The 71,616-nt window shown below is 32.5% G+C and overlaps 7 protein-coding genes across 8 annotated transcripts; 5 read left to right on the top strand and 2 right to left on the bottom strand.

Annotated features, from left to right (window-relative positions):
• The first annotated feature begins 16,190 nt into the window (after positions 1 to 16,190).
• Positions 16,191 to 17,860, top strand: LOC133702726 (ethylene-responsive transcription factor ERF061-like). The gene has a single exon (XM_062127064.1). The coding sequence runs from the start codon at positions 16,546 to 16,548 to the stop codon at positions 17,482 to 17,484; it is 939 nt and encodes a 312-aa protein (XP_061983048.1). The 5' UTR covers positions 16,191 to 16,545; the 3' UTR covers positions 17,485 to 17,860.
• A 13,885-nt stretch (positions 17,861 to 31,745) lies between these two features.
• Positions 31,746 to 34,413, top strand: LOC133678852 (abscisic acid receptor PYL8-like). Its single transcript, XM_062101366.1, has 3 exons — positions 31,746 to 32,058; positions 32,674 to 32,889; positions 33,858 to 34,413. Exons 1-3 carry the CDS (start codon positions 31,921 to 31,923, stop codon positions 34,074 to 34,076), a joined length of 573 nt encoding a protein of 190 aa, XP_061957350.1. The 5' UTR covers positions 31,746 to 31,920; the 3' UTR covers positions 34,077 to 34,413.
• A 4,432-nt stretch (positions 34,414 to 38,845) lies between these two features.
• LOC133691275 (uncharacterized) lies at positions 38,846 to 39,844 on the bottom strand. The gene has a single exon (XM_062111708.1). It carries the CDS (start codon positions 39,683 to 39,685, stop codon positions 39,026 to 39,028), a length of 660 nt encoding a protein of 219 aa, XP_061967692.1. The 5' UTR covers positions 39,686 to 39,844; the 3' UTR covers positions 38,846 to 39,025.
• Positions 39,845 to 45,532: 5,688 nt separating this feature from the next.
• LOC133685717 (subtilisin-like protease SBT2.5) lies at positions 45,533 to 46,587 on the top strand. The gene is made up of 3 exons (XM_062106924.1): positions 45,533 to 45,788; positions 45,941 to 46,088; positions 46,188 to 46,587. The coding sequence occupies exons 1-3, from the start codon at positions 45,712 to 45,714 to the stop codon at positions 46,251 to 46,253; spliced, it is 291 nt and encodes a 96-aa protein (XP_061962908.1). The 5' UTR covers positions 45,533 to 45,711; the 3' UTR covers positions 46,254 to 46,587.
• A 1,730-nt stretch (positions 46,588 to 48,317) lies between these two features.
• LOC133691423 (uncharacterized) lies at positions 48,318 to 50,599 on the top strand. 2 transcript variants are annotated; one of them, XM_062111930.1, is made up of 6 exons: positions 48,318 to 48,610; positions 48,695 to 48,756; positions 48,862 to 49,036; positions 49,311 to 49,383; positions 49,675 to 49,740; positions 50,036 to 50,599. In XM_062111930.1, exons 1-6 carry the CDS (start codon positions 48,477 to 48,479, stop codon positions 50,249 to 50,251), a joined length of 726 nt encoding a protein of 241 aa, XP_061967914.1. In that variant the 5' UTR covers positions 48,318 to 48,476; the 3' UTR covers positions 50,252 to 50,599. The 2 variants fall into 2 exon arrangements, with proteins under 2 accessions (XP_061967914.1, XP_061967923.1); XM_062111939.1 differs by having other exon boundaries at positions 48,326 to 48,610; positions 48,862 to 48,997.
• An 8,636-nt stretch (positions 50,600 to 59,235) lies between these two features.
• Positions 59,236 to 61,184, top strand: LOC133682606 (probable WRKY transcription factor 41). The gene is made up of 3 exons (XM_062106022.1): positions 59,236 to 59,931; positions 60,038 to 60,166; positions 60,421 to 61,184. The coding sequence occupies exons 1-3, from the start codon at positions 59,609 to 59,611 to the stop codon at positions 60,983 to 60,985; spliced, it is 1,017 nt and encodes a 338-aa protein (XP_061962006.1). The 5' UTR covers positions 59,236 to 59,608; the 3' UTR covers positions 60,986 to 61,184.
• Positions 61,185 to 61,312: 128 nt separating this feature from the next.
• On the bottom strand, positions 61,313 to 62,097 carry LOC133682613 (uncharacterized). Its single transcript, XM_062106035.1, has 3 exons — positions 62,058 to 62,097; positions 61,754 to 61,949; positions 61,313 to 61,653 (listed from the first exon to the last, which is right to left on the bottom strand). Exons 1-3 carry the CDS (start codon positions 62,058 to 62,060, stop codon positions 61,544 to 61,546), a joined length of 309 nt encoding a protein of 102 aa, XP_061962019.1. The 5' UTR covers positions 62,061 to 62,097; the 3' UTR covers positions 61,313 to 61,543.
• Between the last annotated feature and the right edge of the window lie 9,519 nt (positions 62,098 to 71,616).

The following is a 71,616-nucleotide window of genomic DNA, read 5'->3' as shown; positions in this document are numbered from 1 at the left end:
GCGTACATATTATCAAATCTAATTGCATAGAGAGTATAATTAATATTATAGATATATAATCTTTGTAAAACACGTACTTTTTATATAAACTCAGTGAATGTTTTTGTACTCCTAAAGTAAAAAATGTCATATCAGAAAATGCAAATGGATAGACATAAAATATCTTGATGTGCGATAAGAAAAATTTACAAGGGTGTTTGAATAATCTTATCAATGGAAGGTTTAATTTTGATAGAGAAAGCTGTCAGTATAACACCCCAAAACTCTCTCTGCTTTTTTGGTCCGTTGAGAACTGCTATAAATCTAGTGGCTACATAATAAGCCTTGCCACCATGCCGCCCAAGAAGAAGAAGAAGAAGAAATACCATTGTTTCTTAATATTCACCTGGTGAACAAATTAATGCCAACAAACGGATGTGAATGCCCAGATGCTTATGTTTTTAGTAAGAGATGTGAGGAGCCCAATGCCTATTTTTGCAATTTGACATTTACCTCTGAGTCTGAATTCCTAGCTCTCCTAACAGACTTCCCAATCCAAACTAGAAGGAGCCCATTTTTGAGACGTGATGGCTTGCTGGGAAGAGCATATTTGCTGTACTCTATATCGCTTAGCAAGGAAAAACATATTCTGAACTAGGGTTTTGAAGCCGGCAGATTGCTTTCACTATTTCTTCTTGTTGGGGAGCCCATAACCTTCGAGCAAAAAGTAAGGCTCGTTTCAGATATGAAATCAGGATAGATAATGGCCCATTTCCAGCAGTGCTGGGCTTAGAGCGACGAGGTCTGAAGAGCTGGTCTCATTATAAGCCACCTCTGTTATAGTGGAGGTCAATTTAAACCCCTTTTCGGTTGGGGGTTAAGCAGATAGTCTACAAACCCGATGGGTGCAGGCTAGGCTAGGCTAACCTAACCCCAGCAAAGCATGCTATGACTGAACACAGTATGTTATCCTCTTCACGGTGACATGGTTTTTCATGCTCGCAAGCCACACGAGGGTTGACTAGAGGAGTGAAAATAGTGTCAATTCACCTACAAATTGGCAAAAACATTAAATGAGCTAATTAAAACCATAAGCACCTTGTCTCAATCAATGAGCTGCACGGCAATGTCCAAGTGGCGTCGGCGGTGCACGTCGGTCACGTTGCCCTCAAGTCAGCTTACCCTGTTTTGAGGGTTTTATACTAGCACAACAAGTAGCAAATAGAAGTCTTGGCTATTTATGAACAAAGAAGAAATTAATTTCAGGATCAAGCCTGCTTAAGGAAAGGTTGTTATCATGGATAAATAGAAGAGCATATATATTATTGGTTGGGTGCCAAAAGTCTGAAATTTTCAAAGGTATTACTTGGTCTAAATTTGTACGACTTGTTGAAATGGAAATCTTAACCGTGTTGATGTATGTTAAGAATTTAATTTTATAATCTAATCTATTTATTACTTGTTCTAGAGTGTAATAAAAATTAATTTTTAAAATATTTTTTATTTGAAAACATATTAAAATAATTTTATTTTTTATTTTTAAATTTATTTTTAATATTAACACATCAAAACAATTCAAAAACAAAAATTAATAATTTGAAGCTAAAATGTTTTTTAAAAAATTTTCAAAAATAAAATTATACTAAAATACAAAATAATACCTTGACAAATAGTTGTCATCATCACTAAATAAAAACAACCAGTTAGTTAGATGTCATGAGTCTATAATTGTTTTTATTTTTTTTGTTGGCTGCTAGGAAATGAATTTCTCTTTAGAATTAGGTTGAGCTAGACATGGGTCTCAAAGTACTGTATAATTTTCTTAACTATCACCTACAGAATATCCTGCTGCAGAATTCACTCAGCAACCAGTTGAAAAGTCTTTTATAGTTACTATACAGCTTAGTTAATTCCAATTATGTAAATATATACTGAAAAGTATATGTTCTCAAGTACTGTATAGTTCATGTTTCTCTTTATTTCATTTCTTTTTATTATTATTATTATTATTAATGTTGGTTTTCGGGTAACCTTGCATACAGCTCGATAAATCTTGTATGTCTTGAAGTTAATGATCATGTAAACCTTTAGTAATCCTGAAATTTATGAAATTTGAATAAATAATATCTCAAAAATAAATTTAAAACCTGAGCAATTAAATTATATTTTGGTATTCTTATGTTACTCTCATTTGCTACGTTGTATGCCTATTTATTTTGATGAATACAATTATCCATGTTATGATGGACAAAACTCTTACATTTTTTCATTGTCTTACCTGGTATCAAAGCCAAAAAAAACTCACGTTGTGCTTCCTAGATCACACTTTGACACCATATCAACTTCTTTCTCTTCCATTGATGTCAAAAGCACCAATCCACTCAACCTTTCTCATCCCTACTTGTCAGTATCTTTTAAGCTTGATGACCTAAATTATTTGGGCTGATAATCTCAGTTTCTTTCGTTCTTTAACAACAATGATCTTTTTAGGTTCATGGAAGGACCTGAATCAATTCTTGAGAAACTTAATATTGATAATTCTCCCAATCCTTCTTATACAACCTGGTACAAGAAAGATCAAGCTCTATTGGGGATTCTCTTTCCCTCCATCATTCCAAATCTTGTGGCTTCTGTATATGGTTTAAACACTTCGAAACAAGTGTGGACTATTCTTAAAACACGGTTTTCCTGTCAAGCTCGTTCTCGCATTGTTCACATGAAGTGCCTATTATAGACCATTACTTAGAGGTCTCATAATTGTTTTGCCTATTTAAAGAGTGCCAAATCTATATATTGGCTGCTGCAGGGAAGCCTGCTGATAATCAAGTTTTGATCTCGTCTTCTTGGTGGTCCGAGCTAGGATTTTAACCCCTTTATTACATCTTATAATTTTGCTTCCAAGAATAAAAACTTTACCATTGAAGATTTTAATGTTGAGCTGTTGAGGCATGAAGCTCTTTTTGAAAGTCGGCATAGCACTGTGGTCTTTAATACCACTTTTGCTTTTGCTATCAACAAGAAGCCTTCATTTGGACAAAAGAAAAGTCCATTTGTTCTTGTTATCGCTCGACCATCATGTCCATCTCAAATAAATGTTCCCATCGATGGTCGTAAGAGGTGAGAAAAAAATTAATAAATTGATTAAATTAAAAAAATAATAAAAAAATCAAACTATAAAAAAAACTCGATTAAACCGATTAAAATATTTTTTAAAAATATTTAGTTTAATTCGGTTTCGGTTTCATAAGTCTGAAACCGAAAAACCTCAACCGAACTATAAACCAAATCGAGCTAGAAATAACCGAACAGAACCGAAATCGGTTGGTTGGGTTTCGGTTTTTTTATAAAATAATCGAATTAAACCAAACTGAAACCGGTCAGTTGGAACTGATTTCGGTTTGATTTTCGTTTTATTTTTTATATTTTACAAAACTTTAGTTTAGTTATTTTTATAAGTAAAAATCAGACCAAACAAAAAATAATCATTCCTAAATGATCCTGGCACTGGTTCTTCATCTCTTCTATCAGCTTCAATTCAGACCTCCAAAGGCAATCAACCCATGTCAAATCCATGGGAGAGTAGGTCATATTGCTATAGAGTGCTACCATATATTTGACTTGTCATATGAGGATCATTATCCACTAACCTAGCTTGCAGGAATGCTAGCTGAGTTTAATACACAATTTGAGCACCAAGTGTGGTATACAGACAACGTTTTTGGATGATAAAAATCGCACTCATTTATTGCCCTTAAATGGAACAGACTTTCACTATAGAAAATGGTACAATTATGTTAATTAAAAGTACGTACTAGCTCCATTTCTTTACAAATTAGCCAATCTAATTTTCAACTATCCAATGTTTTTGCACTACCCGCATACCTCCACCAATTAACTATTTATCAAGAAATTTTGCTTGGACAATAACTGTTACTGGTACTAATTTCATAGTGAAGGAGAATCAGAGATATTGAATACTACTCTATATATAGACAGGTTGAGAAAAGTCTTTATACCTTGAAGGATAAAGAAGCTACAATCGAAATGTTTTTGAATATATTGAATAAAAAGATGGCTAATACGATTGAGTTGTAATATTATGTTGAGAGCTACCAAAATAAAAGAACAGGCGAAAAGAAAGCGAAATACTTGAGGCTGAATTTTAAAAGAGAGAAGATTGTTGATTACATCATAGCCAAATATTGTGGAAAATTAATTTTGATAGTTAGAGATTTATTTTTTTCTAATTCATATTTTTATTTTAATAAGTATAATTTTTTATATGACTATTAGATTTGACTAAAACTTTACCAAATATTTCTTGAAATGTTTTTTTATAGTGGGTTAAAGTTTCAAGGTAATTGGATATTGGAAAAGTTTTAATATAGAATCTAAGAGCTACTATGCAATAATTATATTAGTTTCTTAATTAATTTAGAATTATTTTTCATGTTCTATTTAGAAATATATATATATATATATATTAGCATTTTAATAATGTTTTTATTTATTATAAATAGAGTCACTTAGATTATATTTAGGTTTTTTTGGGACATAAATTGATTTCAGCAATTATTATTATATATGTGATGTTTTATTTATATTTTTTTTTCATTAAACTACTCTGATTTATTGAAAAATTAACCAATCTTCGTGATATCTTTTATATTTATTGTTTGCATCTCTTAATTTATAAGTGGTGGGTGGGGGTTTGGTTACTTCTGATCTTGATATTTTGATATAAATTATTAGTGTGAGAAGCTCAATTCAAAACCCAATTTTAATTTCTTGGAAAGGATTAATTTGGATGTAGGTTGATCTATCTTTATATCATTCAAATCACCATGTTTAGCTCTTTATTTTACTCCTAGTTTTTCTTTTATTTACTACGTTGTATGCCTATTTATTCTGATAAATACAACACTCCATGCTATATTGGCCAAAACTCTTCTTTTTATATTATCTTGCTAATTGTATTCATGCAGCAATTTTACCGGCTAAACTTGACCTTTTAGAATCATCTTTCACATTAGAACCACCTTATCATATATGGAGTACATTATGAGACGTTTATATTGATTGCAATAGCTTGATCTCTTCACAATAAATCCTCACAATCCTAAATGAAATCAAATGAAGTTGAAAACATACCTCAATAATACAACAAAAAAATTCAAAATATTCCCAGATGACAAATTAAGGCAACTTAATGAAATGAATAAGGTGGGGTCTGGGGGAGACACGAGTCACACCCGTTCTCTTGTTTCAATCTACTGCCATGTTTGACCTTTATGGATGCATTAAGTAGCCTATGGATAACAATATACTGTTGCGAGACACAGAAGCATAATGTTCACTTGAGTTTTCTACAATTCGATAATCGCACGAATTATTTCCCATTTCACACTAGAGATTCAAAGAGGAAGGAAATAAGGGCATGCATGATTCGTACAAGGCAGCAAATTGGTTTTCCATTTGAAGTACTCTCCACGGTAACATCACAGCGTTGAAATGTACTCAACCCGAGTGTTGAAATGATTGATTACAATATGGATATATTTAGGTAGATTTAACAATTTTAATGAGTTTAAATTCTCTTAAGTTACTGGAGAAATGGTGGGTTATGTTTGAGAATTTATTTTATTTATTAATGTGGGTGTCTTAGTTAGTTTGCGTACACTTCAATTAATTTCACGGGCCCTGAAGTTAACGATCATATAAGTTTCCGGTGGTTATAAGATGACTCAAAATCGTGATCATTAGGAAGCAAACCCAAAACCTGATCAGTTAAGTTACCCCTCAAAGTTATGTTTGAGAAATCTTAATCATATAAGTATATAAGTTATGATATTAATAGGTTTTTTTAATACCTTAAATTCAAATAATTCTCAACTTATTATCTAAATAAGTTAACTACCCCGATATGAAATCAATTTTCAACCATTGATTTTATAACTCAACAATTAAGTTCTTACAAGCACAACCCATCATTTTTTTATTAATATTTTAACTTCAGCTTTGTAGAATAATAATTTTGCTTCTCAAGACTTATGGGCTGCATTTAAGTGAATCAGTATCTGTTTTAGGGTTTGCGCAGAAGGCATGTTATGATCATTCCCTACAATATGAACTTGTGGTCTGAACGAAACACTATTATTATTGTCTCTGTTCTTTCTTCACAGCCTCAAAACAAGACAAAGCCATGTAGAGTAGGCCCCAAATGCGTGCCATGGCACATGAAACAGCACCAGCGAAGCTAAGATGAGAGGGGGACCATATGTATATATATATATATATATATATATATATATATATATATATATATATATATAGGTTGAAAATCACACCGTATCATCAAAAAACTTATCTACAGTTTTATTGATAATTTATACGTTTCTGCTTTGCAGAAAGACGTCTCATCAATGAATGCAAAGCCACCTGTGTGTGAAGAGGCGGGGCAATCATGCATGGATTGAAACCTACCATAAGTTCTCGAAGGCAATCCCATTTCATCAATTTCTGGTATCACGCCTAGTTTGAGGGATAGGCTGGCAATGATTATTATCGAGCCTTCAACTATTTGAGATATCTAACTAACCCCATTCACGTGGAAGAAATTTAAGAGTAAACTTGTTCTAATTGTGTATCCCACTAAAAGAAAAGATTTAATTAGCTTAATTATGCTACCTACCAAGAAAATAAACAAGACAATTAAATTTTTAACAATAATCATCTTTTTTTAACCAAATATTAATATTAATTTGTCTCAGTTAGATATTGTCAACTAGGTTTTCTTTTCCTATAAATGAACTTAGTCTGAATTAACACACCAAAACTACTGCACTAGCTACTACCATCTAACCGTAAAAAGAAGGGGGGGGAAGATCATAACTCAATCAGCATGCTAGAATTGCTAATGCAATTTATTTATTGTAAGAAAGAGCAAATAACCAGAATGAAAAGGAGTGTTCCAAGCAATATAATGCAATTTATTTATTGTAAGTAAGAGCAAATAACCAGAATGAAAGGGAGTCCTCCAAGCAATATATTGTAAGAAAGAGCAGAGCAAATAACCAGAATGAAAAGGAGTGATCCAAGCAATATACGGTTGGGGGTCTCTCTACTGTCGAAAGAAAAGGAAAAGGTGACTTGGTTTTTTAATGAGAATTTGTGGGGCCTTATTAACCATGAACTGATCACTCAAAGCATCCATCCTAATCAAATGTTAATAGTATAGTAGAGTTGAGCGTTTGGCTGGTTGTTTGGTTTTCGTTTTGATAAATTTGGTTCGGTTTTTAATTAACTAAACCAGAATTAAAATATTATTTGGTTTCTTTGATATATATATATATATATATATATATATATATAAATGAATTTATCAAAAAATTTATATATACACGCACACTATTTGGTTTTTGATTAGAAACAAATCAAAAAATTTAAAATAAAAAAACAACTAACTAAATTAAATTCGGAATGATTAAAAAAAACAAAGAACTAAACCATAATATTTAATTCACATTGACTTTTTGGTTTAAAAACTAAATAGTTATAATCTAAGCTACATTTGTTTATTTGTTTTATGAAAAGTGATTTCTTAAAAATTACTTTATAAACTTCTGTGTATTTGTTTGCTATTGAGAAAATTAATCAATGAAAAATATTTTTCAATCCAAGAAAAAATTGATTTAATTTTTAGGAAAGTTGGCGGAATATACTTTTTAAAAGTTGTAAGATAATCAAATAATTTTTATTATTTATTAGATATATCAAATTTGAACATCAATTTTTTTATTGTTATATATTTTGTTTTGAGTTTATTTATTTATTTTTATTTTTTTCTTATAATTTGATTTAATTTTATTTTTTTATTGTTATTTATTTTTCTCTTGTTATTTTCTTAAATAAATTTTATTTATTTATCTTATTAGTTTCTATTATTTTAATTACTATTTATTTAATTTAATTTTTTTCTATCAGTTTTAATCTTTATTATTTTAATAAATTTAAAAAATAATATTAATAAATTATTTTCTTGTTTATTTTGGATAATATAGTCAAATATTAAAAATTATTTTTTAAATTATTTTATATAACACGGTCAAACATAAAAAATTTAATTTTTTAAGAAAAATGTTTTCCAAAAAAATCTACTTTCGCAAACAAACGAGCCTGAGATAGTATTTTTACCTGCCTCCTTGTGGGGGCCATTGCTACCAAAATTGGGCCCACTTCAAAGCCACCCTGTCAGGGGCTTCAAGCGTATCAAATAATGTTCACGATCTCACTTACGTTGTCGTGACGTCACACTTCAATAGACTCAACGTGGAATGGCATCTGTAGCTAAAAAATGACTTCGGTGTAGGGCATGAAAAAATATCACGAGAAATTGGGAAAGAGAAAATTGGCCTTTTCGGGGACTAAGAAAAAAGATACACCGACACGTGGCCCGTAGTATAGTGACGAGGCTGGCTCAGGAGACAGGACCACTTGGATAGTCGGCGTCTGTTTGCAGCTGGCTGTGTGTTTGTGTGACCAAGTCCGGAACGTCTTTAGAAAATGACAAAACACAACTTTTTGCAAAGTCAAATGTAATAAAGTTATGGACGTAAATTGCCTTTGACCCATTCTCCTTCCTTTGCGACTTTCTTTCGCCATAAATAAAACTAAAATTACTATAATGCCCTTTAGATCTATTCGTGTCGGTCTTGAGGAAAAATTAAAATTAAAATTAAAATTGCACCGGACGAATATATATATATATATATATATATATATATATATATATATGTATGTATATGTATATGTATATGTATGTATATGTATATGTATATGTATATGTATATGTATGTATTATTAATTAAAATTATGTGGTTTTTTTATGTTTTAGAAAGATCAAAGATTTGGGCATTAAACATTCGGCATTTTTTCTCCATCGTCTCCACTAAGCTAAATTTATGTCTCACGTTGCTTCTTTTTTTTTTTCAATTGATGGGAGATAATGCATGGAGGATGATTTCCATCCCTCTCAATCTTTTTTGAAGGGCATTTATTTTGTATAAAATATTTCATATAAATATATTTTTATGATTTTTTTTGTATTGGTTTTGTATAAAATATTTATTGCTTAGAGTATTAATTTTCAACATATTGAATTTTGTAAGATATTTTGTAGACATTAATCAGTTTCATAATATTAATAAACTATTTCATCCATCATAATCTATTTGGTTGGTATCGCCATCGTCATGCTATAACAAACCAGTATCATTGTTCTTGCTAAAACCATCACTTTTACCATCACAATTACTTTGTTACCATCACCTCCTTTTTACTTTTATATTTACCTTCATTTTTCTATCATCACCTCGCCGTTATAACACTTTAAACTAATGTATATATTTTTTATCATTTTAATTTATTAATATAAAAAAATTAAAAATATTTTCATATATTTTCAAAAGTAAAACCTAACTGTTCCTAACAAATCTAAGTAGCTGTCCTGGTGGGTTAGATTTGCGCGTTGTTGCAAGTGAGGGCAAACGTCGACTTGTAGCAGAAGGAAGAAGTGAAGATCTAAAAAGACAGAAAGGTACCATACATAACATGAAGATTAGGAGAACACTATTGAAAATCTTTTTTTTTTTTATTTAAGTGGATATTTAGGTTTATTTACGTGTGTCTTGATTAATTATATGAATCTTGAAATTAATAATCATATAAATCTTCAATAATTCTGAGAATTGTGAGACTTAGATTAATAATTTTTTAAAAAAATTAACCAATTAAACATATTTTTCAGATTTACTATTAAGGATCTTCCAGGGTTGCTACTGAGGATTTGACTTGGGGGAAATGGTTAGGTTGGTTCACATGCACATAACTTTATCTGTGGCCTTTGAAGATGCGTGTCCTTTCACGAGCTTTGTCTTCATAGCTCTGTATCACTCGTCTTTCGATCCCACCTTTACGTCTTTAATGCACCATGGTCCCGTTTTGGATGTAGATTCGGTAGCTTTCTGAGCTGACGACCCTTCTGAAGAGAAGGTCTTTCTAGCCTCATTCGATCTGTGCACCTCCTCGGCTCGGTTTCTTGTGGTCTCTCACGCTTCCATATCTAGCCAGTATGACTAAAATGGCTGGTGCCTTAATATCGGCTTGTTTACAAGAAATTTGACCCCTTGTTTTATGTTCTTAGCTGTGTATTTATATCCCATTCAACTTGAGTCTCAATGCTACGTTCTATGCATACTAAATTCAATATTGTTAAATATTTTTTTATATATTTATGGAGGATTCATATCACTAAATAAAGTATCTTAAAAGATGTATTAAATAATATTTAATAAAAACTCTATGACAAAACCATTACTTTTCTTTTTACCAATTTGTCTTGGTTTTGTTTCAAGATTGATTTCCACAAATTTTCCTTAGAAAGGTTGAATCTTTTTATTATTGTTGTTGTTGTTTCATGTTTATTTAATTTAGTGTTTTTTATTAAATAACATGACGTGTAAGTTACAGTTGGCATAGTCTAATTATTTTTAATATATTATTTCAAAATAATTTATTTGATGATATAGGTGCTGTGTGAATATAAAAGTTATTTTATAAATAAAACATATTTAATGCTACATATACATGAATATCTAATATCAAAACTTGACGAAAGAACGTTATTGGGAGAACGAGATAAATTTAGAGAACAAGGACAAAATTGAACTAATTCAAACAACATAAAAGTTGATAAATCAAATTAAAAACGCAAGTAAAAATAAGTTATTGACACAAACATGAGAATAAGTTTAATCTTGAAATTTCAATGCTCAATTTCTCACTAAAAGCCTCAAAATATGGCATTCTATATATATCCTTAAATGTTTCTTTATCTTTTTCCGGGGGGTTATAGGTTTTTTCCTTTTTTATATCCAAATAGGAGGAAAACCTTTACAAATAATATTAAAATTGATTATTGATATATCTTTACATGGCATTAATTGTTGATGTGAGTAACATGTGCTTATGAAAAAAAGACTCTACGATCAATTTATACATGATTTAATATTGAGATCATTTTTAATTGTAGTTTATTTTATTAAAGATTATTTTTATTTTATTTTTAAATTTTTATTATCCTCAGGTTTTTTCTGTCAAATTTTATCCTTATTTTTTTTTTTGCAAGTTTCTTTTATTAGTATTTTTATATGATTTCATACTTCAAAATTAATTTTTTTAACAGTTAAGTTTCTTTATTGAACTCAGATTAAAGATTTCACAAGTTATAAATTTTAGATATTAGATTATATTTAAGAGGTTCATCTAGGTTTGTTTGATTTTTTTCCCCTTATTTTGAGCTTATTTTCCTGCTTATTTTTCTTATTTTTAATCTTTTTCTTATTTTTTGGATTTGATTATATTGGGTTAACCCTCTATAATTGTTTTCAATTTCACCCATATTATTTTTTAATCTATAATTAATCTATCAAATTACAAATGTTTTTCAATTTTCATGCTCTATGATTTTTTAAACTTTCAAATTTGATACTCATTATTTTAATTACTATTTATTTTTTTTGTATGTTTTTTTTTCAAATTTCATCCTCCTTAACTGTTTTTCTCTCAAATTTTATCATTTTTTCTAATGAGTTGCAACAAGTTGATTATTTTGTTTGGTCCATGATTAAATGAGTTGCGAGTTTTTAAAATTAGACCAGGTTTAAAAGGTTCACTTGGTTTTCTTAGTTTTTTTCTTTTTCTAAGCTGATTTTTTTTTTGAAATCTTACTTTATTTTTATTTTTTATGGTTTTTCTCCTATTAAATTAGCATTGGGTTGTTTGATAATCCATATAGATTCATATATAGTTCTTTTTATTTTTTCATTATTTTTTAGTTTATTTATTATTATTATTATTTTATATTATTTAAATTGTAACTTGAATCAATAACTCGAGAATTGGATTTTTTTTAGCCTAGCACTTTTTTTTATGTAAAAACCATATATTGAGCCGCGGTGAAGCACATACAACATATGTAGTTATTAACTAAAGTTGCACACGAGGAGAGACCAGGAGAAAAGAGGGTAGCATATGCTTGCTCCAAACAGGATATTATAGACTCATGATGAGTGTTTGTCTTTGTAGTTTAATTTACTTTTAAAAAAAAAATTAAGAAAAATATCAAATTGTTATTTTTTATATATATATTTTTTATAATTTTAATATATTGATATAAAAAATAAAAAAAAATTAAAAAAATTATTATAATATATTTATAACAAAAAAATACTTTTAAAAAGCATTTTACACCACATTATTAAATACACACTTAAACATTAAGTTTCTAAATTACTCGTAGATCGAGTAAAAGAGATTCGATCTTTGTTAGGTTTTTTATGATCTCATGCGCGTGTGATTTGCTCTCTTTAAATAAAAAAAAAGGACAAAAATAATTAATAAGTTATTACAACTAAAAAAACAAATATCACAATGTGTTTGCGCTAAGTAGCACAATCAATTAAAACTCAATAAATTGTGCTACTTTCAATAGTTCAATTCTACACTACCAGGAGGAGTGCAACTCTTAAAAATTAGGGAAAAAATAAAGATTGTGCTGCAGGGTGTACCACAACACTCACAATTATTTCATTTTATAATTATCTATTGGGTGACTCAGTAGTAAGAGTTTGGGATTAAAGAGTTTGTTTTTCCTGTGATCTCAGGTTCGAGCCCTGTAGTTTTTAATATGATGACCACTAGAGATTTACATAGTCATTAACTTTAGAACTCGTGGGATTAATCGAGATACGCATAAGTTGGCTCGGACACCCACGTTAATAATTGAAAAAAATACCTCATTTCATGCCTATTTTGACACAAATAGGTATTTTATTCATTTATCTCAAAATTTGCACCATTTAATGGTTGCACTACTTAAGAATTACCTAGTAGCATAATCTTTATATTTATTTATTTTCTATTTTTAAAAGCTATGCTACTCTTAGTAGCAGAACCAGCTCTTTATTTTTTAAAAAAATTGTGCTGCTAAACATTCAAGGGTGTGTGTGTGTAGACACACACACACACACAACCTAATAAAAAAAAAAACTAAAAAGGTTGCGCTGCTAGTAGTGAAATAACCAATACACAATTTCACTACTAGCAGTGCAACCTTTTTAGTTTTTTTTTAAGGTTGTGTATTGGTTCTACAACAATACTAATTATTTTTTATTTTTTTCTATATCGTTTATTAATTATTTTTGCTGCAGTGCTATTTAAGAGGAAAAAAGAAAATCTCCATTCAGAGCATGAATTATAAATGTTTTTAATACTTCTTTTATTCGATAATGAAGTTATTCTTATAACAGATTGTAAATTAATTGAGACTAATTTTTTTCGAGCATCCCTTATATCAATATGATTTTCTCATGATAATTTAATAAATTCCAATCACTTACAACACTAGAATCATACATTATTGCTCTCATTTTGTGATATGTGCTATTTTTATGCTAGTTTTTACATATAAAAATAAATAAATTTAATTCTCTAATCAAATCAAACATATACTGATCACTTTAAATAAAAACAATTCAAGGAATTTACGAGAATTCTACTCACATGCTTTAAATTTAAAGTTGATAACTAAGAAATAGAATCATGATAGGGAAAAAGAGAGCAAAAGATCGTTCTTTTTTAACTTCTCCGAACATTTAATTCATTTTTTTTCTTTACTTCCTAAAATGTTGAGACAGGGAGAGAGGGGGGGGGAGAGAGAGAGAGAGAACGAAAGAGGTTAGCCGGCTACAAAGCCGAGCAGAGCTTGAAGTGCAGCTGAGGATAGGAGTGAGAGTGTATACTGGAATATAAAGAAAGGGGGGAAAAATTAAGGACAATTTATCCGGCACGAGAAGAAACAGAAAAGCAAAATGTCCTCGCGCTGCAAAAAGCCAAGACGCGTGGCAGAGAAGGCTTTAAATGTGTAAGACTTTTTAAACACACACAAAGCTCTGACTTCTGTGTAATAAATAGAAAGGAAAGATTTTGATTTTTTCTTAGTTTTGAAATAATTTTTATTTTTATAATTTTAGATTGTTTTGATATTTAAAATATAAAAATATATTATTTTAATATATTTTGAAGTAAAAAATATTTTAAAAATTAATTTCTATCCACTAGCACATAATAGGGTTGTAGGCATGAGATCATATGTGATTTCGAACTTTACAATTTGAAATTGTGAAATTTTGTTTTTAAAATTTTTTTTATTTGAAAAAAATATTAAATTAATAATTTTTAAATGTTTTAAATAATTTTAATATATTAAAATTAAAAATAAAAATATTACTGTAATGTATTTTTAATTGAAAAATATTTTCAAGATACATGCTGGACTATTTTACCAAAAACACATTTAAATAGAATGCAATTATAAGCCGCACCGCAAAATCTGAAGTGGTGATCTAGAGCAACTTCATGTGCTTTTGACGCATAATTCCTTGTTTATTCACTTCCTTGTATTTGCTTGAGATAGTTAAAAGCCTAGATTTCAACAATTCCTTTCTCGGTTGATATTGTTAAGTTTATTCATTAATATTTTTTTTTTGTTTTGTTTTGTCTAATAATAACGATGTTCTGAGAGGGATTGACTAGAGATTAAATATGGTCGACCACTCCTCTTATACTATTTTTTTTTTATTTTCTTTTCTTTTCTCGTACGCCGAGAACAAGTCACCCCCGACATTAAATGTACCATAAATCAATAAGCTAACCAGTGGAGTTTGGGGAGAGCTTACATAACTCCTGTTGACCATATTTGTATATTCGTAGTATACAAAAATTTTAAAAACTTAATTAGTCTCACTTTTTTGGTTAAATCAGTGAAGATTATATATATATATATATATATATATATATATATATATATATATATATATATATATATATATATAAGGTTAATTTCTTTAGGTTCTTGCGTGTTTGGGGTTGTGGTGGCGGTAGCGATTTAAAGTATTTTTCACTTAGAAATATATTAAAATAAAATTTTTTTATTTTAAAAAAATTATTTTTAACATTAACATTATATATTTATTGTTTTAACTTCGAGGCGGAGACATGACAAATCACTCATGGTCAACCTCAATTTAATATAAAAATCACAATTCAGGTCATGGAAACGACCATAACAATGCGTGGCACCTTTTTTCTCACATTGGTGGTGCTGACAATAAGTTTTCCTTCTATTTCTTTTCTTCTCTTTTTATCTCTTCTCCCCTTGAATTCTGCAGCCTTTTGTTGTTTTCTTCCTTTAAGGGATTATTTTTTCCATTTGTCAATTATAGTCCCTTTAGTTTTGGTCTCTCAAAAAATAAAAAAACCTCGAACAATATTGTGCATAATCAAGTCCAAGTCAAATGATAGATTAGGTTTTTATTGGGCTTGGTTGGATGGAATTCGGGCTTAAATCAAAGATTATGTGGAGAATTATAAACTAAATTGAAAGAAAAAGGCTTGAACTCACGTGGTATAAAACTCGTGACTCAATTGATTGGTTCTTACAATTAGGGGCTAAAGATTAAAAAAAAAAGGCAAAAAAAATGGGTTTTTATGCATCAAAATGCAAGAAGACTTGTTGTGTTATAGCGATGCATGCAATGACCTCGCCTTCAAAGGTTGTCTTCTGCGGTGTCTTTGAATGCGTCATGATGACTTGTTCTATGAACATGTGGTGGCTGTTTCTCCTCGTGGTGGCGTTAGCGATCGGTTTTTCTTCTTTCTTTTTTTTTTCCTTTCTTTTTTCCTCTTGAATTCGGTAGCTTTTTGTTTTTTTCCTCCAAGGGATTGATTTTTTTCCATTTATCAATTATAGTCCCTTGAGTTTTGATCTCTCAAGAAACAAAAAATTATAGTCCATTTATCAATCATGAATAAAATAAATATAAAAGGATCAAATGAAAAAAAAAAGAAAAAAGAAGCATTCCTTGAACCCGCAGCGTCAATGAGTCTGTTTCACGGTAATTGAAATAGTGGATTGCCTAGCCCCATTAGTTTTTGTTAATACCATGAGTGCATTATTGTCATTACGGCATAGGCCAACCTTTACTTGGACTAAAATTTCAAAATATGAGGAATTTCACAGCTGTAAAATACGGTAAGGCCAAGGAAAGCCCTCAACTTTGCTCTGCAGCTATAAATACACCAACTTGGACCCAACCACAAACCACTCTAACCCAAAAACCTTCTTTGAAATACTTCCCCCAAAAAAATCCGACGCCCTCTTCTTCTCTCAAAGCCGAATTACTTTTGTTTCACCATCGCCAATCTGCTCTTCATCAAACACTTTACTATTCCGTTTGCCCATTAAAGCTCAAGCCTTAAGCTTTCTCTTCATCTCTCAAAACCCCTTCATTGTTTTCTAGCAAGACCGTTTCTTTTTTACTATGATCTCATTTTTCTTTTGAAAACCAATATTTTGAAGGAAAAGGGACGGTTTTTAGTGCCCATTTTACTTCTCTTTTATTTTCTCTCTGTTTCCTCTGTTTTCCGTTCTAAAAGTTTCAGATAATCATGGAAAGAATGCAAGAAAACAACTTTTCTTTTGCATTTAACAACACAACTGATATTGGTTCCTCACTGTCACAACTTATATTGGCAGGAGGGACCAACACTTTGGATTCAATTTTCTCGTATTGCCAAGCAGCAAGTACTCTTACTAGTCCAGCTTTTGAGCCTTTAGGCTCTTCAGTCTATCTCCGCCAGAGAGATCTATTGCAAAAATTCAGTGAAGAAAACAGAACAAACACTTCCTTTTCTCACAATTGGCTACCAAACCCTCTTCAAAACCCTGTGCACACCAGCAATTATTTGGCTCCGATCAAGAAGAAACTATACAGAGGAGTCAGGCAGAGGCATTGGGGCAAATGGGTTGCTGAAATTAGACTCCCTCAAAACAGAATGAGAGTCTGGTTAGGTACCTATGACACAGCAGAAGCTGCAGCTTATGCTTATGATCGTGCAGCTTATAAACTTAGAGGTGAATATGCAAGATTGAATTTTCCAAATCTAAAAGATCCTACTGAGCTAGGATTTAAAGACTGTACAAGATTGGATGTTTTGAAGAGTACCGTAGATGCCAAGATTCAAGCAATTTGTCAGAAGGTTAAAAAAGAGAGGGCTAAAAAGAATGCAGGAAAGAAGAGCAATGTTGATGGTAAAAGCACAGAAAGTCAAAAACCAGTGAAGGTAGATTCAAATTCATCAACACCATCACCGTCGTCGTCGTCGTCGTCGCCGCCGCCTTTGCTTTCGGGCAATAATTGGGGTTGTAGTGAATTGGTGTCGCCTGCTGTTTCTGAAGAGGGGCTTTGGAAGTGTGAGAGTTCTTCTCCTTCTGTGTCTACAGATTGTCCTGTAATGGTGCCACAAGATTCGGAATTCGAAGGCTGTTCCCTTGCAAGAATGCCATCTTATGATCCTGAGTTAATTTGGGACGTTCTTGCAAATTAAGTATCATTTCTGTTACCAATCTAAATTAGGGACGGATGATTATTAATTTGGAGAAACATTTGCTCTTTGTATCTCTGGATGTTTTCTTAGTGCAAAATGTAAATGGTAGTTGCTATCTAAGTATGCTATCTCTATTTACTGTCTTTTTTTCTTTTTTTTTTGTAGGATTGTTGGAGCTTGTTCTAGTTCAGGTAAAAAGAATTCTTAATATGGCCGTACTATTGTGGACTTTGTTTTTGTATGAAGGCAATTTTAGGGCTATCTCTTGGCAGAGTACCAAAGTGGGTATTGTAAGAGAGAGTTTGGCATCTACTGTTGTTTATATAATAGCAGTTTTGTCATATGATTATATTTTGAGTTTTGAATGGATTTTACAGCTTCCCCTTGTTGCTAATTTAGACAGTAACCCTCTTGCTAATAAAGAGAGGCTTCTTGTGGTTATAGTTCGGCCTCTTGTTTTCTTATGAAGGCATTTGTTGCATATTCCCGTGCTCCACAATTGGTTATTGCAAAGCCTGGGTAACATTAGTTGTTGCAAGCAACGAATTAGGGTGTGTTTTTAATTTTTAAAGTATTTTTTATTTAAAAATATATTTAAATAATTTATTTAAAATTTATTTTTAATATTAGCATATCAAAATATTCTAAAATTACTATATAAAAAAATTTAAAACAAAAAAAAAATTTAAATTTTAACTAAAAAACAACCTCAATACCTAGCAATTATATTCGTAGTTCTTTACTACTTTCCCTTGTCTTACTCTATACTAATTTAGGTGCTTTTCAAATAATAATCGATGAAGTGAACTTTTCATGGATGAATAGGATTGAGGGATACAAATCAAAAGGGGAATAGATTACCCATGTATTTTGTGTGATAAATTGTTCTTTTCTATATGACGAGGAGCTTGTCTTTTCAATGATTAAGTGGTATTGGATCGTTATTGGGAATAGCAGTCGAAGATAACTGTTATTGATTGTTTCAATAATCATCTCTGTATTTAATTAATTTGTTTAGAAGGTCAATTTAAAGTTTTTAAAAAGAATAGTTCATTGTAGACATGCTAGAATTTTATTTTTTATATATCTAGTATTGTTAAAAAATTTCAATAAAAAAATTTTAATTATATTTTAAAAAACAATTAAATATAGTCGTAATTTATTAGAGGTTTTATTCGAAGTTAATTTAGAGTTAATTACAATTTTATTTAGTATTCTTTGAAGGTCTATTATTGACTAATACTTATTTTTATCACTAATACTAATATTATATTGGTTTATTTATTGGTATTTAAATCACCGATTGAATTCTTAACGGTTCCAAAATTATCGATGAGACACTAATCGTGACATGTAATTTTCATTAGGGTGATATTTATGCCAATAAAAATATAGCTTTTACATTGAAAAAATATTCCATGGTTGTAAATCAATTTTCGGATTGTGTTTACAACATGATTAATTATCGACAAGAATGGCGAATAAATTTCAACTTCGTCCAAATAAAAGTGTCCCAACTTGTATAACAAGCCACGTAAATGGGTATGAATCCGTAAGTACATCCATTAATTTGTTGTGTTAGAACTTATAAAAACCTGAATATTCCGTTACAAATGGTATGTCGACGAAAAACATATATTTTATCTTAAAAAAGGGAAAAAATATTATTTATATATATTGTATCAAAACTGTCTCTTAACGATTACGAAATGTTGATTTATTTTACTTAATGCATCGTATACGTATCTTGTAAACTTGAATACACTACAGCATAGTATAATTTTTAAGTAGATATAGAAATTGCCTTGCACAGATCCATTTCTTGTGCTTTATTCTTGTTTCCCGTGATCCAGTTTGGGACAGTAAGATTCATAATGCTTCAATAATGGAGTGAACTGATTGTAAGACAACGTACAATCTACCCAAAAAAAAGAAAGTATCTGATAGGCACAGAGGATTTAAAAACTAAAATCTGCAACGACCAATAGGATGCATTAATGTCGGGAGACAACTCCGTACCAAACAAGGAAGAAAAAAGGAACGCAGGGAGCCAAGTTTGATCGGATGAGAACACTTGGTTGGATCACAGGTACAGGAGATTTTAAATTTGCTTTGACAAATCAACGGGTATAGGGGAACCACGTGTCCCCGATGAAGCTAGAAATAACACCAGTTACCTGACGTGTTTTATCATGAAAACGAGCTCGGCCACATTTTGTAGTTCATCTTCCATGCTTCTTAATGGCGAGAAGGTTGTTTGAGAAATGGCTATATAAGAAACGACAGAACACACACACACAGAGACACATGCTAGTCCAGTCGCTGTTCAGAAATGACAACAAAATGTAAACACGGTTCTGTGCAGCATCATCCTTTGTGGCATCACATGGTAGTTGGATACCGGTGGAAAACGACGGCAAAACTTCAGTCAATAAAAAAACAAAATTTACACGAGTCCTTAGTTTGGCGGTGTGTTTTTTTTTTTTGTTGGATCATGGAGATGAATTTAACTCAACATGTAAGAAGTTAGCCTGATAAAATCCTTAATTACCCATTAAAAAAAGAAGCTAAATCTTGAGATTGAAGAAAACGAACAAACTGTAATTAATTGAGGTTGGCCTGGGACAATTCAGCTGCTTTCTATTCGGATATAAAGGAAGGCCCAGAAAGTAATAATTACCAAGAAAGGTATGCACATGCATTGGATGAACAATCACCCTGGAACTTCCAAGATGATGGAAACTGGAGGGAGCTTCTTCAGATCATTGAAGCCGCATGCTGTGTGCGTCTGCAGGGGGTCACAAATATTCAATGAAATTGATCTCTGAATATTTCTGATGAGCAAGCAATCGATCCAACCCCAGCCGTTTTGATTTTTATTTTTTTGAGATAGCCTCACGCAAATAATTGAAATTCCAACTCAGAATCAATATGGTAAAATCTAGTGCGGTAGAGGGATTCAATTCACAACGGTTTGGTCTGTAGGAACAAGTAAACGGTTTGGTATCTGAATTTTTCTTATGAGCAACTCTTGTAATTAATTTTAGTTATTTTTTATTTTTTTATTTTAAAAAATCATTTGATTGGAAATAACTTTTAATTTTAATTAAGAATTTGTTAATTACAGAATTGAGTCAAGTTTTGCTTTAATTAAAAGTCAGTTTCTTTAAACTATTAACCTATTAAACTATAACTTTCCAAAATCGTTGTAACAGGTAACTATCAACTGATCAAAGTAAAATAATAATAAAAAAAAACTTGTACTCCACATAATATTTCAATTGTAGGTTGTTGCGTTTAAAACTATAGGATGCTATTTTCAGAAAGTATATTATTTTTCTAAATTAAGTATTCAAGTAAACTTTTTGAGAGATTATTATATATTTCTAGATCTATATATAATAACGCGATACTTAGATAACTAGATAGTTATCATAATATATTTCAAAGGAATAATAGTTTATAAATATCTAATAATTTTATATCTCTCTACTTGAAAATCTTTACACAAATGAGTGCTGTAAATTAACTCACTTTCATTCAATCGATGGGCATTGGATGTCAATCTTGCTGGTTAATAAAGTTAATTTTGCGTATAACAAAACTGAAGAAATGAGGATTTTATAAATCCTAAAGTTATAGTTAAACTAATTAGAAAATTAAGGAATAAAAAAAAAATCTAAAAGAATACCCTTTGTATCTAATTTGTGTCAAAGAACCATCTCAACCCAATAATTTAAGTTTTTGGGTTGAATTGGTTCTTTGACATGGTATCAAAACCTTGATGACTAAGCGATCACGAGTTCAAATATCACGATTCCCATTTATTTGATAAAAATTAAACACAAGATAATATGTACCCGTGCAATTTCAAGCACAAAGGGCTTTCACTTGAGGAGGTGTTATTAAAAAATAATATAAATCATATTCTGAACCTCACTTAATAGTTTAAACTTTTAGATTGAATTGATTCTTTAATAATTTGTGCACAAAAATGACAACTAATTCCAACAAGATGATCCCATGTATAAATAGGTTTGGAAAAGGTGCTTATACAAGCTTGTAAAAGGCGCTTGTAAACTTCCAGCTTGATTTTACTATCAAATTAAAATTTTGGTCTCTTCATCAACAAACTCGTTTGGATTTTTTATTGGATTTGGATATATGATCTATAAATATACCTACTAGACGTAGTGGCTTATCATCACCATAAGAATAAATATATGAAAAATTGAAAGCTTTTGAAATATAAATATTATTTGGAAAATTAACAATATAAACATTGTCATAACCCAATTTTGGCCCATTAGCTTTTAATTTAATTTTTACAGGGTTTAAAATGTAAAATTAAAAGATCAGAGACTTATTTCGATGAAAAGTGTGATTTGTCAACTTGCGTGAAAATTAAGGACTATAATGTGCTTTTGTCATTCTATCCTTATCTTTGAGATAATCCTTACTTTCAAAATGATCATTATCTTCAAGATAATCCTTACTTTCAAGATAATGAAAGTTGTCTGATTTCAAATTCGATTCTAATTTGAATTTAAAAAAAGAGAATGAGTTTGATTGAGACTTTACTTCTTACAAGTGATAGGACTTTTACACTATAAATATTGATCCCAGTCTATGCGAAAAAAAAAGGGAGAGGATTAGAGAGAAACCCTAAAAGAGAAGAAAACTCAGGAGAAGGCCGTTACTCAAAACCCTACAAAAAAATTATAAAAAAGAAATTTTTTTTTTAAAAAAAGAGGGGGCGCGGCCAAATCCTAGACTAGCTGCCGCTGCCCCCTCCCCCGGCTTCTTTACTCCTCTTCTTCCCCAGTCACCAAAAACAGCCAGAGCAAGCCCTCCGTGGCTTTTCTTTTCCTCTCTAGCTTGAGACCAAAACTGCCACCACGCCAGCCTTGGCCTCTCCTCTGAGCAACAGCGACATTCCCAGCCATGGTAGCCGAAAGGGAATGCCCCCTTACAGTGCAACGGACCAAATCATCAGCTCTTCCTCACGTCAACAACAGCATCTCATCGAGTCTACGAGTTACTTCTTCCTCAGGCTGACAGTTCCGTTAGCAGTCCACCAGCGCGACTTCTTTCTGTTCCACTCGTTCTCCAAAGCATCGTGACCCTCGCCAAACGACGGCTCTCCTTCAACAATGCGAATAGCAACTGCCTATTCGTCTCCTGTGTGTTAGCTGTTGTTTTCAGCAGCTGTGGACCACAGCCACAGCAATAAGCTTCCTTTCTTCGGTCCAGCACTCCGAGTAGGCCAGGTCTCCATCTTCAGCAACAACTGCACCAGAACCTGAGCTCTCCAGAGGAGAACCACAATAGAGGACCAAAACAGAGGAGAAAGAAGGGAAGCGGAAGAAAACTGAGAAAACTAGTGGACGGACAAAGGAAACCAGAGAACAAAACATGAGGTACAACACAAGGGGGCCAAACGAAGAATATAAACACAAATGCAGAGAGACAATTACAGGGAGAGAACAGGCGACCCAAGAAAGTGAAAGATGAGGAGAAGCAGAGGAGGGAGGAGGAACCGAGGGATCCAAAGCAAGCCACTGTCTTCAACTTCACCTCCCTGCATCAGGTAAGTTCTTCATTTCCCTTTGCTTTGCAATTATAATTGCATGGGTACTATACATAGGCCAATTTAATTCTCTACTTACCAGTTTGTGCATGCACGTGTGAAGTTTAGTCCTAGAAAAAAATAAAAAAAAACAGAAAAATAAAAATAAAAATAAAAATGTGTATGCATGAATAAAAATAATGTAAATTTATTGGTTTATTCACTGACGCCAGAGCCAGGAATAAAAATACCGGTTTAAATTTATATTATTTTTATTCATTGTATTTTATTTTATTTAGCTAGAAATATAAAAAATATTTGCATTTGTAAAAAATAAATTTATTATTATTTATTTATTCACTGGCACCAGAGTCAGGAATAAAATAAAATATTGATCTAATTTATTTTATAGCTACGTAATATTTACCAACGCCAGAGTTGGAAATATTCGTAGTTGAATATTCACTGGCGCCAGAGTCGGAAATATTATAAGCAAATTTTCATAACATAAACTAATAAACATTTAGCAATTTAAGACGAAACTAGCAATGCAGCCTGCCTTAGGCAGGACGTTTAAGGGGTGATAATATCTTCCATTTTACGTAACCAGTCCTGAACCATAAAATCTTTGTTGACCAGTTAGGGTTCCTAGTGACTATAATACTAGGTGGCGACTCCTTAAACAAAGATCATTCACCATTCAAGAACAGGATGCCAGAAATCCATTCTTTTCCAAAGATTTAATTTTTAAGGCCGCCACGATGTCCGGGTGTGACAGAATGGCGACTCCACTGGGGAATAATGGACTAAGCTTTGCCTTTTGTTTGCCAATTGCTATAATGTTTGTTACGTTGTGTTTATTTGTTTATTTTTTCCTGCATTTTACTGCTTTAGCATGCATCCTTGTTTATATTGCCATGCATCACGTTAAAAGCACACACCTTACAACCTAGGATAAGTGGGGGAGTAACGGTACCCCAATGGCTTTAGCCTGGGCAAGACTCGTGAAACTATCCAACTCTCGCTTGATTGTTTACTTGGAAGTGGTTGATATGCCAAACTGATATTACTCAGGGCCTTTATCTTCACACTACTTGTAAGCCTCATATCAACCTTTTCAAGGATGATCACTGAGCATGCGAGAGACCCATTTGAAACTAGATAATGACCAACCCCTTGATGCACTCAACAATTAGGATCTTCCTATTAGGTTGTCATCTCGTGAATGGCGTGCCCGCATTTCATACACATTTTTAATTGACTCAACATTTTTGCATAAATTGCATAATTTACATTTACAGGTTGAAATATAGGTTCCCCATTGAAACCTACATATAATAATCATTTGAGAAAAAAAGACAAATAGAAAACGAAGAAAGGGCCCAGTTGGAAGCCCAACATCAAAAAAAGGTGGACAATCTTAAAGAAGAAGTCGCAAGGCTTACTAGTCTACTCGAGCAAGCCTTAAGAGATAAATCCGGAAAAACAACACTTACAGCTCAGCTTGAACCTATGCTCGTGAATCCTTTCAATCCACAGAATCTGGGGGAAATGGGTTGTCATCTGATTTTCAACAAGCCATGCATTTTCAACCATCATCCCCCACGACAATGTCGTTTACCATTGATTCTACAGAGAAGGAATCTCAAAAGGGCAAGAGGGTAAAAGAAGATGGTATGAACAAATTAGTTGCCTTAGAGCAAAGGTTGAGAGCATTGGAGGGAATTCGCTTATATGATCCTATAAAGGCTGTTGAGATGTGTTTGGTGCCCAACATTGTCATTCCTAAAAAGTTTAGAGTGCCAGAATTTGTCAAATATACGGGAACTCAATGCCCTATAACTCATCTTGAAGCATACTGCAACAAAATGGTCGAGGTGGTTGATGATGAGAAACTGTTGATTCATTTCTTACAAGATAGTTTGAGTGACACTGCACTCACTTGGTATATGCGGTTGGACAATACCAAGGTTAAAAAATGGAAGGACTTAGTTAATGCCTTCATGAGACAATATAAGTTCAATATAGACGTGGGCCTTGATCGGTTAAGCTTGCAAGCTATGGAGAAGAACAACAAAGAGTCCATAAGAGAATACGCCCGGAGATGGAGTGAGGTAGTTGCGCAAGTTAATCCTCCCATATTGGAAAAAGAGATGATCAGTTTATTTTCCAACACCTTTAAATCTCCGTACTTTGAATACTTGGTTAGAAGCTTTGCACAACATTTCACTGATCTGGTTGTTATAGCTGAGAGGATTGAACAAGCCATTGGGTTAGGTAAGATTGCTAACCCAACTGAGAAAAACAGTTTCACTGAAAAAAGAAAGGACATTGAAGGTGGTTGTCAAGGCATTTATCGTTCATATAGCTAATTACTTCACGCCAACTCTCAGAAATCAATTATCTTGAAGATAAAGCTATGGTGATATTAGGTCAAGAATGATCCACATATGACTTCAATTGACTGCTGAAAAGATGCCCTTGTTAAGGAGAATGAATGATTCCAGAAATTCCAATTAATGATTGCTAAATGTTTAGCCCCTTTTATGTTATCATGTCAGTATTCATAGCTCAAGATGTTGTCATAAGTTCTTTGTTATTGAACTTATTTTCCAAAGTTTCAATGAAAATAATGAGTTTGTCATTCAATCGTGTTTACGACCAAGCATTATCATTTTTCTGAGAGAGTTTTCTTATAAAGACTCACAAACACATCTTTGAAGCCTTGTGCGATCTCATAGACGCAATTTGTCTCTTTTACCAAAATCAGTTTCCTTATTGGAGTTTTGAAAAAAATTGATCTTGCATTTTGATTCCGAAAATAATTTGATGTTTATTCAAAAACCATATTTTTAACATTCTACTTGTAGAATGACAAGTGAATCAAGCAACTCCATCATTGAGGTGACTAAATTATAAACAAAAAAAAATGAATAAACACCCTTACCCCACGACTCTTGAATCATGTGTTTTTAAATGTATGAATAATGGTATGTAGTGAACTTGTTGCTCATGACCCTTGAAATGCATCTTTGCAAAGACCAAACCATCACACTAGATGAGGTTAAAGTTTATTGATCTTAACTGCTTGCGCTTGAAATGAGGAAAGGCCATCTTTGTTATTCCTTTCACATTTTGAAATAAGTACATCCCTTGCGATCCCTTTTTGAGCCTGAATAATTTTTCTTTCATGAAAAAATCCCGACTAGAATCACACCCCACACTGGGGCAAGTGAAATTTCAATGATCAAGAAAGATAATAAAGCCGTGAGAAAGCTAAAAGGCAAAAGAGCCCAAGAAACTCAAATGTTAGGGGGCATGCCCAAATCACAAGAAAAAGTGATAACCAAGATAAAGTGAGTATGCTCTAGCAAAGCAATGAAAAAGAAAAAAGAAAAAAAAGGGCAAATCAAAGAAGAGCGGCAAAAGAAAATATGAATGACGTCAAGAGTCAAACTGTTGATAGTGATCTCCAGTCTTTGAAACCCTGAAACACTATTTGAGCCTTATGAATCCTTTTCTTTCATAGCCAAAAACCACAGCCTATGTTACGTGCCTGTAGAAGTCCTTTTTAATCAAGCAAGCAAGCAATCTAGAATAATAAACAATGCTCTCAAAATGCAAAGAATATTTTTTTCATAAGATTCATGATATCAAGAATAAACTACTCATTATTATTCATGCTGATAAAAATAAATGTTCAAAGAGACAAGTTTTTTCTTATACAAAACCTCGAGCTTTTTCTCGAGCCCTTCACTTCGAAACAAAAGGTCATCTCATAACATATTTTCACCGAAGACCTCGTTGCCAAACACAAGAGCAAATAATCTCTTTTTCAAGAAAGAAAATAACCAAGGAGTTGCAAGATTTCAAAAGCAAATTGTTTTAGACTCGCATTGAAATAATTTTTGTTTTCAAAATGCAAGATCAAGATTTCAAGATTCATTCTAGACCCATACTTCTTCACCAAACTAAAAAGGAGAGAAATGAGAGATTGGTCTATTAAAACCATTATTTGTCTAAGTCGATGACAGAGCACATTTAGGGGGCAATGACTAGTACAAGGGGGCAACATTGTGTTTAAGGAAAATCTATCATTCCTTACAACAAGACAAGGGAGCATTTTGGTTTACGAAAGACAGTTTGATCCTTTCTGCTAGTGACACTGAATGTTTTTAGCAATGAGACGAAGGGTAATGAATGTTCCTCTCAAATTATTTGATGAGTCAGAAAATCTTTACCAAGCAAGTGGGTCACGATGAGCAGCATAAAGGCTGAGTTGTGGAAACAAATCTGGAAAAAGACTTATATCGAAACTAGCAATGCAGCCTGTCTTAGGCAAGACGTTTAAGGGGTGATAATATCTTCTCTTTTACGTAACCAGTCCCGAACCATAGAATCTATGTTGACCAGTTAGGATTCCTAGTGACCATAATACTAGGTGGCGACTCCTTAAACAAAGATCATTCCCCATTCAAGAACAGGATGCCAGAAATCCGTTCTTTTCCAAATATTTAATTTTTAAAGCCGCCGCGATGTCCGAGTGTAACAAACATTATCACTGAAATGTTGCAAAGTCTATATTTCTTATATTGTAGCTTGCTATATATCCCTACTAGAAATCTTTTCTTGTATGGAAACACCATCATCATATCTCTTTTCTTGAACACAACAATGTTTATCGATAGTCTATTTGTATATAGTATTGGTTTGCTGTAATTTATGTCTCATATTTGCTTGTAAAATAATCATGTTCTAAATAATACAATAATGTTTATCGATATGCTTTATCTGTTGCATTTTGTGAATTTTATATATGCAAGTGCAACATCCCACTACTTTGATTTAACATCACATATAATTTGAATCATATTACTAAGTGTTGAATTTAGTGACTCCATTTTTTTATTTATATGTTAATGTTTCATGCTGTTAAAATTTAATGATGAATCATATATTTTTTTATATTTTTCACTAAAAGTAATTAAGAAATTTATCGTCCCTATAAAAAATAATGGTTTGAGAAACCCATGAAAACGAACAACTTTCTTAAAAAATAATTAGCAATTATAGAAGCATCATCTATCTTATTATAAAGAATAAAATACTTCATCTTTGAAAACTTGTCAACTAAAACAAATATAAGATCTATTCTCTTCTCTTCGTAAAGGATAATCCAAACACAAAATTCATAGACAAACCCTCCCATATATTTTTAAGAATAGGTAAAGGTATATATAAACCTATATTTTATATTTTCTTTTTAGTGTTTTCACAAATATATCTTTTTTTAAATGTGTTCATGAATATAGTTAGGTCGAGTCTGAGTCCATAATTAAATCCAACTCAACTTTTAATATTTTATAAATTATAAACTCGATCCATTCATTTTTTTTAGACCTAAACAAGTTGGATATATAAGGTTGGGTTAAATATTTTATAGATATTACATATATTCATGTGTTGAACTTATATTACTAATTTTCATAGGTTCATACTTAGTGGCAAACCTACAACATGGAATATAGGTGTCATTGCACCCCTAATATTAGATATAGTTTTCATATCTTGTATCATTATTAAATTCTAATTACCTCCTTCCCTTCCTTTTCGTAAAAAAAAAACTTTTTTTTGTTACATTAATGAAATCTAAAAGAAAACTTACTAACAAAAATTTAAAGTTGAAATATTTCTAAATAAAATAAAAATAAAAGTTAAATCTATGATCAAATATAAAGACAAAAGGAATATAAGGTATACAGGTGGACTAGGTTGGTCAGGTTTTAAAAATTTCAACCTATTACCTGACCCGTGATATCTATTTTTTAGGTTTTTTTACGTATTATCATATGTAATATTTATATTATTTGATTTTAAGAGATCAAATTGGGTTAAATAATACAAATATTATAGATATGGTGGTTTTTTTAAACACCCCTCCTCTTCTTTTTTTTGCATAAACTTACAAATAACTTATTTTAATAGAGGTTAGGAGGACCTCTCATTAAAAATGGCAATAGTCTTCTCTCGGTTAAGTGACTAGCCCAAACTCTTCCTTTCAGAGTTTCAAGTCTAGAATTACCTTTTCTTTCAATAAAGAATGAAGAATGCAAAGTTGATAACCTCATATCAAGAACCCATCATTAATGAGTAAGTTCTGAGTCTTCTGACACTTTTCTCACAACTCGCTCAAATCTTAATCATGTCCATAAAAGTTTTTCAAGCAATAAAATCCATTAATCTCTCCTCTTAAAGTAATTAGCGAGGTTTCCTTTATACTTAAAGTATTAATAATCTTATTTTAAACCCCTCCTTCATGCATAATTTTAAATACAAATTGTTGAAGGTAAGTCACCCTCTCGTATGCAAATCATTACTAGTTTTTTTTCTGACCATGTAGAAATTTTAGTGCTTTATAATCAAAATACAACACAAATCTTTTTTCCATATATTCCACTTTAACCTTTAGAATCCTAAAAATAACATCAAACACCATATCATATTTAACCATTTTAATCTAACATCACTCAATTTCTCATTAAAAAAGACATTGCTAGCTCTCTCTTTAGGCAATATCTTTGCTTTGAAATATATATTCCTCCCCTTACGAGTGAAAATAGCGTCTGCACTCCAATTTTATTGTGGACTGCTAGTCTCAACCCTCTCATAAATCTTGAAACATGCTAATCTTTTGTCTCTTGTAGGTGATTACTTTTTGCTAGCTTATAAAATTCAATAGTATACTCATGAAATAATTTATTTTGGAGCAAATAATTTTTTTTTTAGTTTAATGTGGGTGTTCGAACCAGCTTGCGCTCACCTCGACTAATCCCACGGGCCCTGAAGTTAACGACCATGTAAGCCTCCAGTAACCATCATATGAGCAACCACAGGGCACGAACCTGAGACCACAGAGGGAGCAAACCTCTTGATCCCAAGCTCTTACCACTGTGGCACCACCTAGATGGTTAAAACTGTAGTATTTAGAAACATGGTTAAAACTGTATTTTAATGAGTAGTATTTGGAAACATGGTTAAAACTGTATTTAAAAAAAAAATTGTTTAAAAATAATTTTTGTATATTTTCAGATTGTTTTGATATGTTGATATTAAAATAATATTTAAAAAATAAAAAATATTATTTCAATATATTTATAAAAAATATTTTAAACTGTAATTATTACCACAACACTGTAATAGCCTTTTAATTTAAGTTCGGGTACATTAGAGAATTCTAATTGTACTTCTATCCTCTCTCTTTTTTCCTGTGGGTACCATATACTTATTGTAGTTCATGTACTTTGCATGTCTCTTAATTGGAAGAATAAAGTCAAATGGCATCTTTTTAGGATTACATGCAGGAAATAAACAGTGTTTTCGTAGAAAACAAAATGTAAAATGAGCGTGGATTGATTGGCACGAATTTATACTTATTTCCCCTGCCTTGTGAGCGTTGCTGCGGCGAAGAACAGTCAAACTGCGGATTTGTTTGTAATTGTATTGTTGTTGGTGATTTAAAGTATTTTTTATTTAAAAATAAATTAAAATAAAATTTTTTATAAAAAAAATTTATTTTTGATATTAACATATTAAAATAATAAAATATAAAAAAAATTATTTTAAACAAAAAATAAAAAAAATATAATTTTTAAAAATATAATTTATACCAAGTTACCAAAGAAGGAAACGAATTTAATGTTTCCATGGAAAGAAAGCTCGTTATTTTCCCTTAATAAAATCTAGAAAACAAATAAAAAATGTTTGCTTGCTAGCAAAGCTATCCCGAGGAATATTCCTGGGAATAAAAGGCTGCAAGTTGCATCAATTGGGATCTGAAATTATTGATATTATCCGGTCCTCTCTGAGCTTCTAAACACACTGAGCTCCATCCTCTTCGAAAACTAGTTTAGAAACAGCTCTTAATTATGGAAGATTAGCATGCTTTCCATCTTATTGTTCAAGGTCTAGCTCAAGATCAAGTGGTTCTTTTGTTTTAGATTCCCCCCATAAATGACAAATCTTTAAATAAATGGAAAGAATAATAATAAGTAAATTTAAGAATATCACTTAATCTAGTAATAATTACCACCCGGTTTGGAAGGGTCAATTTGGTAACATGAGACTTGACTTTGAAATAAGAATTAGCATTCAGGAACGAGTTATTACCATTTCCTTACCAAATCAAATACTTACTATTATTTAACACAAAATAAAAAGTATTCGATAGAATTATATATAACAAGTTAGGTTTGGATTGGATTTAATATCATTCATTATCTATCAAATAAGATAATTATCAAAAAAAATATATATTAATTGAGATTAGTTTTGTCAATACACATTAAATTCAAAATAAGTTGTCATTCTTACCGAATTTAGGTATGATAAATGAAATTTTTAAAAATTAAAATAATATTTTTTTTATATTATTCTTTTAAAAAATCAAATATTGGTTTTGCTTAGATACCCCAACCCCAGTCTAGTATTTAGCTAGGTTGACTCTCAGGTCGGGTTTTATAGCTACGGACTTGGCTGTCAAATGAAAAGGGCAATAAATTCTTTAAGGACTAAAACGTTACGTCTTCAAAAAAGAGAGACTAAAATGTAGAAAGTACAAACAAAGGAAAACAACACTAAAAAATAGGCAACTTGCCTATTTATTACTTTTTTATTTTTTAAAATAAATAAATAATAATAATACTAATAATCAAGTAGTAGTAAACGATGAGATGAGAAGAAGCTCTGGACCTTTCGCTATTGGAGGAGCTGCCAATGGCGGTGCGCTTTGTCCTTATCTTCTTCTGCTGAAACCACCACCACCACCACCACCACCACCACCGGCTGCGGCGATCTTTTAACCTTTAAAGATGGTGACAAATGATTATGTGACGATTGCGAATGGAATGATGGAAGATGAGTTTATAAAAAGACATCATAAACATGATGTTAAAGAACATCAGTGTAGTTCTTCTCTTGTTAAACACATTAAAGCTCCTGTTCCTCTTGTAAACACCGGCTCCTTTGTCTCTGTCTCTGTTTTTTTAATGGTTAAAGTTAATGTTTAGTGTTTTTTTTAGATCTGAGAACATTTAAGATTGTTTATATTGTTCATTGGATTTATTTATGGTTCTATTTTGTTCAGATTTTAGTTTTAGGGCATGTTTGGATGAGTTTTTGTTTAAAGATAAATGATCTTATATGTTATTTAAATAAGTCTGTAGCATGTTTTTTCTTTCTTTTAAGTGATAAATCGATTCAAACTTGAAGCTATGATTGAAATTGGTTCAGTTTTTGGATTTATAAGAAGGAGGTCATTACTTGTCTGCGTTGTTACTTACTTTAAAGGTTGAAAGTTTGTGTAAATTGTTGTGTTTCGATCAATTTGTGCTAAAACAATGAAAAATTGTGGAGTTTTAATGAATTTGTTCCGAAGCTGAAGCTATGAAGAATATTTACTTTTTTCGTGATCATTTAAAATTCAAAATTTGTGTAATGGCGGGTAGAAATGGCATTACCGCTTCTTATGTTATGGCTTACATGATTTGATTTCTATGGAGAGGATGAAAATGTCTTGATAATTTTATGCCTGTGTGAATTATTGGTGGTGTTTGCATGATCAGGTGTGGTCTTTGGTGAGGAGATTTGATCAACCACAGAAGTATAAGCCATTTGTAAGCAGGTGCATTGCGCAGGGTGACCTTCAGATTGGAAGTGTTAGAGAGGTGAACGTTAAGTCTGGACTTCCAGCTACTACTAGTACTGAACGTTTGGAGCTATTAGATGACGATGAGCATATTTTTGGTATGAAGATTGTTGGTGGAGATCATAGACTCAAGGTACATTTTTCTTTGTTCATTCAACTGTCTTGCATAAGCATGAGCTGGATTGTGTTCGATGAAGCAATTTTAAGTATTGAAAGTTCAGCAAATTCAAATAATCACATGTGTGTTGGTGGGAGCTGAATCTTAGATTAATCTGACAAGATTAGACTGGTTGCATGATGTGGATAGCATTGCATAAACCATGCCTATATAGTTTGTGTGGCTGGTCTACCTTGTTTTTTTTTTTTTGGATTCGAGAAAACCTCATTCCCCCGGAAAGCGCATTTTGTGGGCTCAGGTGAGTGAGTAAAACCCCGGCTGTCCCAGGCTCTTACAAAAGGTGCACGCCCTGACTCGAACTCGAAACCTGCTGTGCAGATCTCAAACGCTTTACCACCACGCTACGCCCCATGGGGACTGGTCTACCTTGTTGTTAATGCGGTTTTGCTAAAAATGTTATAATATGGTTTTTGGTCATTGCAGTTGCTGATGCAGTTTTGCTCTGAATTCTAGCATCATGTTCTAAGGTTATTTGCCACATTACAAAATAACCTGTAAAACTTGTGTCACAATTTGGCTGGATATATTTTGTTGAGTAATTTTTGTGTTAAGTTACATGAATTGAGAATCGAACTTTACTGTACCATTGGGGCTCTGAGTTTGAATTTCAGGTTAAGATTTAACTACATGAAAATTTGAAAGCTTCTGAAGAGTAATGTCATCGTAAACAAGATTACATACAATGTGATTGATCTACCATCATTGATCGGTTTTAGAAACTAGGTTATTCAATTTGTATGATTGATAAACAAGATCTTGCTTGGTGACTAGCTATGCATTTCTAGAATTCACACTTGAGGTTGCTAGATTTATTTCTATGATTTGAGCAACTTGTTGGTCTTTTATCCTCTCATGCCATCCTTACCATTTTGTTCTGTCGGCTAAAAACGCTTCACTCTCATTGGTGGTCTAATATTTTACAGAACTATTCGTCCATTGTTACTGTTCATCCAAAGGTCATTGATGGGCGACCAGGTACGTTGGTGATCGAGTCATTTGTGGTGGATGTGCCTGATGGAAATACCAAGGATGAAACATGTTACTTTGTTGAGGCCCTGATCAAGTGCAACCTGAAGTCACTGGCTGATGTGTCAGAGCGTTTGGCTGTGCAAGGCCGGACAGAACCCATTGACAGAACGTAAGTATGTGGGGGCTGATTCCTGGTGTAGAGAATGTAGGTGGAAACGTAAGGTTTTCATTGCCAAAGAACGGAGAGTTTGGCATCCAAGAGGCGAAGTCACTTTTCTTTTCCTTACACTTTTGTTCAATCTCATTGCACTATTTGGATATCTTTTGTCTATACTAGTGGGCAAGCTCATCTACTGCTTATATAGGATTCCTAAACAAAACCAACACGCCAGATTGTCTTTTGTTCTTGTTCAGTGCTTTAATAATGTGGTATGTATTCACATCTGATTGTAAATATGCGTGCACGATGACACAATCGAACATTAGAATGTTTGTTTTGCATTTGATCAACTACTTCTAATCCTTTTTTCTGGCTCGTTGGTTTATGCATCTCTGTGTCACACTCATGGGTGAGTCTCCACTCAACCTAGTTACAGTTATCGACCTGTTTATGTTAGGCATGACCATAGACTGCCCATAGAAACCAGAACCCAGAATGATAAGTTCACATTCTGCTCTCATCCTGAGTGCTAGTGCATGATAAAACTTTCAGGTTTCAAGCTGCGAATTGAGCACACGGTTAATCCTTGATAGGGCCTCTTTTTGAAAAAGTTGCTAGTGACCAAAGCCCAAATGAGATGACTGTCGATAAGGTTTAAGCTTTCTTCTATTACTCTGATGTGGGATTGAAGATGTTGAAGCTCTTGAGATTGAGCGTCCTTCGGTAGGACAATTGCCTTGTGCATTTGCGGCCGTACTACAATTGCTTCCGCAGAACTAGTAGAGGTGGAAATTATGTCGTTCTTGGAAAATAGATGCCCCTGTAAGTCCAAAGTCCAAACTCCAAAGCCATAAGGCACTAGTGTTACTGAACATGGCTCGATAAGGACAGAAATCTGTGTTATTGGTGAGCCCATGAGCCTGGTCTTCTGTAACAGCGTAGCCTTGGATGTCCACTCGTCCGAGCTTTATATAAAGCTGTAAAGGTGCAAAACTGGATAAAGAAATTTAGAAAACGACGACAAGACGGCAAAAAAGAGAGAGGCAAGTGACCGCAGAAGCATGAAAGAGATGAGAAGTGGAGCTGGACTGTGCGCCACCATTAGAAGTATTTTAAATTATCAGCTTGTAATTTTTCCCTCATGTTAAGCATATAAGAGTAACGTTTTGTCAAAAACACAAGTGCATACACCGAAAAAGAAAAGGAGAGAACAGAGGTTCAGCTTGTAGATTACACGTAAAATTGTACAGGGATCTATCTTAGAAATCAAAAGGAGTCTCAAGCAAGTTGCAAATTTCCCAATTTGGTCGGCTGTTCATCAACACAGGACAGAGTTCCCTTTTTCTCCCAACCTTCAGTGTAGAGATGGTCAGAAGTTTTTTATGGATAGCTATTATTTCGAATTAGATATAGATTAGATAGGTGGCCTACGGCGTAAAAATGTGAGATTAGTTATTGAATTGAATATATTTAATAAGTTTTGTTAATTTAATAATATAATTAGAAAATAAAATATTAATAATAAATAAAATGAAAAAAAAAACAATTACGATTCAATACAAAAAAGAAACGCTTACTAATATTATTAAAACATATATTTACAATATTCTTAAAACATCTCAATTATCTTATTTGTTAATAAAGTAAAAATTAAATGAGAATAAGATAATTGTATAGAAAGAAAAGTTAAAAATAATAATAAAAAAAAGTAATTAATTTGAGTATGTCTGAATCAGCACATAGGTGAATTCTTAAAAATACATTCTCTAAAGGAACTGGACATGATATTTTTTTATTATCCGGCTTGAATAGAAATCAAACCAAATCTATAACATAGTCGTGAGATTAGGATAATCTTGTGGAAAGCAAACTGAATAAAATCATAAAGCTCAATTTTCAAACCAACCTACTAATATTGAAGGGCGAAATTAAAAAAAATAAAAACAATAAAATAAAAGGTCTAAATCAAACCTAATGAACCTGTTGAATTCATGACCTTATATATGATATTGAGATAACTTTACAGAAAAAAAATGTAAAAAGACAATGAATACCAATTTCAATTGAACCCAATGATAATAGATGAAATTCAAAAAAAATAAATAAAAATGACTGAAGCCAAGTTAGTCCAACCTTAAGAACTTGTGACACGAATCATGAGGTCAAATCACAGTATAAAAAGCAAATCTAAAAAAATAATAATGTCAAATTCCCAACCAACAAAAATAATTAGAGATAAAATTGAAAAAAAAATCAACAAAAAAGGAAAAAAAATATAGATTTGAAAAGAATGAGAAACATATTTGACATAAAAAAATCAAATCAAATCATTAAGGATGAAATTGAAAAATAATTTCAATTAAGAAGAAGATATGAAAAACTAAAAATAACAATAAAAAGAATGAGGACTAAATTTAATATAAAAATCAAATATCAATGGGTGAAATTGAAAATAAAATCAATTAATGATTCAAGACCAAATACATTGCAATAAAAAGAATGAAGACCAAATCTCATATAAAAATCAAATATCAAGGGAAGAAATTGAAAATAAAAACTAATTTAATAAAGGATTCGAGATAAAATACATTGCAACCAAAAGAATGGGGACCTAATTTGATTTAACAAACAAATAACCAGACTTTTTTTTTTTTTTGCAATGATCAACATGCTTTTCTAGGAAAGGAGAAAGGAAGAGGTAGAGAAGAAAAAACATATGACTAGAACTAAACCACCGATCCTATGGTAGAACGCACCTCATCATCGTGATGGAAGCAGTGAGGTGTTTCGAATGTCATCTTGAATGATGGTGTTCGAAGTTGTTTTGGCACTGCACGTGCCACTCGAAGGGCATGTGCAACACTCACTTGCTAGTGCATGCGAGGCATGCGCTAATTGTTTTTTTATTTGAATTATATTTTATATATATATAAAAACTCAACTAAGCTTGACCTCACATGAGAATAAAAAAAAAACCATAAAAAATTGAGTAAAATGACTTTGCATCCAAAGCCAATAGAGATTATTTATTAGGGCACTTAAGTAATTACATTGTGCAAAAGAATTGGAAAAGCCAGAAAAGCCACTTAACCTAAGCAAAATATTTTTTTTTCTTTCAATGGTAATTTAGTAATTACATTTTGTTACAAAGATGTGAAATTATTGATTAACTCAATTCTTTCCTAATGACTAATGGATTTCATTGAAAAGATTTTTCTACCTCAAGTACAAGTTAAATAAGTTTGCTTTCTAAGGACAAAATAATAATTTCACTATACAAATCCACAATAAAATATAAATGTGCATAGTGAATAGCTGAGCTCTTTTAGCATTTTATATAATATTCAATTTTTTATACAATAAGTAATGGATATATATCAAACTAAAACTGATCGTCACCGAACTTATTCTAACCCAGTGGATTAAATATTGTTTTTCAAGAAAAAACTAGGTATATATGTTTTTTTTACGTGTTTTTTATATATAAAAAAAATTCTAAATATAAATAAAAAAACCTATAAGCTCGTGTAATTAAATAAATAAAAAATTATTTGTGTAAATAAAAAAAGTTATTATAGATAACTAAAAGCAAAACTAAAAAAATCAAAAGACAAGTATATATTAAAATATTTGATCTCGTAACATTAAAAATTTATCCGATTGTGTTTACTGAATTTTTTTATTGAAATTAATTTTTAATTGAATCAAATGATAATAGAAATAGACACACATAAAATTGATTTAATAAAATAAAATGGGGATATTAGATTGCACATATAATAAATATTTTTTATTTTTAAAAATAAAGTTCATCTATATGAAAAATTAAAAAAATTATGGATGAAACAAAATAATCTATTCAAAAATTAGATACATACAAAATAATTTAAAAACATCTATTTAAAAAAATGTTAAATAAAAAAAATAAAAAGTCACCGAGGAGTGATATTAATTGAAATATAAATTAAAAAATCATTTAAAAACATTAAAAAATATATGAATTAAAAAATAGTAAAAAAATAGTAGCTCAAATGCTATAGCTTAACCCACCAAACTTATGATCTAGAGCATAGATTTAACCAGATTTAATAATTTTTTTTCTTGTATTTATATTTAACCTAAATATAAAATATTGAAAAAAAAAAAAGTTGAAAAAGACCCTAAACCTACACATCTAAGCTTTATTTTATTTCATTTTCTTTTAAATAGGAGGATGGCTTGTTGTCTACCAGTTCAAATTCCGACAACCACCGTGCCAACACTATTTTTGCCCTGAAAACCCAATTATTGAGCCATTCCTACTAAAAAAAAATCACCAACAACCTTAGAACACTTTCATGAACCCTAAAAACCCAAAAAACAGTCCAAAAACCTAAAATAAAATCAGATTAGATTTGTGAACAATGTATTGTTTACTATGAAAATGTCACGCTTTAAAATTTTGTTAATAATTTATTTTTGCATTTGAAAATATTTTTGAAATTTTAAATTTTAAATTAATTTTTTTTAATGATTGTAGATCATTAAAAAAATAAAAATTAATCGCTATAAATCTAATAAAGATTCACGGACAACTATATTTTTGATAGTAAACATTTGCTCTATAATCGATTGTTTTATTTTATTTTTTAAAAAAAAGATTTAAATGTCTTGCTTTTATTTTATGATCGATGTCCAAGTCCTTGTTCCAGAAGGCTACCCCAGCTCCAAATTGTTCTTGAAAATCCCCGCAAACCTTCCTAGGCTTGAAGGGTGGAAGAATCTAATTATAAATTGCCTGCCTGAAACACAAAACATAAGTAATTTCATATATCACATGCCATATACATATCGGCTATAGAGCAGCAACAAGCATTTCGATTCAGCACACTACCACACATCTCTCTCACAGGATGCAATATATATTAAACCCAGCACAAAACACACATAATATTTTATAATACTAATAGCTTCCACGTTTCCTCAAAAATTATGCTTCAAAAACCTGCGAAACCCCTTCAAAAACCCCCACTTGTGCTCCTGTTCATGCTCATGCTTCTCTTCTTTTTCCCTCTCTTCTCCTTCTCCTTCCACTTGGAGGTGCTTATGATGCTTCCTGTATCTCCACTCCCTCTGCTCTCCATTTGCCACGTCATCAAAGAAATAAATCCTGGCCCTCTTGCCAGGAATCTGCCTCCCAACGCCACGTGTCTCCTTATCATCAAGTCCATGTCCATGAACCTTCCCACCAGATACAATCATATCATTGCCGTAGAAACGTGGCTTCACCATCCCTTGCCCATGACGACATCGGTGACGAGGACGTAACGGCAGTAAGGGACGTCGAGGGAAGAACTGACGGTTTATTGGACGGAAAGTCACAACTGTTAACGGCACCACCGTCTCGATCGATTCCGTTGTTGATGGCCCTGGGTCCGTTTTGTCCTCGATTTTTACCTCCACTGGATGCTTTACTGCGGTTTCGAGACTCTGGCTAGGGAGGAGGAGAACAGGTGTGGCTTTCGGCTCGGATTTTGGTAATTCGGGTGGAGTCTCTAGATCTAACGGGGTGCGAGAAAATGCGACGGTGCATAGAAAGAAAAGAACAGTGACGGTGATGGTACCGGCGAGTTTATCGGCCATTTTGAGATCGCAAGGTTATCAAGGGTTCGGATCAACATGTGGAGGTTTATATAGAGGGAGGGAAAGCGGGACAGATTGGGCAGGTGGGAAAGAAACGGGCAGCGGGCAAGACGGGCAAGACGGGACACAAACCAGGTGCCAGGTGCTCGGTGGAAATAAAGGATTAGCGTTTTGATCGGGTTTTTATCTAATCGGTGGGAATTCCTTTCATTTTATAGAGTTTTTTTTTAAAAAATATATTAAATTAATATATTTAAAAAAAAATTAAAATTTATTTTTGATGTTAGAACATAAAATAATTTTAAAAAATTAATTTAATTTTTAATTTTTTTAGACAAAAAATCAGTTGAAACTAAATATGTCAAATACTCCCATAAACAAAAAGATTATTATTATTTAGAAATTTGGAGCGTGCTGTGACTATGGTTATCGTGGATGTGTGTGCTAAGGGGAGTCTTTTCTTTTGGTCAATTACATTCGTACCATGGAGCGTGATAAGCAAATTTAACCATTCTGAATGTATTTTTGATATTGTTAATTTAAAAAAAATATGCGTTTAATTAAAATTAATATAAGATAGATTTTTTTATATAAAACAAATGAAACATAAATCATTTTATCTTCTATAAAATAAAGGTTTAAAACATAATTATTTGAAGGGTTTGATGCAAAAAAAAACATATTATTTTGTTAATTAGAGAGTATTTGAGAGTGCTTTTCAAAAGCGTTTCTAAAAAAATTTAATTTTTTTTTTTGCTTTGAAGTAATATATTTTTGATGTTTTTAAATCATTTTAATGTGCTGATTTCAAAAATGATTTTTAAAAAATAAAAAAAATATTATTAGCATACTCTTCTAAGTAAAAAATACTTTGAAAAACAATCACAACAACATTCCCAAACACCATCTAAATAGTTTTGTGAGTGTCAAGTGTATATTTAGAGTGTGTTTGGTATTGCGGTAGCTGTTGTGGTTGTGGTTTTAAAAAAGTTGTTTTATAAAAAGTACTTTTAGTTGAGGTTGGTTTGAAAAAATAGATGTTTGGTTAAAACCGTGTTTGAAATTGAGGTTTAAGAAAAAGTAGTTTAATGTGTTTGGTTAAGAATGTTTTTTAAATTGAGGTTATAAAATAATTTTAAAAAAAATATATTAATATTGATGGTTTTAAATTTAAATATTGTAAAATTAATTACTCTTATTACATCATGAAAAAAATAATACTTTATATAAAATATTTTTTATTATTCCATTAAACTATTTATAATTCCATTACGTCCAAAATTCATCCGATAAGAACTACAGTTTTCATAACTTTTTGAGCGTGTAATAAAATTAGATAAAATATTATCAGATATAAAATTGATATTACTGTGCGCGTAAATTTAATTCACTCTATATTAGTTTTTCAAAAAAAAATATTGTTCACATCGCGAATGAATTTAATTCTCTAAACTAGTTTTTTTTAAAAAAAAAATTAATACAATTAACACACTTAAAAAAAAAAAAACACGAACAATGCAAGTGAATTGCACTGTTCACGTGAACAGTGCAATTCACTCGTGAACAACAGTGAATTGCACTGTCCGCAGGTTTCTACAGTGCATTCAAAGTAGGTTTTCTTTGCTTCTTCTTTCCAGCGTTTTAAACGCAAAAAACATGTGGACCCCATGCACAGTAAAGAACGGTCAATCATTTACCAAACGGTTGCGGACTGCGTTTTAAATAAAATGCAACCGCAGCCGCGTAGATAAACAGCCTCTTAATCAACAATAAAAATCACGGTTCTAAAAGACATCCAATTACATAATCTTGTGAAATCTTGTTTCACAAATTGGTTAATAAGAAAGGGGTATTGTTTTAATGAAAGAATGATTGTTTTAATGAAAGAATGATGGAGTTAACAAGTCTATTTTGTATAAATATTCACATATGCTTATCTTCTCAAGGATAATAATATCACCAGATTATTCAGGTTAATTTTTTATTTTTTAATTTATTCCATCAACTTCAGCTACCAACTAAAAAAATAAACCATATATTAAAAAAAGCATACACATAAATAAGTTTAGTTTAACAGTTGCGTATTAAGTGAAGTTATGATTATGTAATGGTAGAAAAATACTTTCAATAAAATAGAATAAGAAAAACAATTTGGACGTCATCCATGCACCCCTCTAGGTGAGGGAGGGGGGGAGGATTAGGGATGGTCCAATTGCAAAGCAAATTTTATAAAGAGGCGGGGACTATATTGTAAACTCAAGGATGTGAAAAAAGAAGGGCAAACTGACGTCAATCAGGGGAGTGAAAAAAGGGAACGCGTTAAGATGGTACATTTCCAACAAGTCCACCCGGCATGACGGTGAAGGCGGGAACCACCTTTCATGGAATTACTTACCAGGCTTTGAACCGGGTCTTACACGGTATAATTTAACCCTGCTTGTAGCCTTGTATAGTTGTAATACCTGTTTTGAACCGGGTCTTTCACGGTATAATTTGGTGGGCTCCAAGCTTCCAATTTGATTAACTGGGCCACGCAAAGAAAATGAAACTTGCCAATTAAAAAAAGTGCACGACCAGGCTTCGGCCTTCTACAAAAGTCTTGCAAAGCCCAATTACTGGGCCCTTAGCATGTCCCGTTATGCCTCGTGGTTCATTCATATCTCATGCCTTTCAGCGACATCTAGGCGGTCGCTTGAATACTTGATCCTCCTCGGGTCCGAGCCGCTCTCGGCCCTTGCACCCTCATAATGGCCCTTCTAATTGCCACCCCATGATGGGATTCAGTGATACGAAGAATCCATGAATCCAGCTGCACTGCATACAAGTATAGACGAGACAAATTAAAATGTCCCCGAATATAAAGGAACTAAAAACTTCCTAAAATAAATCCAAAAAATTCTCAAAAAATAAATCCAATAAAAATATCTTTTGAGCTTGAGCTTTGATATTCAAAGTTCAAATTACAGCAGTGATACAAGAAGAGTCGACTCAGGTGTGGTCTCTATAAAAAGCATGGGCTCGGGTAAAAAGCTCGAGCCCATATAAAGTGCACGCCTTGCTAGATATATACTAACATTCCCGTGAGCTCGGGTTCAGGAGTGCGTTCCAAGTCAAATATACTTAAGTCTAGACAATATGTCTGGACCCGAATTTGCTAAATTAATTTTTTATTTATTAATTTATTTTTTCAAATTAATCGGGAGATCAAACTCACATGTTTTTTTAGTTTACTTTTAATTTACAGATATACTCGCATTGACTTGTTTCATTCTGTTCTTTTTTTTCCCCTTTCCAACGCACTTGGTTAAATTGAATTTTATCTTTGTTGTTTTTTTTTCTTTTAATAAATGCTTTTTTTATTTATCATGATGACTCCCTTTCTTCTCTTATTCAACACAATGGGTTATATGATCTAAACCAAGACTTTTTCTTACTTTCTAAAACACTCCTGTGACATCTTGATATTCTTTTTTAAGGGTTTTTTTTTCCTTCCAGGCCACGATACTAAGTAATTCCTAAACAACAATTTGGACACCATTAATCGCAGGCACATGTTAAAGGTCTGGTGACCCGCATCTTATAGTGGGAACAGCATAACGAGCACTCTTGGAGGATAAGATTAATTTGTCGTGTGGGAAAATAAAGAGTAGTACGCGAATCACTCTTAAAAATGTTGGTTTCAAGGGGACACGATCCATTCAAATTCCATTGGAACATAGGTCATGGGAAGTTCATCATGATATTTAAGAACAATTCTTTTTGTGTTTTGGCAAGAAAGGTTCAAAGAGGGTTGAAGATACTTACTAGCAAGGTTTCACCTCTGTCTTTACAGGCTCTCTTTTCTCAACGCCAACACCTTTGAATCTCTTCAAAAAGTGTCAACGTAATCTATGGTCATGAAATAGTTAGCTGAAAGCTCATCTCTTCTACTTTTCTTTCAGTTTTTCTTATTTTTCCCTCTTCTTTCCCCCTTGTAATTTCCCACGAGAAGCACTCTTAAGAAACAGGAAAATCTAAAATTACAAAAAATGGGCCCATCATTGGCTTCCATGGCTATTTATCAGCCCGTGACTAGATTGGAAATTGCTCAAGACTTGTAGAATTGAAATTGATGAAATCGAAACTATAGGTAAATTACTTTTCATTGTGAATTTTACCCCTTAACTTTGTGGTATTCAACTTCTGTTCCGTAATCGGTAAAAGCAATAGCTGGAATGGTAAATGCAGATTTATCCAACTCGGTATGATGGCGCTATAAATGTTCTTCTGCTACCCATGTGGTTCAAATTGATTCGATATTGGAGTTTTCTTGCTGTCATTCACAACAAACACTCAGAAGTTCAGACCGATCCTTATCCTCATTGTACAAAACGGCATGTCAATCTCATGTGGTTCCTGCAACTGCATGTCCTCCTCCTATGTATTAATTTCTGAACTGTTCAAAACCGACCAGCCCGCATCAAGATCTCATTCCTACGAGTACGTTTGGAAAAAATAAAACACAGTCTGTGTTGTATCTCATCTTCAATATCTCTAGCTTAATCATTTGCAATAAATAACCAAGATGGGGATCTACTGAGGAATAGAGAAACCTTTCAGAATATTATGTCTGATGCACAGGTGAGGAATAAGTTGAACAAGAGTTAGACCGACGAGGAAAACTATCTTCTTGTTTTGTCTCTTGTATATGCACACTAGGAACCAAAACAAGTAAGATTACTCTATCATATCCTGTACATACGATCCTTTTCCAATATACCAAATACCGTCACAGTTTGAGAGTTTCTGTGGGCAGCCGGGTGCATGCTTTCATTTGAAAAGGCCGGGCTTGAGAGTGGGAAAGTTGTGGTTCGTTATGCAGAAATGCGTGGATCTTCTGCTGATGCTATGTGCCAGTGGATTGACTAGAAAAAAACATTATCTATGTGCTTCAAAGAAAGGGCATTATTAGGCTGGAGAAGTGGCATGATGTCTTTTGATATGTGTAGTGGTTCCCATGTGGTGGAGAATATTTACTTGTTGACTGCTAGACCAATCTTTCCTCCCAAATATATAAATATAAAAGTTGATAAATAAAGGACAAGATTAATTGTTACATCAAAATTACTTATTTCTAAAAAACAAAAAAATAATGTTAAAAATAAATTTTAAAAACCAAAGTAACCGTACATGCACTGAGTGCCAATTGCCAAAAGGCAGCTCTTGGTAGTCAACTTTAGACAACTAAATAAGTTAAAGGCTCGTACTTGTCATGAGTATCAACCAAATTCCTACATTTGCCCTGAAACAACAATTTGGAAGGCACACATGCCACGCTGTATTGCTTTTCCTGCATCCTCCTTACCTTACAGTTAGATATCTAGTGCGATTAGGTGTATTTTCTCAGTCTGATTAAATGCTAATTATTCATACCGGTGCTGCTTAATTGAATTTGCGTGGATTTACCTGTCTTCCACAAGCAATTCTTGAATATCTTTCCCACAAAACTTCAAATTCATTACCCAACTATTAAGGTAGTCTCAATTGTACACCCAATTAGAGAAGGAAATTAAAGGGGAAAATCACTGTTTGCCCACATATATTTATATTATGATGTCACATGTGTCCAGTTGACAAAACCCCAGATGATAAATTTGTCTTTTTTCCTTCTTTCTTCTCTGTTACTGCTACCAAGGTGGGAACTTCAAATGGGAGTCAAATGATGGTGCTTCCATAATCAAAATGTTAATTAAGCATTTGCATTATCTAGCACCAGAGCAGGTAGGGGCGCGTTAGAAATTCAGGTTTTCAAACCCTATTGAATCATTCAACTTTAATAAAATAATAATAAGAAGAAAGTTACTGCTGGATAAAAAGACTTGAGAAATCACTCCTACTCCCATTTTATCCTTCTCTGGAGAAATATTTTCTCTTGACAACCAGAAACAGACGAGCCTCTCTTTTGACTCCAGAGTAGACTGAAACTCTTTATAAATAGCTACCATATGGAGCTGAAAGGCATTATATGATAAAAGAAAGCAGAGGCAATGGGGAGTACAAAAAGTGAGAGATACTTTGTTTTCATGAACTATGATCCTGAATACAAGCGCCTTCGAGCTGATCGGTCAGCGATCTAAATTATTAGTCATTACTTAGAAAATGTTAATGTTACTAATTAAGATATCTTTATCTCTTTGAATATGCGTGCCCTGTATTGTTCTTTGGATCTCTGGCTAGCTAGCTAAGATCAATGTTCTTCTTGTTTGTGTATAATAGGACAAAGAGAGGGGCTTATGAGCTTGATATGTATCTAAGCAGGAAGCATGATGAGTTATTGGCAAACACCCTTGAGCATGGCAGCTACGAGAAAAAAATATCTTTGGTCATTGTTGATGGCTTTGCAGTAGAAATCACCGAAGATCAGGTGACCATTTATGCAACATGCATTTTGTTTAATCAGTATTTGTCCAAGACACGCCTTATTTTTTTCCCTTATTTTTTTTTATTTTTTTATTCAAAACAGGCCAGTGTGCTTAGATCTGCTAGTGGGGTGAGAGTTGTGGAGAAGAATCAAGAGCTTCCTAGTTAATTATCAGGAGTTACAAGGTAGGGCATCCACCCTGCAGGAAAGAGCTGCAGTAAATTTGGTGTCCCATGAGTTTCTATATACAAACTCATCTGTATACATGGAGGTTGGGATTACTTATCTCAAAGAACAAAATCATGCATATAATAATGCTGGTGAACACTAGGGAGATAAATATGTAGCATCATGGTGCTATCTTAACAATCCTGTTTCCTCATTAGTTAGATGGGATTTCTTCATTAATGATGACCGAGTAGTATTGAAAGTATTGGAATCTATGTATTAAGTTTTGGAAGATTAATGATATCAAAATGAACGCTGGAAAAGCTTATTTTAAGTACTTGTGATAAGAACTTTATAGTTAATTTTGATGGATGATTTTACCTGGTACTGGGTTTCCATGTGTTTGTATTGAAGACTTGAAGATGTCCTTCCTACATCATGTCCATTAAAATTATCTTTGTTCCACTGCAACATGCAAACAAAATTTGAGTGGCAGAAAGGTCGACAGGCTCCTGTAATGTATGCTGGATGCGACAGGACAGTTTATGCAATTCACATGTAAGGGAGCAAGGGGGTGGGGTCTCCCCCTGTCCAGTTGAGGTTATTAAGGAACAGCAAACATGCTTTAAAATGGTTCCACCTTTCAGCCAAGTTCGAGAAAAAAACCAGCTGACCCATCAGTCATATGATGCTCTGCTATCACATGTTTGGTAAATTTGCTTGGGCGTTGCAGTCTCTTCCCGGCTTCAATTTCTTAGTCCAGTTCTTTACTTCTTCAATGGCCAGGTGCCCCTCGATCATTTTGGGCCTCGAAGTCTCTCGGTCTTGAATCACCCTGCCGGAAGCCGTTAGCAAATGTGTGCTTCTCCTTCACCTAGCTATCTAACCTCTCCGTTAAGGGTGTAAACTTTCCTCCCTGCCTCTTAAATAAATTTTTAAATAATATAGTTTTGGGTTGAACTAAGTTCACTAGTAAAACCTCTAGCTTGGGACAGTCCATGATCTAGAACAGTTCTTATAACCATGTCATAAAATTATTAGATAGTTGGTGTGGTAAAATACTCAAGATACCAGTATGTTTAATAAATTATTCCAACCTAATCCCCAATTAAATGGACGCGTAAAATAAAAATTAGATTGGGGCATCCATCTTGCACGGACCACTCTGGAGGATTTCGTACGTGCTAGTCTTCTTGATCACGAGCATTTCTTTCTTCTTTTTTTATCACAGATTTCAAAGGCTGGTATAAATCCCATCTCCCACGGAAGTACTCTTGCCTCATTGACTGAATGTCTATTGCCGACTACTTGTAGGCAACCGGCAGAAGCTGCAGAACCAAAATTCTATATACTGGTATGTTCTTTTAATTCTTCATTAGTTTAATGCTTAGATTAGAGGCTCGCGTGATGTTTTTAATTTTAAAAAATAATTATTCTATTTTAAAAAAACGAGAAACTCAATAATCAAGTTAAAATTTAATTGATTTTATAATCCTATAAAAATTAAGGTAACATTAATGAAAAAAATATTATTATAGGCAAAGATGGATTAACACATGAAATACATGACCTGGACATGAGATGTATCAAGATTACATGTTTTTCGTACGTCATAGATCTTGAAATCGAGATAATTAGATAGAAAATAAAATTAATAATAAATTAAAATAAAATTATAAAAATTAAAAGACAAGTATAAATTAAGATATTTAATAAAACAACAAGGATCATTTACACTTTAATAATTTTGTTTATTAAACCTTCAAGTTTTTTACTTAAAACACTTATTTTTTAACCTATTTCAACCATAAAACATCCAATAAACATTCTTAAAAAACCAAGAAACCATGCATATTATATTTTTTTTCTTAATATAAAAAAAACACTTTCGTGTTCATTTCATTGTGTTAAATTTTTCTGATCTAACCCGCGGCGAGTGAAGTGCGCGCTCATTAGTTTAACCTCAAAAGGAGATTACCCAAAAGAGAGTGAACATTGAGCTCAAAACAGCTATATCCAGCCCAATAAGGCCGAAAAGGCCCATTTACTTGCACGTGCTACCCGCACGACCAACAAATGGCGCGAAGATGTGTCTGCTGTGCTGATATTTCACCAGCAACTAGCGTGAAGTAAATCAAGTTTCGGTGAATGATTCTGATTTTTAGGGTTTCGAAAAGGGGAAAGATTTCTGAACATTGAATCTTTATTTCTTGAACACAAATTATGGATTCTTCACCTCCAACAAAGAGAAGGCGCAAGACAAAGAGTGAAGGCACAAACGACAAATCCTCGTCCTCGCCTGTGGTTGTCTTTGCTCATGGCGCTGGTGCTCCGTCCTCTTCAGATTGGATGCTCAGGTTGTTCTCTCTCCCATTTTCACTGAAAATGTTCAATTTTCTTAATAAGTTTTTTTTGAATTCTTAAATTTTAATTAAATGCAGATGGAAGGAGATGTTAAAGAAAGCTTTGGATGCTGTTGAAGTTGTCACATTTGACTATCCCTGTAGGTTAATTGTTAGCAGTAAAATTTATGGTCTTGGATTTTTGGAGTCCGAATTCACTTGCCAATGCCATTTAAAATAACGGGGTTTTTGTTTTTTTTTGTAAGATATTGCTGGTGGGAAAAAAAGGGCTCCTCCAAAAGCGGAGAAATTGGTGGAGTTTCATAAAGATATTGTGAAAAAGACTACTGATAAGTACCCCGCTCATCCTCTTATCTTGGCTGGAAAATCCATGGGTTCAAGGTATAAATTTATGGGAGTTTGGAAGTGTAGATATGCCATGTAAGTGATTTAGGAGCGTATTCTACATTGCAAATCCATGGTTAGTATTTTATTGTTTTATACCTGAACTTTTTGTCATCGATTTATGCAAGAAGTCAAATAACAATGGCATGTTGTGGATGTGTTTTGGATTTTTTGATGAGGTCGCCATCGTATAGTAACAAGGGATCCACATAACTAGATATTTTAGATTCATATCAAATGCTTGTTTCTGTAAGTTTTACTGATTTGAGACTACACCTGCATACATACATAATATTTTGGTATGCTGTAGAGTGAGCTGCATGGTTGCTGCCGAGGTTGACATAGATGCTTCAGCAGTCATTTGCTTGGGATATCCACTTAAGGTTCATCACTTTCCATTCTTGCCAGTTTTTTTCTTAGTTGGTAAATTGTCTCAGAAATGTTGTTTTCATTCCATTTCAAATATGCTTAATAAGCTCATTTCAAATATGCTTGTATCTTGCCTGTTTACTTTTGTGTATTGCGATGACAGAGGTGAGCTGTTTTTTTTGTTTTATTATTATTATTATTATTGGAGCCATTTTGTTTTCAATTGTCTGTGACGTCATCCCTGCTATTACAGATGTAGAACCCATTGAACAAGGTTTATTGAATTTAATTGACTAATGTTTCAGGCCATGGGTGGAGCTGTGCGGGATGAGACTCTATTGCAACTTACTGTCCCTGTCATGTTTGTACAGGTACCTGTTTTGAATTGTATTGCTTTTAAAATAAGTTTGAAACAACTGTGGTAATTGTAATTGTGCATGCCTTTGATTACCATCATCTAATTATCACTCCGAGTTTGAATCAACTGATGGTAATTTTAATTATTAAACCTTGCAACTCAATCTGGTTGATTTTGAGTGAACTTTTTGTGTATGGCTGTTTTTTTTCACAGTTTTGTCATACTGCATAAAATTCTCAGCTTGATTCTAAGTCACTTCTGTTAGGTTTTGTTAACTCTATTTGTTCTCTATATGTATGTGTGTGAAGGGTAGCAAAGATGGGCTTTGTCCCCTTGAAAAGCTGGAAGCTGTTTGCAAGAAGATGAAATCTCACAATGAGTTGCATGTGATTAATGGTGGTGACCACTCTTTTAAGATTGGCAAAAAGCATTTGCAAATAAAGGGTTCAACCCAAGATCAAGCTGAAGATCTTGCTGTTCAGGGTATTTCATCATTTGTCTCCAGGTGTCTTAAAGGAAAGTGACCCTTCTACTGTATTGGGGTTTTTAGCTAAATTCCATTTTTTATCATCTTTTTTTACCGTCTTTTGCCTGCATATCATCTTACCAGGATGGTTGGAATCATGTCTGTAGTTTCTTACTTCCTGTCTTTTATCAAGCTAACTACTATAAGTGTTCTTTGAACAATGCCATGTTAACCTGGAATTTCCTTTTGGTTTAGTGGTGAATGCAGCACATTCTTCATCACTGAAGAATGCATGTGATTACCTGCCTGTATATAAACGTGGTCAAAATGGAGTTGATGTTTTAGGGCCTTGATTATGGAAATTCTATATGGTTCGGTAAGGATCTAAATTTCTGATCTTGACAAATTTTACATTTCCAGTTACACGTTAGATTGATTTGAGAAGGATTCTTAAATTTTATTTTGGCTGTTGCTAGTTATTTTTTGCCTTTGAGATTTGATGATATGGCTCGCTTTAGTAGAGATCTATCTTCCTGCAAGTTTCACATCTGGAATGAAATCATTCTCTTGATCCCTAGCTCCGTGTATTGAGTTCTAGAATCGTGTCTGTAAATAAATTTGTGCAGCTGAAGATTGCACCCTATATTATGATTAGAATTAAAAATCGATAGAACACAAACATAAGTCATGCATAGGACACACATGCTAGTGAAGCTACCTGCTTCTCCAGTCAATGGTCAAGTATACTGGTCTTATTTTGTATCATCTTTTTTTTTTTCCCACTTATATAGTGGTTTGTTATTGTGTTGACCGGAATTTTATCCGACTTGATTTCTGTATGCTGCTCCTGCATCCGCATGCATTGAACAGGAAAAAAAACGTTTCGGATTGCTGAAAATATCAGCGATATTGATAGTTTTAGATTATAAGACGCCGTTATTCTGAAATGCATCGTAAGCCACCAACAACACTTTCACTGCAGCTGCTGTCATGCTTCTTCTACTTCTTCTTGTCCCCGCTCTTTTCTTTCTTCTTGTCATTTTCCTTCTTTCCCTTCTTCTCCTTCTCCTTCTTTCCTTTCTTGTCCTTCATTTTCTTCTCGTTCTTCTCATGGTTCTTTTTCCGGTCGACCTGAGCTTGGCTGCCGGGGCCATTGGTTTGGCAATTGCATTGAGTTACAGAATCGACCTTCTCATGGGAAAGGCTTTGCTCTGTTTGGGCATGGACCATTTCTTGTTCTTGGTCGCATGCCTTCTCGTCTGGTTTGATGCATTGCATTGAGGCCATGGTGATCGAGGCTAAATGGGATTCTAATGAGTATTTTCTCTCTTCTTTGTTGTTGCATGTTACTCCAAGCCATCGCAGAAACGTATAAATAGGCGCGGGGCAAGTGGGATTCCTTGTGATTATTTATCACCCTTTGAATCTGCTTTTTTACATGATGGGCCGATAGCATCCCCATTATCAGAGAGAGAGAGAGAGAGGGTATGGTTAATTTGTGCTTGAGAAGGGAATAGATGCTCCCATAAATGTTGATGGGAACCAAATTCTGTGCCGTCTGAACTACTTGCGAGTCCTTCAGAGAATCCGAACATACAGAAACGGATGTAAGATAGTTTAAAGGAGATGTAGCTTGACTGTCGTCATATATGGTTAGTAGTCTGACTTCACTTCTAACCTGGTACATTATGCATAACTAGCAGGATTTATATAAAAAAAAATTGTTAATGAAAAACAAAATATCTATTTTTTTATTTTTTAAATAATTTTTTCAGGTTAATTATTATTTTTTATTTTTTTTCTAACGCTACTAAATTATTGAGAAGACTTTTTATTTTTATTTTTATTGAACCTTGTTTCTCATATGAGCCAACAAGATCAGTGCCACTTGACTTGACCGATTGATGATGAAGAAATCAATTAATATAATATGTACGTAGGCTTGAGTTAAAGGAAAACAAAATATGCTACTTTCATATGCATGCATAACATCAATTAAATCAATGCCACTTGATTTAACCGCTTGACCTTTGCTTGTAATATTTTACAATCTATAAAGGGGAAACAGATTTTATAATATGTTTTTCTTTATTACACAGCAACGTGTTAAAGGGACAATATATAGCCGGTCCATATTGATATGGTATTCTTTCACTTGGTTCGCCACACCATTTTGACAAAGTCGAAAATATTGTCCGCGGAGATTTACTAGAAAAAAAAAATAAACAAAACTATTAAAGGATGATACTATCATTATTATCAGAAAAATCTTAACAAAATAAATCTAATAATATTAATAAATGTTATCATTATATTTGGAGTGGATCACACAAATCATCAAAAATAATAAGTGGGTTGTGTGACTTACTTCGGTCACTATTTGTGATTCTTTTATATTATTAGATTTTTTCCGCCGAGATTTATATAATTAATTTGTATTTACATATTGCATTTAGAAAAACAAAAATAATTTATTTTAGCAATTTTAATTATCATCTAAGATAAGAAAAAAATGAAGATATATCGAGTAAAAAGAACAACCAGAGTAAAATAGTTGGTATTCATTTATCTTTTAATTTTACGAAGAAGAAGCCAACAGATTCTTTTCTTACATCATAAATTAACACCGAACTCTAATTTTCTTGCAAAGCCTCTGATCCTTGTCGTTTTAAAGTCTTGAGAACACAGCTGTCATTATCAATGAACTCTAATTTTTTTGGGCCTTCTTACAGACCAGCATTTAATTTTTAATCGATGGCCCAAAAGCGAGAGAGGCACGGACAGGGTCTATAGTTAGGCCACTGTCCAGTACAGAAAAGCCTTAAGTGATTTTTAGCCTTAATTTTAACTAGGATATAAAATCTTTATATATATATATATATATATATATATATATATATATATGTCATTAAATATGAAATTTGATTAATAACCTGTTTGTTTTTGAAAATATATATTTGGTTAGCTCTAGAAAACTACTTTTCAAGAAAATGATTCCAACAAAAGCAAAAATAACCCTTTCACATAGAAAAAGTGTTTTTCTCTTTTTAATTCCGAAAAAAAACACTTTTCTTGTCTTTACACAAATAATATCTCACACAAAATACCTTTTTATATATTTATCCTCAATACACAATCTTTATATCATAAAAACTCAAATATCTAACTCTCATGTAATACCATTAATTAACTTAGTTTTTTCATTAATTTTACAAAATTATTTTGAATTTTTAAAAATAAAATTTACTTAAAAAATATTTAACAAGGTTATATATTTATATTATTATATTTATATTTTATAAAACAAGCTATATATAAATATATGGTATAATAATTTTTTTTCCCCATAATTCTACTTTTTATATTTCATTCTTTTATTGTGAGTGGTAAAATAATTACATTAAATATTATATATATATATATATATATATATATATATTAGATAAACCGAAAAAAATTAAAATATTTATAAGTTATTTTTTTTTCATAACATTGCCAAACATTAGGAAGTAAAAACTGTTTTTCAAATTATTTTCTATGACGGTTAAATATAAAAAAATAATCTACTTCTTAAAAATTTATTTTATATGAAAGTTACTTTTTTAAAAAAAAATATTTTTTAGTAAACAGCAAATTAGAAAGTTAATGTAAATTTTTCTAAATTTACATGAAGGCAGAGAATTAATCGCGCCTTAATTAGGTAAACGGAAAATAAAATTATAAACTCATTTTATTCCATCTCTTAGAAACTTTCTTATGGGACAAGAAATTCTATGAAATCGAGCTCCCCAATTTGACGTTAGAGCTTGCTTTATAATCTAATAAGATATTGTAATTTTATTATTATTTAAGTAAAATACAGTTCAAAAAATGATTTAAAAGAAAGTAACATAATAGATGGTAATAAAGCTACGAAGAGATTTTCACCAAAAATACATGAAGCTACGGAGAGATCAAGCTGATGGACAGAAGATTAAATAAATAAATTCAGGGAGGGGAGGCTGCTGATGGACAGACGACCTCGTTTTTTCCCCCTTAAAAAATAGTCTAATCCAGGTTTAAGTGGCCCATTAACTTTATATATATATATATATATATATATATATATATATATATATATATATATATATATATATATATATATAAAGTTAATGGGCCACTTAAACCTGGATTAGACTAAGAAATGTTGTGGGATAGTTTTTAAAATTAATTTTTATGTAATTATATTATAATTAATACATATTTATAAGAAATGGTGTGTAGCCTACTCTACTATCTCTCTTTAATAGTTTTTTTTATGAGTGATGAGATCAGAGGCTGAGCTACGCTCAAGGATGAGGAGCATTCCATTCCTAAAATTTAAAAACTTTGCATTTTAGTTTCATAAATTTTTAGTTTTTTCAATTGTTCCCTCAAAATTGAAATTGAAGTACTTTCTTCATAGAAATTAACATAGAAACATGAATATGTACGCGTTTCTAATGCCTTTTTTTTTTACTTCAATAAATATTTTTAATTGTAAATAAAAAATGATACATGTATTTAATTAAATAAATCAATAATCATTTGTTCTAAAAAATACCAAAAAAATCGTTAACGATAATCAAAGATTAAATTGAAAATTTAAGAAATATATGTAAATCAAGATATGTAATCTCATAGCACGTACAACTAACCCAAACATATTTAATAATTGTTTTTCTTGGAATTCATTTTATATTTAATTAACAATAATAAAAATAGATATACACATTAAAGCGAAAACAATTGAATAAAATTCAAGAAAAAAAACTTCACATGGTTGCATAAAAAGAACTCCTAGTTATGTTAGAAAAAAAAATATTATAATTTTATTTAAAAACTAAATAAAAACTAAAAAAATATTTAACCAACAACTAAACTTGACAGATGAAAGATAAATATAAATTAAGATTTGGTTTTGAAATACATGTCATGTCATGGACTCGATTGTTTTCAATAATATTGTATCTTGAAACTAATTTTTTTTTAATCAAAGACAATACAAATAGAAACGTATAAGAAAGAAATTGAATAAAAAAATATTATTATGGTTGCACAAAAAGAACATCTATCTACTGATATCATAAAAAATAATTTACAATCTTATTTATAAGCCAAGTAAAATTGAAATTATATATTATTAAAAAATCACAAAAAATTATTTAATTTATATATTTTAATTAATCCTGATTACACCGAATACCCGCTAGATTTGGCATGCCACACATGCATTGAATTGATATATTTTCATTAATTTATATTTAAATAAAAATAAATTAAAGCTAAAAAGGGGAATGGGTGCCTAGGACTAGTGGCCTAGTGTGCTCGACCCATTAAAATAAAAGGCCGTGTGCACGGGCATGCATGACCAGCCAGTATTAGGCCTACGCTCTACCTATTTTTTTTTATTTTTTTTGGGTAATAGAGATTAAAAACATGTCATTTGGTTGTGTTTTTTTTTTTAAAAAAAAAACATAGAAAGTAAATGTGTCATTTGCTTGTCTAATTTTTTATCACCAGATAGGTGGTTATAAAAATCACATTGATATTGTTTTGATCTAAAAATGAAGTTTTAACTAATTTTCACCTCGTAAGCATCCTTATAATATCAATAAACTAAGAAATCAACTCAAAACATTTTAAGATTCAAAAACACAAAGTAAAAATGAAAGAAAGAATCATCTCACAACTCTTATCTACTTTTTTTTGACACAATGAATAGTAAAAACATTTAAATGGAACACCTTTCATCTAATACAAAGATATTTATTTATGTATTGTGAGAAGCCCTTTAATTTTGTTAACTTGATTATCCGACACTAATAGTTTTTTTACAATAAGAGAAATAATTTAAATTCAATTGAAACAAAATGATTTTCTAGCAAAAGTATTCGTTTTCTTATTAAAATCTTTAATTTTAAAAAATAAATCAATTTTTTCCATGTCATTTATTTAAAAAAAAGGGCCTAGAAGACAAAAAAAAATCATGACGATTTAAAATGAGGGTAAAAAAACACATCTCTAACTAAAATTTCTTTGTGTCATTAACATAATTTTCTTAAAAAAAGTTTTCACCAAAAAATTTGTTTAGTGGACAACATTCTCTCATCATTCAAAAACAAGTTTTTAAAAAATCATGACTTTTTGAAATAAGGATAAAAAAGATATCTCTCTAACTAAAATCCCTTTGTGTCGTTAACATTTGTTTTTCAAAAAGTTTTACTAGAATATTTGTTCCCTAGACATTTTCTCATCATTCTAGAAACAAATTTCAATTCTAAGAAAATATGATAATTTAGAGTGTGTAAAAAAATATGATAATAATACAACACTCAACGTTGTCGCGGGGAACTATTTGAAAATATCATTAAATATAACTTGGTTGATCATCCTTGAAACCTTTTGCTCCCGAATCCTTATCTAACTCAAGTTTCAAATTAAACTATGTAAGAATTAACTTGATATGATGTGATCGACTTGATAGATTTAAAAACAATCTATAATATTGATAAAAATATGGTTTGACATTAGAGTTCAAGACACCATGCTTTTTTTTTTAATATTAAGGTGGCAATATATCAATTCAATTCAAATCAATTGGTTAAACATGTGGCATGAGTAAAGGATTTGATTAGGTTCAATAAATTTTTTTCTTCTAAAATTATTTTTTTATTTAATTATATAATAAAAAAATTAATGACCATAACAAATCACCCAATAAAATTAAAAGGTTGAATTATGATGAGTTGTAAAAAAAGAACAATTGTTCAAGAACAAGGTAAAATTTAAATGGAATTTAACAAAATAATATCTAATATCATTCTGAATTAATCTAACAATTTAAAAGAAATTATACACACACGTGCTTGGATCATTGATTTTTTTTTAATTTTCAAAATGGGTGGACACCACGTTGTCCGCCTAAGGTTAACCCGATTTAACTTGGTTGACTTCGCGAATCTAAAAGCAACTTATACAGCTTATAAAAAACATAGTTTGACTAAAAACATTTCAATATGACATTATTTTTTTTAATATTAAGATAACAATATATTTGATTGACTTGAGTTAACTTGAGTTAACATGTTAAATCTATGACCCGGGTTTTAAGACTATAATAAACCTATAGAAAATAAATCAAAATAAATTATAAAGCTTAATTCTCAATCAATCTAATGTTGAAAGATAAAATTAAAAAAAATCATTTAAAAAAAAACCTAAAAAAGTGACTGGAGTTAGCATGTCAAACTTGTGACTCAGGTTATAAGATCGAGATAAATCCATGAAAAGAAAATCAAAACAAATTAAAAATTTCAATCTCCAATTAGCCAAAAATTGAAGAATGTGATTAGAAAAAGAAATCAATTAAAAAAATAACATAAAAAAACAACTCGATTCAATCTGCCAAACCCATAACCCGGGTCATCAGACCAAGATAACCTCATAGAAAGAAAAATTGACCTGATTTAACCCGGGTTAACTTATTAGATTTTCAACTTTGATCTTGAGTCAATACAAATTATGAAACTCAATTTTCAATTACCCTTATTTGATCCAATGTTGAACGATGAAATTTATAAAAATTTTAATTAAAAAATAACAAAAAAAATAAGAAAAGTCAACTCAGGTTAATCCGTTAAGTAATATTACTGGGTCATGAGGTTGAGATAACATATTAAAAAGCAAAAATAAAATAAAATCATAAAGTCTAATTCTCAATCAAAAACACAATATTAAATGATGAAATTAGAAAAAAAAGTCAATAAAAAAATAACCGAGTCAATTGAGTTAACTTGCTAAACCCACGACCTGAGTCATAAGATATGGATAACCCAATAAAAACAAATCCTATGTTGAAGGAACCGTGATCCGGGTTATAAGACCGATATAACATCTTAGAAAAAACAAAAAAAACAACCCGATTTAATCATTGTTAAAATGCCAAAATCCACAACCTTGATCATTAGATCAAGATATCCTTATAGAAAATAAATAAAAAAGATTATGAAACTCAATTTCTAACTGACTCAATGTTGGATGATGAAATTAGAGAAAAAATAAATTAAAAAATGATACAAAAAACAACTTGAGTCAACTCGATTTAACTCGTTAAACACTATTCCTAAGTCATAAGGTTGAAATAACATAATATAAAGTAAATAAAATAAATCATGAAGTTTAATTTTCAATTAACCGAATATTAAATGATGAAATTGAAAAAAAAGTTAATTAAAAAAAATTGAGTCAATTGAATTAATCCGTCAAATTGAGTTAACTTACAAAACTAACGATCTTTGTCATGAAAATACAATAATTCAAGAAAAAAATATTTAATATTAAAAAAAAAACATTGATGAAAAATAAAAGAAGCAAAGTAATATTTGATTTGTGAGGAGGGGTTTGTAAAACCCCGTTTTATAGTTAATATTCTAATTTTATATATCAAGATTAAGTCTTTTTTTTTAAAAGAAAAAATTGGTTTTTACTTGTGCCATCAATTTTTGAAATAGTGTACCAACCATGTTTTTCTCATAACCTCTTATATATTAGAATCCTTGATGCTGACATGGAGAGGAAACTCATTCGCTATATGAACCAACACCTAAACACTAACTTGAATGTTAATTTTGAAGATGATATATACAACACGTGAGGCTCCAGCACTTTGAACCTCCGTGCTGATGTTAAACCAGGAACGCGGAATGTAGAAAATTCTTGGTCCACACTTCCCTCAAGCTTGAACTTTGACTTTCTAGTTTCTAACTTGATTCTCCGTTTCAATCATTCATTCTTCTCGTACAGTGAAAGTAGAGAGCCCCTTTTCTTTGGAGTGTTTGAAGAGTAGAATCGGTCAGCACTCTCTCTCTCTCTCTCTCTCTCTCTCTCTCTCTCTCTCTCTCTCATCTATTTTCTCATATGACCATAGACCAGTCTAAGCTGAGAAACTCGTTTTCTTAGTCAAACTTCTAGCTTTCTACCTTCCAATATATTTACCAGCTCTCTTCCTTCAGGTTTTGTCATCCTCCTTTAAATTCCAAACCTTCACTTTTCTCTTTAAATACAAAGCATCACTCTCTTTGCTTCCTCAGCTAAAGCTTCACTCATATAAATATATCCTCTGTCGATCTCTTCTAACATTCCATATACCACCAGCTTACCCAATAAAAAAATAATAATTCTAGCTCTGGCTATTCCTATATATGTTATTAGCTTATAACTCGATCTTTACTTCTTGGCTCTTACTTTTCAGCTAAGTGGAGATTTCTTGCTTCTAAGTAGCCAAGTGTAGAAATTGTGCTAATGTTGCTGGACATGAAGTTCTAGCATCTTAAAGGTAGCAAGAAGCATAATAATTGTGTTGCCTGTTGTAACTGTTAAGGGAGGAGTACAAAAAATGGAGAATGGTTGGAGCTGGGAGCAAAAGACATTGATTACTGAGCTAATCCAAGGGATGGAACTAGCAAAACAGTTGAGGGCTCATTTGAATGCAACATCATCAGTTGAAACTAGGGACATGTTAGTACGGAGGATACTATCTTCTTATGAGAAGGCTCTCTTAATTCTCAACTGGGGTGGATCAATGGGACAACCACAAAATGCTGGAGTCTCTGCTGGTGTTCCAGAGTCCCCCATATCCATTAACGGAAGCACTCGAAGTGATGATTTTGATGGGAGTGTTAAGGATAATCAGGGCTATAACGAGGTCTCAAAGAAGAGGTGAATGTGTGGTCTCCCGCTGTAACTCTTGCATGCTGCAAGACGATTATGTCCACTTCAGTAGCACTAATGCTTCTTGTAAAATGTTTTCTGATTTCGATTGCAGAAAGACCACTTCCAGATGGACAGATCAGGTTAGAGTCAGTACTGATAATGGACTAGAGGGGCATCATGATGATGGCTTTAGCTGGAGAAAATATGGGCAGAAAGATATTCTAGGAGCAAAATATCCTAGGTGACAATTCCTTTCTCTTTTCTCTTGAACGTCACAAATGTCCCTTTTTTTTTAATTCACAAGGTAAAAATAATATTTAAACTAACACAACTAAAAATAAATAAATAAAGGAATAGCACATTTTGGAAAGTTGTCATATTCTCATTAGTGCGAAATTCTCATTAGGGTCAGATAACATTGAAAAGGTGTCGCCAATCAAACACTGAAAATCATATTTCTCAACAGAATCTAATAAGAGATTGTTACATGTGCAGAAGCTATTACAGGTGCTCCTACAGAAATACTCAGAATTGCTGGGCTACAAAGCAAGTGCAGAGATCAGATGAAGATCCCACCGTATTTGAGATCACATACCGAGGAACGCACTCTTGTGCTCATGGAAACCAATCAGTCCCATCACCGGAAAAACAAGAAAAGAAACGAAAGAATACCAATAACAACTGTCAACAACAGCAATCACAGCAAGCCCTCTTTAACTTCCACAACAGCTTAAGGGTTAATACAGAGGACTTGGACAATAAAGAGATGGTATCTCCCTTCTCTTTTCCTTCTACAAATGGATGCACAAAGAGTGAGGGCAGTTTTTCTCCATTTATATCTCCAGCCACACCTGAACCAACTCACCACTCACTTTCACCATTCCAGATGAACAATTTTGTAGGAGTTCAAAATTTGCAACATTTGGAATCGGATTTCACCGATATAATTTCAGCCAACACATCAGCCACCAATTCTCCAATTGTGGACTTGGATTTCTCACTTGATCAAGTGGAATTGGATCCCGACTTTCCATTTGACTCACCAGGATTTTTCTCATAATTTCATCTACACACTGGAAATAAGAAAGGAAAAGGTGCTGCATTTGTGTGCAATTCAACACACTGGCTGGTTGTGCCTGTGGAACCTAGCTTGTATTATAAATGAGGCGAGGATGCATGTAAAATAGGATTAGCTATGACAGCATTGCAAAATTTTGAAGTTTCCTATAAATAACATCTGTAATTGTATTGCTTCTAAATATCAACTTCCATTAACTTACACAAGCTTCCAACCTCGGTAGACAATTCAGCAGCAGATGAGAGGCAACGGCATGTTAATTTCTAGGACATAAAAAGAGAAATTTAAAGCAAAAGGAAAGGTAAAAACTTTAGAATTCTCGTAAAATGAGAATAAATTTAAATATCATGGAGAGACAGTAAAGTACAATGGATACATCACTCTTGTTGAACATGATCTTTTACATGATAGCTGGCAAAGACATTCTGTCATTCTTAGGATATCACAATGAAGATTCTAAAGACAATAACCACATATCAAGATTGTACCCTTAGAAATATATACGATTTACTAAATGCTAAGTTGGATATTTGTGATTCCTTATAAGCGTTTTGAATATCTCGAGCACTCAGTTGGAATTGAAGGCTTAATGCATAGGTGCACTTGGCGGAGCAGAAGTGACATGGACTGCAGAAAGTATAGAGTATTCTCTGCAAAAAATGGAAAAAGAGAAAGAGCACTAAGCCCTGTTTTCCAAGTAAAGAAGGAGATATTGTGCTCGAATAAACTAACCGAACTTATGTAATGTACCTAGATGGAAGACTTCTTCTCCTCTTCGATTGCTGAAACAGGATCTGATGATCTTTTTCATGGGACCACTTGCATTCCTAAGAGCTTGTCTTAGCCCCAAGACAATGAATAAGTTGGTTAGAGTGAGAAGTGCCTCAGCCCCACCGTGCAACCAATCCATCCACATTAGGTAAGGAAGTACCATAATGCACCTTTGCTGCCTCAACCATGCAACCATCAAGTCCCAATAGAAAGTTAAGACATAGGCATGAAGAATAAAGCTGATGAATGTTCAAGTAAAATCCTATTTAATGGGAGAAGTTACCATAAATTCTAGCCGGGACTGCTCAACAGAAGTGAAGCCACCAAGGCAGTGTTTTAAAACCCGGACCGGCCCGGCGGGTCGACCCGGGACCCGGCCGACCCGGGCCTGGGACCGGTCCGGGTGGAGGCAAAAACCCGCTCGGGAATTGGCCCGGCGAAACCCGGTCGACCCGGCGGGCCGACCCGGGACCCGGTCCACCCGGTCAAACCCGGGTGAGACCCGGTCAATTTTATTTTTTTTATTGCCAGTCATTAAACGACGTCGTTTTTATCCTTCTAAATGCCAAAACGCTGAAGACAATGTGAAGAACAGAAGAAGAACGAAGCAAAATCATTTACAATTGGCAAACCTAATTTAGTCTCGGCCAATTGCACCGGCTGCCTCCTCCTCTTCCTTTTCTTCGTCTGACTTTGCCTTCTCTCCTTCAACTCTTCTTTCTTCTGTCAGGTCTCCCCCCACTTGCCTTTCTCTTGTGGAGCTCTGCATCATGTCAAATAAAGAAGTCTTTGCTGACATACTCTCATCATTCCCTCTTATATTCTCTGCATCAATACTTCTCTCTGCTTTGTGCTCGAATCCTTGTGCATCAACTATTCCTGTAGCTTTTCTAGGTTCCGATTCTCCTACTCCAGCACCCTGCGTGGCTTCAGCAATCGGCTCCTGCAGCAGCACTTGTGGAGCATCTTTCTTCCTCTCTGTGGTTTCTTGGGGTTCTGCTTCTATTGGAATTGGCTTTTCAGAAGTTGAATCAGAGTCTCTCTCTCCCTGATGAATGTCTTGTGTGGTTTCAAAATTTGGTTGATCAAAATTTTGTTGATCCAACACCCTTGTTAAATTGTTGATCAAATTTGTGGATTCTATTGTTGATCAATCAAGCGCTGAACGTTTTTTTTTTGGGTCAACCCGGGTTAACTCGGGTCAACCCATCTGACCCGTGACCCGATCACCTGACCGGGTCGATGACCGGATCGGGTTTCAAAACTCTGCACCAAGGTACAATTACGAAGAAAGACATATAGCTTACAAAAGCTGTTGACAACAATAAAAATCCCAACCAAATATAGAGCAAGAAATATTAAGTTAACCAGGAAAAATTTCAGGCAGAAGGATGTGTGTTAAAACTCCACCAAAATTATACATCAACATATATCAAGTTAATTCTCAAGTTTTGATCCTACTATACAACATCATATCTCATTAATGGCACCAGTACAATGCCCATTGCATAAGAATGTCTTCTTTTTAAAGAACCAGTTTGGTTGTTTCCCTTAATCCGTTCATTCACAAGAACTTCTAGAGTCAGTTCCACTTTTACTAATTTCTACATTTAATCCACCAAATAATTAAAAGTCCTAAACTTCAAAATTCACCACCCAGAAATTTCAGAAACTTCAAGCACAAAAAAAAAAAAAAAAAAACAGAATCAAAATTTGCACATACATACACAAAAATATGGAGAAAGAAACTTACTTGTAGCCCCAGAAAAGGCAAGCAAGAAGTAGAAACCAAAGAGAGTGAGCTTAGGAGCAGACTTGGATTTGGTAATGAAGTACAAGAAACCAATGTAAGGAAATAAAGAAAAAGCAAAAAGCTGTGAGGCAAGGCTATGTGAATCCATGTTGGGTGCCCATGGATCAACTGGAAGCATCAAACCAGCACCACAAACAATCCCCAATCTCCTCTTACAGCCATGAGCCACCAAGGCTTGTCTTTTTGGTAAACCAAAATATTAAAAAATCATAAAATCGTGGTTATTTTGGACATAAAGGAGCACACTTGTATTCGAGATAGTTGACATGTTAACTTATTTACAACAACAACTTATTAAAGTACTTAATTGATAAAATTTTATAAGTATAGATACTCAAATAAAAAAAAATAGTATAGACACTCAAATAAAAAATTCATAAAATACAAAGTACATCGTTAAAAAATAAAATAATAATAATTAAAATACTATCAATTTGGTACCCTTAATGGAGAGGTTGATTAGAAAGTGGCAAGGCATGGAGCGTATCAAAGTGTTTCTTTGGACGGTAGCCCATAATTCTATTATGACCAATGACCTGAGATATCGGAGACATTTAACAGCTAATAGATTTTGTGATCATTGTGGTACTGAAGTGAAAACATTAACCCATGCGTTGCGCGATTGCCCTAAAGCTCGCAAAATTTGGGAGGTGTTCGTAAAGGTAGAGAATAGAGCGTTATTCTTCAGTCAAAATTGGTATGCATGGCTGGTATCAAATATGTCCGTCAAAAATAGAAATACGGATCATGAGGCTTTTCGTTGGAATTCGGAATAGCTCTATGGTATATTTGGAAAGAAAGGTGCAATAGAGTTTTTGGAGTAGATCAGGGTAATTGGTTTAGGGCTATTATTGCTATAAAAAGAATGGTCCGGGATACTGAGTTTACTCAAAGGCATGGTAATGATAAGGGAAGAAGCAGTAAGGAAGATACTCAGGTTGGGTGGAAATACCCACAAGAAGAGCGGATCAAGCTAAACGTGGATGGATGCAGCAAAGGAAATCCAGGAGTGGCAGGTGCTGGAGGAGTGATTAGAGACCATTTGGGAGCGTGGATAGGGGGATTTGCAAGGAATATTGGTATTTGTTCGTCAGTTAATGCAGAGTTATGGGCGGTCTATGTTGGGCTTCAACTTGCATGGGATAGAGGGTTTAGGAGGGTGGATTTGGAATCCGATTCCAAAGTTGTAGTGGGTCTTATTAATGGGGATAGTGTGAGAGTGGACATGAATTATAATATAATTATGCAGATTAAAGGTATGTTAGGGAGGGATTGAGAAGTAACAACTTATCATATGTATAGGGAGGCCAATTGTGTGGCCGATTGGTTGGCAAATTATGGGCTAACTAGGGATTTATTAGCCAGGGGATCAGATGTGTTAGAAGAACCACCGTCGGGGCTTTATCCCTTATTGTATTATGACCTGATTGGGTCTACTGTTACTCGTTCAATTTAGAAGGGCTTATTAGCCCCGATTATTACCAAAAAAAAACAAAAAAGAAAAACTCCCGACATAATAATAATAATAATAATAATAATAATAATAATAATAATAATAATAATAATAGAGGTAGTTGATAGATAAATTTAACGAGTATAATTGCTTAAATAGAAGAAAATATTACACGTAATTAAATAGAAAAATAATAAAAAAATATAAAATACTTCAAAAAGTCATTATCCTATCTAGATTTACTTAGATGATTTATCTAAAAACCAAACCTACCTACCATACAAATCAAATTTCAAGGGCAAGTTGTAGTTGTTGTTGTTGTTGTTGTTCTTATTTTTTTTTTTTTTTGAATTCGAGAAAACCCTACCTTTCAGAAAGCATACTTTGTAGGTCCAGATGAGCGAGTAAAATCCCGGTTGTCCCATGCTTTTATAAGAGATGCACGCCCTGACTTGAACTCGAGACTTGCTGTGTAGGTCTCAAGCCCTTTGCCATCACGCTACGCCCCCTAAGAACTTGTTGTTCTTCTTCTTCTTCTAGATTGTATACTCACATTGATATGTGTAAATTTTTTACTTTTTTTTTAGCTTTCTCATCCTCTCGAGAATATCAAACTTTTTATTTAGAGTTCAATTAGTCATTTTTCTATGCGCTGTTTCAAGGAATTTTTTGGTAATATTATTAAGTACAACTAAACTCCTCAAGTTAATATGAAAACATGTTTACCTTACCTCTTAATCGGGTTAGGTTTCAAGGTAAATTGAGTACGAGTGAACTTCATGTGGCATAGCTAATTTGGTAGGTATATCCATAACTTGATCAACTCAGTCAAAACCTAACTTAATTTTTAAAAAAATAATCAAAATGACATTGATTTTTGTTTTTTAAATATTAGAACAATGACGTTTTAAATTAATCCGAGTTAAATCATATTAACTTGCCTAACTCGTAACCCAAGTCATGACTCTAATCGGGTTTAATAACCTTGCCTTTTGGAATATTTTTTATTTAATTAAATGATTATAAAAAATAGATATTTGTAGTAAAAAAATAAATAAAATTATGGAGGAGAAATATTTTTCTTCCATCTAGACTCCATTTCTTTATTAATGCATCTTTTTATTTTTTTAACAAAATTATATTTTTTTATTACAAGTTTTGTTTTTTTAAATAAAAACCTATCATGATTTTAAAAGTATGATCTTAAAATTATGTAAAAATAATATCTCAATTATTTTGTCTTGATTGGAGGAAAAAAATCCATCATTTAAAAAAAATTATTTTCTTTGAATATTCAAGAGAATTTTCTTATTTTTATTTTTACATATTAGATACATAATAAGTAAGACAAAATATTAAAATTTATAATATTATTTAAGAACCATGACAAAATTTAATAATATTTTTAATATTATGCTAAGCCTTTCTTTTACTGCATTTCAACCATAATAATAATAATAATAAAACATTGAAAAATGCTAGTTGTTTATGATAAATAGATGGGCTCGTGCTCTTTACCTACTAGTAAGAAGGTCCGACAAGTGTGGGCCTCTAAAACCAAACCCACACACCTATCATTCTATGCTTTTTGTATTGTTTTTTTTTTTTTTTTTTTAATGAAACTAATGATACATCATCTATTATGGAAGACGATCATTTGCTTGCCAAGATTTTAGATGGCTAAAAAATGAGGTTGGAATATTTTAAAACAAAAAATATTATTTTTTAATTTATTTTCACCAAAAACCACATAATAAACACCATTAAAATCTTAATAAATTAATTTCTTAACTCAAAACACCTATAAATCATTTTAAAAATAAACACCACTAAAATCTTAATAAGCTTTTCTATCTCTCTTTTTCAGCTGTCATCCTGCTACAGAATAAATTAATGGTAGGCCCAGAAACTATAACGAGTTGCTTTAGCCATGTAGTGGAGGTGGACTCACAAGTCAATTTCTGTTCCCAATTTCATTAACTGCAAGCTTAGATAATGCTATACTTAGGTGTCCAAACACGACTTATTCCCTTATTTTCTTTGCATTTCTCAAGTAGTTCAACACCTCCTGTTACGGAGAATGTGCCAGGTTAGAAGTGAAATCAGACTACTAACCATACAAGACAAAGCCAAACAACTACATCTACTTTAAACTATCTTTATGTCCTTCTTTTTATGTTCGGATTCTCTGAAGGACTCGTAAGATAGTTCAGACGGCACAGAATTTGGTTCCCATCAACATTTATGGGAGCATCTATTCCCTTCTCAAGCACAAATTAACCATACTCTCTCTCTCTGTCTCTCTGATAATGGGGATGCTATCGGTCCATCATGTCAAAAAGCAGATTCAAAGGGTGACAAATAATCACAAGGAATCCCACTTGCCCCGCGCCTATTTATACGTTCCTGCGATGGCTTGAAGTAACATGCAACAACCAAGAAGAGGGAAAATACTCATTAGAATCCCATTTAGCCTCGATCACCATGGCCTCAATGCAATGCATCAAACCAGATGAGAAGGCATGCGACCAAGAACAAGAACGAAAGGTCCATGTCCAAACAGAGCAAAGCCTTTCCCATGAGAAGGTCGATCCTGTAATTACTCAATGCAATTGCCAAACCAATGGCCCCGGCAGCCAAGCTCAGGTCGACCAGAAAAAGAACCATGAGAAGAACGAGAAGAAAATGAAGGACAAGAAAGGAAAGAAAGAGAAGGAGAAGGAGAAGAAGGAGAAGAAGGAGAAGAAGGGAAAGAAGGAGAATGACAAGAAGAAAGAAAAGAGCGGGGACAAGAAGAAGTAGAAGAAGCATGACAGCAGCAGCATTATTGAAAGTGATTAGAGATGCTGCGAAACGAAGGCAAGTGTTGTTGGTGTCTTACGATGCTTTTTCTTGCATTTCAGAATAACAGCGTCTTAGAATCTAAAACTTTTAATATCGTTGACATTTTCAGCAATCTGAAACCTTTTTTTCTTAACCTGTTCAATGCATGCCGATGCAGGAGGAGCGTTCAGAAATAAAGATGGATAACATTCCTGTCAACACAATAATAAACGGATACATAAAGGAAAAAAGAAGAAGAAAAGATGATATAAAACAAGACCAGCATACTGCACTTGCATGCCTTATTGTTGTTCGTCTTATCAATTTTTACTACTCTTTCATGTTGTTAAGATACATCGAGTTGTTGCAGAAAAAGATATTTGGAAATACATGCTATTGAAAATGCTTGTGAAAAATTGCTACAGTAATATAAATAGATTTTACGTGAAGATAAAAATCGAATACTTACAATACAAACAAAAGTCAAACATTATTTGCAATTTTTTCATCGAACACGCAATTGAAAATTAAAAAAAGGACCTCATGCTGTGGATAGTCAACCTTTGCTTTTCTTATAGCGAGGAAGGAGAGGATTCAAATTAGACAAACAACTCTTAAAAAAAAAGAACTACAAATTTAAATTTGTGTGGTTGAGTTCTGAATTTGATTAACTAATTGGAGAGCTCCCAGCCTTTTTCCACATTCCAAGCTATCATCAATGATTTTTATCATGTCATATTTATACTCAAAGCACATCTTGATCAATTTTGATGAATTACATTTGATTCCTCTGGTCTCTGGTTCTTCGCTGAATCTAAAATCAAAACTTAGGCATTCTTATTAGCAAAATCAAGATAGAAAATATATATGGAATGCACCCCCATTTTTTTTTCCAGACTTGAAAATGTCACATGTAGTACTGAAATCTCTAGTTGTTAATCATGAGGAAATAACATTCTGATTCTAATTAAGCAGAATCTAATGCAATTTTTTACAAAAAAAAAAAAAAGAAAAGGTGCATGGTTTCATTTTACGGGATGGTTTTAAATAGATGTTATTGCTAATCAGCTGATATTTCAACTAATATCTATATTTTGCTTCTCCTAAAGAGATTTGGGGATGAAATTGTTAGATAATAATATAAATTATATTGCTATCGGGTTGAGATTGATTTTTTGACATAGTATCAGAGCCTTGATGATCAAGTGATCATGAGTTTGATTCTTATCATCCGTATTTATTTGATAAAAATCAGGCACACGATAATTAATATTGGTTTATGTAAGTTTCAAGTTTAAAGGGCTTTTACTTGAGGGAATGTATTAAAAAATAATATAAATCATATATTAGAATCTTACACAATAATTTAAGTTATTGGGTTGAGATAATTCTTTGACATCCTAGATCATTCATAACTTTATACTTCCATAATATAAGAGAATATCGAAACCAAATTCCACCTTGACCAGCGCTAACATCATAACATCTTCTTTTCATCATGGCACGTTATAGTTGTGCTGTTTCATAAATCCTCCTCTGTGAGGACCCATTCTCCACACCACAGTCAACTTGGGGACAAGCTTTGTGGTTGATGGTTCAAGGGCATTACCTCTCCATTATGCTGCTCGAGGAAGGACTGAGGTGATGAAGAATAAGGAGTCAATTAAGACATGTAGTTTCATTAGATACAACAACTTTCATTTCTCATTGGAGACACCATGCATCATTCCTGGAGATTTTGTGCATGGCAAATGTATCTTCAACAGTCAGTAATAGCACGGACAGAGTTCTCCAGCCGACCCTTGTTTACTAGTTCAGGAGGAAAAAATTCATTATCACCATTCATCAGGAGGGTGCTGTCTGTTCATTCTTCAACATGTCCACTTGAATTTGTCCTGTACTATTCATTTCAGGAGGTGCTTGATTTGTTGTCCGAATTTCTTCTGACACCTTAATATTTACCATGTTCAAATTCGGAGGAGGCACGTACTTATTGTTGCTGCGCATTATTTTAGCTTTCCTGACCAATTTTCGCTTCAAAGTGACCTTTTGTAGTTTGGACATCCCTGATTTTAGACCCAAAGAAGTAGCAGGGGTTTTGCGACCACCTCTGTTAGCTTTAATAGATGCAATGAGAGCAGCTGGAGGCCACAAAACTTTTCTCCCAATCAATTTCACTCCTCGCTTCTCACAAAGATAATTCATCCTTATTTCATCACCCCTTCTCACCTCTCTCAACTCAAGCGCGTGTTGTTTTGACAATAAAGCGTACACGAGAAGTGGTTGTTGCTGATTGAAATGCGACTGAAGCTGCTGAAAAAGTAACTTATTGGAATGCCGCTGATCCGGCCTAGAACCTTCCTGACTCTTCTTTCGAGGTCCACTAAATGTCACCTTAAAATTGCTGTTGACTTCGGCTCAGTCCTCCATAACATAAATTTAGCATTGTAGTGTACACAATGCATCCCATCTTATTGTTACCTTCAATTATAGTTATTATCACTTTTCAAGCCTCTCGAATCAAGTAATTAATATATATATATACACATTAAAAACTAATTAACTAGTAGCCATTAATTGAAGCACCATGTACCCAATACTATTCCAAATGATACTTGTTGATCTCAAATAACAATTGTTTCTGAATTTGAATATTTAATAGCGAGTAGCATTCTAGCTAGGTTTTGAAATGACACTTTATGCGTACCAAAAACCACTCCAATATTTTCTATTTATCCATTTATGCCTTCCAATATGAGAGTTCATGCTCATAATTCCTCTCCACAATATCTTAAATCATTGCAATACTCATACTTAACTTTTTCTTTGTAATTATCAACATCACATTATCAATTAGATCCGAGTCAATCTGACGATGACGTTGCAAAATAAGAGGATTCTGATATGTGCGTGGTCTTTTTAATTTTAAAACTTCTCATGAATTAGATCTTTGATGATATCCCCTACGCAAACATTATCTACAAATTGGTTCCTGAAAACATTGCAACTGAACATAAATTTTAGTTGAACAATGAACCTTGTAGTACAGTGAATTCTTTATATACACTACTTTATTACATTAACACATTCAGACTTATCTCTAATTTTTTTTAATCTCTAATTCATCAGTTGATAAGTCTGAATGCCTACGACTATTAGCCCAATCATTACATCTGTATTGGTCACCCACACTCATAACCTCAAATCTAGGAGTACGAGGTATCATGTAATGATTAATAACCTCAATTAACTCAGCATCCCTGCCATCCCCATCTTCTATATTTTTCTTCTCAACCCCAACTCTATTAATATGACGATCATCTTCATCATCACTTGATTTAGATTTCTCATAGTAATATGAAGTAGATGTCATACCTAACTGAGATTTTATATTAATAATTTCTTGCACCAATATTTGTCTACTTGCATTACCACCTAACCTAGATAGATCAGTTGTTTGTGATGCTTGTTTGGTTCTCTAAGAGTTACTTAGAAGCCGGATCGACTCTATACTAAAAGATTTTTCTCGTTCAGGTCTGCTATTCAAGTTGAGTTTTAGCATATTAATCCTATTAATTCTGGTAAACCCAAACAATGAATTCAAACTCCTGTCACTACTGATTGGAACATCAAAATAACGAGTTTGACTAACCTCGATTTGCAATATCCTCCAAGTAATTTTAACTTCTATTTCAAACATATTTCAATCAAGTCGATCACATAACATTCTAAATAATTCATTAAGGGACATGT

Source organism: Populus nigra, chromosome 1, assembly GCF_951802175.1.
Source record: "Populus nigra chromosome 1, ddPopNigr1.1, whole genome shotgun sequence".
Classification (NCBI taxonomy): domain Eukaryota; kingdom Viridiplantae; phylum Streptophyta; class Magnoliopsida; order Malpighiales; family Salicaceae; genus Populus; species Populus nigra.
This window is presented reverse-complemented; position numbering and strand designations above follow the sequence as displayed.

Bases quoted from the DNA above. Each gene is read 5' to 3' on its own strand.
- LOC133685717 (XM_062106924.1), top strand. From the start codon at position 45,712: ATGGGGAGTACAAAAAGTGAGAGATACTTTGTTTTCATGAACTATGAT. The intron at 45,789-45,940 runs GTCAGCGATCTA...TGTGTATAATAG, and splicing joins AAGCGCCTTCGAGCTGATCG to GACAAAGAGAGGGGCTTATG. The intron at 46,089-46,187 runs GTGACCATTTAT...TATTCAAAACAG, and splicing joins TAGAAATCACCGAAGATCAG to GCCAGTGTGCTTAGATCTGC.
- LOC133678852 (XM_062101366.1), top strand. From the start codon at position 31,921: ATGGTGACAAATGATTATGTGACGATTGCGAATGGAATGATGGAAGAT. The intron at 32,059-32,673 runs GTAAACACCGGC...TTGCATGATCAG, and splicing joins TTAAAGCTCCTGTTCCTCTT to GTGTGGTCTTTGGTGAGGAG. The intron at 32,890-33,857 runs GTACATTTTTCT...AATATTTTACAG, and splicing joins GTGGAGATCATAGACTCAAG to AACTATTCGTCCATTGTTAC.
- LOC133702726 (XM_062127064.1), top strand. From the start codon at position 16,546: ATGGAAAGAATGCAAGAAAACAACTTTTCTTTTGCATTTAACAACACA.
- LOC133682613 (XM_062106035.1), bottom strand. The intron at 61,654-61,753 runs GTACATTACATA...CATTTTTTGCAG, and splicing joins AGAAGAAGTCTTCCATCTAG to AGAATACTCTATACTTTCTG.
- LOC133691423 (XM_062111930.1), top strand. From the start codon at position 48,477: ATGGATTCTTCACCTCCAACAAAGAGAAGGCGCAAGACAAAGAGTGAA. The intron at 48,611-48,694 runs GTTGTTCTCTCT...AATTAAATGCAG, and splicing joins TCTTCAGATTGGATGCTCAG to ATGGAAGGAGATGTTAAAGA. The intron at 49,037-49,310 runs GTAAGTGATTTA...GGTATGCTGTAG, and splicing joins TGGAAGTGTAGATATGCCAT to AGTGAGCTGCATGGTTGCTG.
- LOC133691275 (XM_062111708.1), bottom strand. From the start codon at position 39,685: ATGGCCGATAAACTCGCCGGTACCATCACCGTCACTGTTCTTTTCTTT.
- LOC133682606 (XM_062106022.1), top strand. From the start codon at position 59,609: ATGGAGAATGGTTGGAGCTGGGAGCAAAAGACATTGATTACTGAGCTA. The intron at 59,932-60,037 runs GTGAATGTGTGG...TTTCGATTGCAG, and splicing joins AACGAGGTCTCAAAGAAGAG to AAAGACCACTTCCAGATGGA. The intron at 60,167-60,420 runs GTGACAATTCCT...TTACATGTGCAG, and splicing joins CTAGGAGCAAAATATCCTAG to AAGCTATTACAGGTGCTCCT.